Source organism: Lactuca saligna, chromosome 3, assembly GCF_052625555.1.
Source record: "Lactuca saligna cultivar CGN05327 chromosome 3, ASM5262555v1, whole genome shotgun sequence".
Taxonomy (NCBI): Eukaryota; Viridiplantae; Streptophyta; class Magnoliopsida; order Asterales; family Asteraceae; genus Lactuca; species Lactuca saligna.
In genome coordinates this window covers 82,098,332-82,170,420 of record NC_136419.1, presented here as the reverse complement: position 1 = coordinate 82,170,420, position 72,089 = coordinate 82,098,332, and the positions used below count along the sequence as shown (strand labels likewise).

Below are 72,089 nucleotides of genomic sequence, written 5' to 3'. Positions count from 1 at the left end.
CTCTCTGCAAAAGGATATGACTGTGTATGAGAGATATATTTATCAGCATAAACGTTTATCTCAAGGTATATTATGGTGATGTATCTACAAAACCAGCATGATATTGTACATATTGATGTTGTATCTTATCCCATGAATTCGATCTTAAAGCTAAGTAAACTCAAAAATCACAGCACTTGTGATTCCACTCATTTGTAGACTTGTTTAAAATCCATGATACGATAAATCATTTGATTGGAAATGTAAATGTAGTCATGAAATGCATCTGCTTAGTCAAGATTCTCTTAATAAATATTCAAATGCATTACAAAGTTGTACATGTATGAATAATGTTCTTTCGTGGGTTATGTTTTGAAAACAAGCAAAAAAATAATCTCATAAAGTCATTAATATCAGTAGGGGATGATGTGGGATTTGCTGTAAATGAGTAAAAGAAAAATGAATCAGGAGGGTAACCAACTGTTGTATTTGTTCTCATTTGGTCCCTTTTTTTTTGTACTCGATATATCATCGAACTTGTTGTTTGTGTTCACCATAACCCTTTGACCGGCTATCACAGTGTAACGCCTGTGTTTCTGGGCCTGTCATTAATGATGATATAATAGTCTAGGTTAACCTTTGTAACCCGTTTTGAAATAATAGAAGTGTATTATTTGAGTATTATGTGTTTTGTGCTTAATTGCTTAATTATGTGGTTTGATTAATTAAGAATAAAAATAAGCGTCAAAATTTAAGTGTAAAATAAACTTGATATCTTTGGATAATGTTGTGGTAGTTGAAACGAGGTTTCCGAAGATATAAAGAATGCCGAAATCCGAGTTATAACAAAGAAGTTATGACCTGTCGAAGTTTCGCGACAGAACCGGCAACGCTGAATGACGTAAAAAGTGAAATTTACGTTAGAGAGATATTTAGCCTTAGTGATCTAAACAAGAATTGAAGATCTCGTTGTTAGTATCGAAGCGATAAAAAGTTAGGCGAGAACAGACGTCAAACGAAGAAGTTATGAATTTATGACGAAATTTTCTGTCCCGGCCTATTAAAAATAAATTCAAAATTATCTGACGGAGTCTAAACGAAAGTTGTAGAGCGTAGTCTCACCTTCGCGTGGATATAAAGAACGTCGAAAACGGAGTTCGTATGAAGAAGATATGAATTTTCGAAGTTTATTAAATAATTAATAATTAAATTTAATTATTAATTTCGGTATTATACGAGGACGAGTCATCGGACTCATCCGAAGTACGCCCCGCGTACTCGTGTACGCCCCACGTACAGCGAAGAATGTCGACACTCGCACTCGAGGACTTCGGATGACGCATGCAGTGACGTTTCGGAGGCAGTACGCCCCGAGTACTGCGAGGCCTCAGCCTCCTATAAATAGGATGCGAGGGCAGCCGGCTCTTTTGCTATTTTTCTCTCCTGTCTCTCCCGTTTTGCATCGTTTTGCGTGCCAGAAGTACCCCGAAGCCCCGGTAATATTCCCGAGTCCCGAAGCAAGTCTCGAGATCCCGAAGATCCCGAGAAGTGCGGTTTCCGAGCTGAAGCTCTGCCCGCGAGAAGTTCGATTTTTGTAGAGATCTTCCAGATCTGCTGAAGAATACTACTTCTACAAGCCGTAGTGTTGTCCGATCATCTTCTGATCAAGTGAGTGTATACTACCTTTCATAAACACGATAATAATACAAGTATGGTTTAAGTGTATTAACTATATTATTGTTTATATGTGTGAGTGTGTAGTTACTTTCTTCTAACACATAATTATGAAGTATTTTATACAAAATACGTGTTATGTGTATAATTTTGTTGTTATGTGCGTGAATGTATATTCACTCTCTTCAATCTCATAGATCTGATTTGTTTTCTATGAAATACGTGTTATGTGGGTATGCCTCATCTGTTATGTGAAATATGTATTGAATGAAAATGCTATACATGTTTTAAACTATGTATAAAAATATATATTTTTATCTACTAATATATTGGGTAGAACATGGGTAGATAGTTGGTGTGTAATAAATAGATGAGAGGCCTCGATGTTGTTGTTGTTGACCTAGTTATTCAACGGAGTATAGATAACGACCACAGACTCCTTCTAGACAGTCTCGTGGAACGCTAGCAGGTTCAAAACCTGTAGGTCTTGTGAACGATGTGTTCACCGGTGTACTCTATCCCCCTCATGGTTACCTTTAGGATATCTATTGTTGAGGAAACCCCTTAGCAGTAATGTTCGTCCTGATGAAAATCCTAGATTAGGTCGCTTGAGATAGATGTTGTTTTAGGGACGTAAAGTGAGGATAACAGGAATGGGTAATCGGGATAGTGATTGGTTGGTGAAATTAAATATAATTTATTTATTGTGGGTTGAAAACCCTATATGCTCACCAGGCTCCCAAGCCTGACCCACTCAGTTTTATTTGTATTACAGGAAGTGGCGCAAGGGCGTAAGATGGATGAATCATCGAGTTGTTTTGTTTACAAGTCTGTATATGTATATATTTGTTGAATGACTTGTAATGTTATCGTTTATGCTTTATGGTCTGTATCGGAACATGACACCCCGAGTTTTAATTATATAATGAAAATGCATCTCTTGATGAAATGCTTTGATAAATATTATTTTATCATGTTTTGTTTTGATAAATATTATTTTATCATTTTATCATGTAAATCAAAATGATATACTCTGAAATTATTTTAAAAAGCATAAATGAAATCGGTTTTTTCTGGCCGTGATTTTGGGGATATCACACACAGGTCAAAAGGGTTATGGTGAACGCAAACAACAAGTTCGATGGTATATTGAATACAAAAAAAAAGGGACAAAATGAGTACAATCGCAAAAGTTAATTACCCTAAAGAGCCATTTTCCTATACTTTTCCAATTAAAAAGTTATACATTCAGGCATAAGCCATATTATTGTAAATAAATAATAAAAAAATAGAAAATGAAAACCCATCCAAAAGTCCATAATATGGACGGCCCGTGCACGGGCCGGAAATAGTAGTTGTTAATAGGGATGATAACTCTCGATCCAACCCATAATCCGACATTGAGCCAACCCGAAAATGTATGGGTTTGGATTGAAATTTTTGACCCGCTAACCCACCAACCCGTTTATTTCATGGGTTGGGCTGTATTATTTGTTTGGGTTCGCGGGTCAACCCGTCAACCCATATATATATATATATATACACACACACACACACACTACATTTAAAAAATGACATATTTAATTATTAATGAAATTTGATTTCTATCTGTATTCGTAATATTCTATATCATTGTATTCTTTCCGTATTCATATGTGACTAATCTGCATTTGCGGTTTGTTAATCAAAAAAAAATGTACATGTCGTTATTTTCACGAGTCACGATCGAAGAACACATCCACTTTCTATGAATGTTTTCATTTTTCATTTATTTGAATGTTATTGACTTTATGAATTTATGTTGAAAACTTTTTTTTTATGTTAATTACTTTAATCATTTATGAATTTATGTTGAAAAAAACGTTATTTTTTAAAATGTGTTGCTCATTTGTTAAACGGGTTATATGTGATGAGTTTGACAGATTAACTTGTGAACTCGTGAAGCCATATACTTAAACGGTTTATATGTATTGGGTTGGGTTGAGCTTTCCAACCCACCAACCCGTGACCCACTAACCCATATATTATACGATTGGGTTGAGTTTATGTTTTCCGACACGCCAACTCGTGACCCGCCAACCCGAACTCAACCCAATTATCAGGTCTAACTGGTAATACAGTCGATACCGTCGTCGAAACGACTCCAATGAAAACAAGCTATATATCGAGAAATTGGTGTTTGGCAGGTTAAGTAATCGATGACTTGTGTCTCTTTATTCTTCAACGCTTTATATATATATATATATATATATATATATATATATATATATATATATATATATATATATATATATATATATATATATATATATATATATATATATATATATACCCATTTAACCATTACAAATACACTTTTAGAACATTTCAAAACCGCAAATTGTTTTCCATTCTATTTCATTCAACTTTTTAAATTTCATTCACTTTCAATCTGAAAGATGTGTACAATAATCTGAAGTGACATCGTACATAACATACACTGACACTCATGAAAATAACCAGGTAAATCAACAAAAAACGTCATATTTTTAAGGAAAGGTTCTGGATCATTTTAATCAATAATTTACGGGTTCGGATCGTCTATCACATCAAATTGTTTCAAAAAGGAAAGATTAAAAAGTTTAATGTTTTTTCCACCCACAATATTAATACTCGGGAGTCTAGAGTTTCCGATGAAAACATTTAAAACATAACAACAAATGAGTATGGTGATTTGTAATTGGATTTAATTTTATTGGTTGATTTTTAACTTCATTTGTAATATTTTAAGTATCTTTTTTATTTTAATTGTCGTTTTACGATATAGTTTATGTTTTATTGTATTGTTTTTTAATTAAATATTATTTTTAATTTTATTTTATAGGGTTTTTTAAAGTTAGTAAAAATCTAATTTAAGAAATAAAGACAAACATTAAAATCAAGTAAAAAATGAAATGAAAATCAAGTAAAAAATGAAAAAAAAAAAAAAAAAAAAAAAAAAAAAGAGAAAAAAAAAAATCAGATATGACAATAAAGAGTAATATGTCAAGTATATCAAATGAATATAAAACCCTAACAACAACGATATAGTTCACATGTATTACATTAATTTATGACAAAATTGCAAGTTTGCTCATTGTGGTATGTCAAAAAAAAAAAAAATAGATGCTTGGTCTAAGAATGTTTTGAAGCTGTACTAGGGGTACAAAATATTTTATTTTTTGTAAATTTGGTCCAAAGTTATTTGAAAACATTTAAAATAACGAATTTTCCATTTTAATTTAGAATTTTTTATTTTCTTTACAACAATTAAAAAAAACAAAGAAAATCTCTCTCTCTCTCTCTCTTTCTCTCTCTCTCTCTCTCTCTCTCTCTCTCTCTCTCTCTCTCTCTCTCCTATTTTGTCATCCTCCCAACTGTAATCTCCACCATTAAAAATAAAATCAAGCCCACACTACCATCACCCTATATTCCGCTAGAACACAAGCTTCATCGACGCCGAGTTCGTTTCTGATGAAGAACATTTTCTATACTGCCTATATCTTTCAGATCTACATCTCCGGCCATACAAAAAGATTTGGTTAATCTAGTTCCAACAATTGGTCTGACGAGATCTAGGGGATTAAGTTAACAGAGTTTGATTTCATGGAACTTTTAGGTCATCAAACCTAGAAACTGAGAAACAAAAGCAACAATAGTGAGGATGGGTGGTCGACGATAATAGCAGTGATGAGGGGTGGTCAACGGCGATAGTTCTTGAACAAACCCATAAAATCATTTTTTTTCACAAGCCCGAAAATCGTCATCTGATTTCGTTTATGTGTGTGTATGTGTGTTGAAGAGGAAACCCAAAAAATTCAATGTTAATATAAGATCTGAGAACAGAAAACCATAAAATCGTCATGTGATTTCATTTGATTTCTACATTCCATTTCGTGTATGTGTGTGTTAATATCAGATTTCGTGTGTGTGTGTGTGTGTTTGCGTCTGTTCATATGATTGTGTGTGTGTGTTCGTAAGATTTTATGTGTGTGTTCATCTGATTTCATGTGTGTTTGTGTGTACATCCTTTCTAATAAATGAAAGTTTTTATTTTTTTATTTTTGCCATTTATCACACTTTCATTCAATTTGTCAATGTCATTTTATGGTTATTTTGAATTAATTTTTTTTGTTCCACATGTCATTCTATGAGTTTTTCTGTTTTATTAAATTTCATATAATATTTTAATGTAATAATTACGATAAATGTAATAATAAATGGATATCAATTTTATTAATGAAGTTACCTTTTAATTTCAAAATTCCCAAATTAAAGCTCATTAATTTTCTTTTGTTTATTTATTTAAATTATTTGTTTAAATCCAAAAGATAAAAAAAATTCAATAACAATAATTCATTATTTTTCTTCTTTTTTTTTTTATAAATTCAAAGTTTTCAAAAATTCTGACTTTTATGTTTAACTTTTTTTTTTTTAAATTAACCCATTACTACATGGGTCTCACAGCTAGTTAGATATGATTTTGTGTATGTGTATTCATTAGATATGGACGAACTCGAGAACAAACCCAAATTTATGTATGGTTTTTGTTTCTATGATGAATTTTTAATGGAGATTAAGTGGTAGACGATAGTAGTGGCGGACTGTTGTGGTGGCGGATGGTGTTGGTGGAAGATGTTCTTGAGTTGTGACAACCGATAAACTTTTGGTCAAAGTCAAAGTCAAGTCAAGGTCAACGGACCATCTGGTCAACTCAACTAGTGCTTATATATTAGGATATTCTTTATGTTTCCTAATGTTCAACTATAATTCCTAATGAAAAGTAACACTTGAAAGTCTCAAAAGTTCAAAATTTAAAACCCTAATTTGATTTAGGGAAGTAACAGCTATTTAAAGCACTATTAAGTGCCCTTCGGCGGTGTATAACACTCAAAATAGAATGTATCTAAGTCTAAGGACCTTGCACTACGAAGAAAAACACTAATAAAGGCTCCCGACAAAGTCTCTCCCAATCTCTCCTGTTGTACTCTCTTTCTCCCAAATCTCTCCAAGAAAATGAAGTCTTTTCCCAAATCTCTCCAAGAATATCAAATCTCTCCTAAATCTCTCCCAGTGTGTGAAATCTCTCCTAAATCTCTCCCAGTATGTGAAATCTCTCCCAAATCTCTCCCAGTATGTGAAATCTCTCCCAAATCTCCCTAAATATCTTCCTTAATCAAAAACAGCCCAAAACTGGAGGAGAGAACCCAAAAGGACCCTCTTGGTCCGGACTCATATTAGTCCGGAACCCTCTTGGTCCTAAACCTCTCGTCCGGAACCCTCTTGGTCCGGAATCCTCTTAGGCCGGAACCCTCCTTACTTCACATGCTTCTGATGAAATCCGGAATGCTTCTGTTTGCTTCAGAACCTCTGAACTAACTCCGGAAGAGAGAAGCTCCAGAAGCCTGAAGTACCAAGCCCTCTCGCAATCCAGGAAGCCTCCTACCCGGACAATCTCGCACATCTGGACTCATTGGCTCCGGAAGATCGCGCCCCACACCGCCTCGTTTCGGAAACCCTGGGTTGGACCGGACTCCGCCTTCTAACTTCGGAACTTCGCCTAATGACTCCGGAAAGTACTATTCACTTCAGAACTTGAGCAAGCGACCCCGGAATCTTTCTCAAGCCTTTCAGACCCTCGCAGGAGCATCATCCCACTTCGGATTTTCATCATTTTCGGACTTTTTCACTATTTTAAGGCATTTTGACGCCAGAAATCACACCAAACTCGTAATTTTCATGTCCTAAACCCCTGAAACTCCTATTTTATGCACAAATTAAATATTTTAAATATATTTATATAAAATAAAAACCCAAGATTTTAAGAGGATCCTAAGAAGATAAAGGGGTTTGACCTTGTGATGTGATGCTCAAATCCTCCATTTTCAAATGCAAATCCCGGTTAAACACACATTACCCTTAGAAAATAAGCTCTACCCACCAGATTTCCATGCAAATGTCAAGTCATTCCTTATCCTTCCCCTTCAGACACATGAATCTCTTTTCCTCCCTCATCCCACTTCCCACTTTCTCATCAGTAAACTCCCAAGAATCCTCTCAAACTCCTTCAAGACTCAAGCTTCATTCCTTCAAGGAAAATTTCAAGAATCTTTGGTAAGTGTTCATCCTGCTTGAATAGTGATTTTTCCTCATCATTCCTAGGATTTCACTATACTTACACCTAAATTTATTCTTAGAATTTTTTGAAGTTCAAAGAACACTTCCAAGTACTGGAACTTGGAAACTCCTTACACTTCTTCAAATCACCCAACAAGCCAAACCAAGGTGAGCTTCATACCCCACCTTTTTCCTTAGTTTTTGTCGATTTTGGGGGAGAGTACAAGTCACCTCTTGTTATAAATTCTTGAATGATTGCATGTGTACGTGTGTTTAATATGTGTAATATTATCATTTTTTTTATATAACTCTCTGTGAACGTGAAGTCTCACAGAACCCATGAAAATAAATAATATTTTAATCATAATATGAGTAATACAATTTACAAAAGGAGCCTCCCAAGTTTTTGGGGGTGTTTAACATGCATCCTTGTACCCATGCTCTTCATATTTAGAGATAAAAGTTGTTGAAATAGACCTTGAACGGTTGACACTAAGTCTAGAACTTCGAATTTTGAACTTGGTGTTCCATAAATGACTTTTTGCAAACTGTTAAGGGGTTATTTATAAAAATTGGATATAAGTGATCTCACCTACAATATATGCAAATAGAACCTTTATGACATGAAATTTCGTATGTCATAAAGCTACTGTCATAATTTCACAAAAGTCATAATTTTCACACAAATCCTAACTTAACATTTTCCCCGGTAAATGGGGTCGCACTCAGTAATATATAAAGAGGAGAGCCATTTTAGCCGACATTGCTAATATTGAATTGATTTGACAAATACTTAGAGTGGATCATTTTCAATAAATGAAACGAAACATAATATCTAGTCAACAAGTACAACTAGTATTAATTATTTGGTAAATAATGAATTTCAACGCTTTGCGTGAAACTATAAGTATTCTAGTCAAACGAAATCTTCACAGTACATATATTATATACAATATTGTACACCTTAAGTCTTGTAAGAGTTATAACTAGAGTCTCCTGGAGGGAGAGCGAGAATTTCTGTATAGATCTATACGGGGTTGACACCCCGCACATTCGTTGTTCGCTACAGCTAGACCGGCCAGTCTAGGGTGACAAATGTCTTGAACAAAACCGATGCCTAAAGAACGTCATAACAAGCACTCCGTCATATTAGTATGGTTATAACAACTCACTAGAATATATCAAAAATGTTATTATACAGATTTCATCTTCGGTTAAAAATCAACTATTATGACTGCCTCAATGAGACCTTTTCGCACCGTGCTATGTTATTACCAAAATTACTATTTTATACATCATAAAATATAGGATTTTCTGGAGAAATGATTCGTACGATTTTGGAAAACAATTAATTAAGACACACATGAAACTATACGCAATTTCAAACAAGAATTACAACCATTTGATAAGAAAATATTGGATTTTCTAGATTTTATTACTATCATCAAAGTTTTTATACTCAAATTCTTATGAACTCGCCAACATATTTTATGTTGACGCTTTTCAAACGACTTGTATTCTCAGGAAATCAATAAGCAGGTTATGGATTGCGGACTCAAGCTTATTTTGTTGTATTTTGGGAAATTTGTTTACTGATGTTTCTTTTGTGTACACTTGAAAACATAAACATGATGTAAAACAATGTAAGCTTGTCATATTTATGTATGTTGTTTGGATTTGCTATGTTTCAATTATATGCAATTGCTATGATACTACACAATGAAGTCACCCGCCTCCGAACATTTCCGCCATTTTGGTCTGGGGGTGTGACATGAGTGTTCTTGAATATATGAATATCTTCTTGGGTGTTTATCAAACACGTATATAGAGAGAAGCAAAGGTAAAGAGAGATGTATTTTCTTTTTTTAGTTGTTGTAAAGAAACTAAAAAAACTAAATTAAAAGGGAAAATTCGGCACTTTAAATGTTTTGTAAATAATTATGGATCAAATGCATAACAAATGAAAATTTTTGTACCATTGGGACAACTCAAAAGTATTTTGGACAAACATCTAACTTTTGACATATCAGAGAAACCAAACTTGCAATTTTGTCGTAATTTATCTACACAAAGTGAATTATCTTTTTATAATTAATCTCTCTCTCTCTCTCTCTCTATATATATATATATATATATATATATATATATATATATATATATATATATATATATATATATATATATATATATAAAAGAAAGATCATTTGAAAACCTAAAGTTTCCCGAAAACCAAAAGTGGAACGTTAGATCAAAACTTTTAATGGCCTATATCAAACATGACATATTTGTAATTATTAACAATTTCAATGGTAACCTTGACTTTTTACAATAAATTACAAAGGTAGTTAAGGGATAAAAATTAACATACATAATAATTAATCAAAATTAATTTTGAAAATACAACTCTCTCTTATCTTCTTTCTCTCTCCATCATGTTCATCTTCATCCCAGATTTTGAGATGAAATCACCGAATCTCACCTCTTCATCTCAGATTTTGAGATGAAATCACCGAATCTCATCGCATTATTATTGTCGTCTTCTGTCACTGGAGTGTTTCACCTCCACCTTTGCTCCTGCATACTCCTGTGAATCACTAATTGTTCGGCATCTATGGCTTCCTTCGCGTATCTGCACTTTCTAATCTCCAAATCGCAAACGTTTAATCCACGAATCAAAAGATCTAGGTCGAGCTCCCGCACTATCTCAATCGTCTTCCTCATCCATTCGAAAGCGAATCCACAATCTATTTTCGTTCGAAGCCACATTCTCGACTCGACACTCTTCCTTTCTTCTCAAAACATACTCATTTTCTATTATCGATTTAGCTCATCACCGATTTTTTCATCATCAGAACATACTCATCTGTTAATGGCGCAAATATGAGAGTTGAAGATGATGTAAACTAGTGTTGTACTTGGCCCTAACGATAGATCTGCATCTGCAAATTTAGGTACATGTATTATTTGTGTAGAATTAAATCTTATTGCAATTAAATTGATGTAACCAATTCAATTCCTGCTCTATGTTAACATTTTCATCTGTAATTTAGATCAATTGCTTCTCTAATATCGACCAAATCATGAATTAGGGTTTTATAAATCTGATGGTTTTTTTGGCTGTTATGCTTTAGGAAACATAAATTAATCTTCAGGTGTATGGAATTGTGTTTTCAGTAACTTTCAGTGACTAGTTTATTGAGCAATTTCTTCTTGTGCAAAAATGATGGAATCTTCAATGCGATTTGCTCCTTTTGATTTGATTAATTTCCATTTTGGTAAGTAATCAAGAATTATTTATGATTATTAATAAATGTTTGTGTTGTAATGTTGGTTTTCAATTTAAAGCATATTGTGATTGAGGAGTGTTTTGTAGAATAAAGGTAGAGATGAGCGAAGTATTTGAAGGATACGAGCGACAGTACTGGGAGCTTTCAGCAAATTTTTCCAGAAAATATAATGTAACTGGTTCTATTCTTGATAAAGGTATTCCTTTTTAGCTTTCACTGCATTTACTTTCTCAGCTCTATTTTTTGGGTTGTTATTGTGTTCTAATATGATTATATCAACAACTGATTTGATTTTTTTACTTGTTATATCATGATATCAAGAGCAAAAAAACAAAGAGATCTCTGAACTACTATTTGGATTATAAGAAGTAGATATTCTGGTAAACAACTAACCCTTTATCTTTCTTTATTCCTACAATTCTAGTTTGTAACTTAGGAATCTAAGATTGCCTTGCCCGCGTGGGTGTTCAGGCACTTAGAATCTTTTTGACCATCTCAGTTCCCGCGGCCAGCCCGCGACCCGATTCTCACCCGCATAAAAGGCTCAAAAGATCAGTTGAGTTTTCATGGCTAGACGCAGCTAGCACATGGCCCGCACCCTACCCACGTATTGGTCGATTGACAGATTTTTTTAGTTGTTGACTGCTTTGACTTTTGTTGACCAAGGGGTTTAATGAGTTGACCAACATTGACCGGGTTTGACCTTTCTTAACCATGGATTAAACACCTTCAGCGCTTATCTTCTTCATTCTAACCTAACAAATTCCACCATTTTCTCTCTAGAAGCTCAAGAACACCATAACCCACTTCTCACAAAAATCTAATTTCCTAGAGTTCTACCGGTCAGAATCTCGTGAAACCACCGCTATTCTTCCCCATTTTCCAAGCTCTACAAACCCCACCCAAAATCCGTTCCGATCTGTGGCCGGAATTCCAGGCGCCACCACCACCTTCGTTCGCGTTTTCCAGCCAATTCCGACCACCATTGGAGATTCCGAGCACAGGGTTTTGTTTCTCTCCTCAAGGGCTTTCTAACCATACCAATCTTTCCGCAAACACTCATGAAAAATTTCCGTCCAATTCCGGGTGTCGCCACTCTAGTCACCGGAAAGTCATCTTGAAGCTTGTTTGTGGGGTTGTTTTGGCGATTAAAGCGTCAAATACAGAGCAAAATTGTAAGCTTGGGGTGTGTCTTGACGAAATCCTTTTGGTGGCACTAATTCATCCCGGGTCTAAGAAATTGGGTGATTTCATTCCTTTAACTTGATTATTTATATCCCAATTTCCCATTTGTTGTTGGAATATTATGCCTTTGGTGTAGCTTGAAAGTTATTATTGATAAAATTTTGTCCCAAGTAAATGTCTAAACGTGCAAACACGGGGACAGGAGCTACTTCCTCTAAAGGAGGGTCGAAAGGAAAATCCAAGGATCCCCCGTTTCACTTGTTGAATCGTGAGGACAGCACAACATATGATTTTATTGTTTCAATTAAGCATCAAGTAAAGTCAACAAAATTCCTCCATATGGAATCTTTTGCTACTCTCGGGGTACTCGATGGAGTCCAAGCTTTGTTTAACAACATTGGGTGTGGTCAATTCCTTTATAACTGCGCCGCCACCTATGTTGAACCCACCTTTGAATTTCTTGCCACATTCAATCCCGAGGAGGAAGCCGAAACGTCACCTTCCAAATGCTCGGATAGAAACGGTCCCTACCACATCGGGTGGTGAACTGCGTGATGGGCACTCCATTGGACAATTTATATCACCAACAAGGCCCATGGCCCGGAAACTTCAATCAGCATCACTTTTGGCAGCAAATTACCAATGAGCCACAATACTCATCGTCTTCATCAAAGGCCTCCTCCATAATTCACTCATGTTTGCGCCTAACACATCAAGTACTCACATGCACTATTTTTGCCCGCTCCGAAGTGGGACAAATTTCAAATGCGGAATTATTTTTTCTTTGGTGCATGACTCGTGAGAAGTGAGAACGGTCTGCGGCCAGATTTTGTCTCCTTTTTCTTTACCAAATGTTACAAGCTCACAACTATGGACAAAGGAGACATTTTCATTGGGGGATTGATCACCCTCATTGCATCTCGACCACCGCTTCAACTTCATCTCTCCACTCTTCCATTCGAGAAGGCTTCCGGCCCCTCTAGCCTTGATGGCCACAAACTTCGTTGAATGCAACTCGTTCGGGATTCGGTCGTTAGTCCCATGTGGATTCTTGACAACCAACCATACCTCATTCTTCCCCACGAGTATATAGGGAGTTTCGAGCCAACCAACCTCGATCAATGGATCATTCCATCCGACTACCCTCCTCCTGTAGATGATGAAGATGACCAGTTTCAACCTCCACAACATTTTGCCGAGCCTCAATATCAGCCACAATAGCAAGGGGGACACGAAGTACCACCATATTTCCCCCTGCGTTCTTTGACCAATTTGCCACAATGTTCTCCACAGTGCAGCGCATCGACACCCAAACGTAAGAGAACACGAGAGCCATCCAAGATGTGGTGACCCATGTTGATCGATTGGAGCAGTCCTTCCCTCCCACTTCTCGCCAGGTCCAGGATATGTGGGACTACCACTATCGCCACGGGCATTTCCCGCCACCCGACCCTCCGATTTAGGTCATTTCCGCCCTTTCCTTAAGCATTGAGGACAATGCTTGTTCTTAAGCTTGGGGTGGGGAATTTCCCTTTCTTTTAATTTTTCATGCATTTTTTTGTTAGGTTGCATATCATATTAGTTTAAGTTAATTTGCATTCATTTTTTTTTAAATTTCAAAAAGATTTTATTTTCTTCTTTTCCACTTTTTATTTTTGCATAACATTTAGCTTAAGGCATTAGCATTCATGCATTTTTGTTGTATGTTTGTTCTCACCTCTTTGGATACCATGGAACAGGTTCACAGTTATTATATCATTATTGGTTCAGGATCTTGTTGTTATCTCACCCATCGAACCGGGACTATTGGTTGCAGTTTGGGATTTCATACTTAGGATCAGATGTTGGAAGCTTAAAGGGGTAAGTGATCACGGTCAGGTAGTTTCATGAAAAATTATGCATACAATACTAACAACTGTAGGATATACTATAGCAATGGATGTTCTTAGCCTTACAGTCACTACCGCTGAGAGGATCACACTTGATCATGTTTGAACTGTTAGGATGAAGCATTGGTGCTTGTCCCCGAGTAGAATCCATATCCGGTTTCTTTACATCACCATATCCATTTTGCGATTTTCTTAGGATTTTAGAGAGTCTTTTAGTCTACATTTGGACATTTACATAATCTTTGAAAAATCACAAGTTTGAAAAGGAGCTTACATTACATCTTTATGCTCCACACATGGTCATTTTCACACTTAGGCCATTCGGATTATATCACTACCCTTTCGGTTCCACTTACAAACTTTTGGGAACCAAATTATGAGTAAAAAGGTTCTTGTTAAAAATTTTGATTGTTGATACATTACCTTCAAGTTTATAAAAAAAAAGGTTAAAAAAAGCATGCGAATTTCCAGCTGCAACTATCTTAAATAGGTGACCGGTTCAATTATTGAACAAATTTTCCAACATTTTGGTCACCTGGCGTTTGATATTAATTTCTATAAGCTTGTTTTATTGTATATAGATCGAGTTGTTTTTCGCAAATTGGTGATGTTACGAAGACTGTCGAGTTGGATACTACGGGAGGTTTGGGCCAACACTAAATGAATTGATTCCTACAACGGTACCCGAGCGATTAAATCCAATTACACATGAGAGTAGCCGACAGACGTGAGATCAGAGTGTACACTTAAAAGAAGGGCTCCACACGAGCCGATCCAGCTGCTTTCTCCTTACTACAAATGTTCTTCATTGTATGCATGTTTCATTAGGGCTGCGACAGCTCATCCCTCCATACTCACCTAAAGGAGTTGTCCTGGTTGTGGTTTATGGTTCCATTGTCATCGGATGAAAAAATCGTGAGGTAATAGCAAGATCAATTCTGACCATGTTGACTAACAGTGATAAGGTTCCGCGTTTCTATCCATTCTTTTTATTTTCCTTAGGATAGTTCATCCCAAGTTCGTTTTAGTCTTGTCTTACTTGAGGACAAGTAAGGTTTAAGCTTGAGGTGATTTGATAGCTTCATTTTATTTATTTCTTTTTATAGTTTTTTTAGCACATTTCATTCAAATTTTAGTTAATTTATATGCATATTTTCCTTTTTGTTATTTTTATGACCATTTCGGGTACTTTCTAGGTTCTTGAGCATTATTGCAGATTTTTTTTGGAGACTAGCGGAGCGGGAATTTTGGGAGGCGATTGGACTTGAAGGGCAATGGGGATTTCGTGCTTAATGACTATGGAGGTGATTCATTGAGTGGGCTTGTCAATTTCTTGAAGGCATGGAAGTGTTGAACTTTAAATTTGAAAGGCACGAGAGAATACTTGAGTGTGCAAGATCGATGTTTGGGATTTTGTAGAAGCTTTGAGTGATTTGGAGAGGCAAATTGGTCTCAAATTGAAGAAATACTGAAGAAAAATGGGCTAGATGTTGATTGGACTCGAATTGGGCCAATGGAGAAGCCCAAAAATCCATTGCAGTCACATGGCCCGCGTAAGATTCCCCGCGGCCTGCATGGATTCCTGACAAGGACAAATTCGGGATTTTGTATAGAGCTCTATACTGGGAAGGTTGGTATGTCTCTTCAGCCTTATCTTGGATGTCCGATTTTGAAACTTTCTCTCTGGAGTTTGGAGCACTTGTGAAGGCCAAGAACACCTCAAGAACATCTTCTTTTCACATCTTGATTATTGTAAAATGTTTGGTACAATCTTCTCTAACTTTGCTTCTTTGAGTTTAGTTATGCTTGACTATACTAATCTTGGTTGACTTTTTGTTGAATCCTTTGAACTTTTGTTGAATGTTGAAGAATCCATGAACTTGTTCTTAAATCTTTATGGAAATGTTTATCACTACTAGTATGTTTTCATTCATGAGTTTAAATGTGTTTGCGGTGATTAATTGGCTAATTTCTTGATTAAGTAAAGGATCCTCAAATTAGCAAGCAACAAATGATTTTTGTGTTGTTTTTGCTTCACATAATCATAAAAATATTTTCTCCAACATGGTAGTGAAAGTAATTGACTCCTCTTGGATTTGGTGACTTTTTAGTTCTTAATGCTAGTTGACTTTCACTAATTACATGTTTAATAGAAATTATGACTTTGACTAAGGAAATTGTTATGAGCTTCTCTAACCATTTTAAAAACTAAGTAAAGTCTAGGTGATTTCAAGCTTCTTGGATTACTATGGCCAAATTGAGGATTTAAAACAAGTATTGCACCATTGGATTCTAATGATATGTTCATCAAAAAGTTAAAGTGCGGAAACCCTAAGTCAACTATCTTTCTCTTATTGATTTTACATCAAAATCTTATTTTTGTTGAAATTGTTTATTTAAATCTTAGTTTAATTCTAGTTTATTTCAAGTATTTCAAAAGACCAAACCCCCCATTTTTAATTTATTATCATTTTACACGTATTTTTACAAAGAGATTTTTCATAGAGTTATAAAATTAAACCAATCTCCGTGGATTCGATCCCTTTACCACTATATACTATTTTAGTATCTAATATTTAGGGTTATTAATTTTGTTGGCTTTGACAACCACCACATACATATTAGGTTGTTAAAATTATATTTTTTTCTAAAGAATTTTTTCATTGACTTTTTAAAGACTTGTCATACAATTTTTTAATTTTACAGCACTTTAATATTTTTTAAAGTAGTTTTAAAATTTTTCTATCATTAACCCTTTTACAAACTACAATGGTTGAAAAACATTTATGAAAAAAAAAAGCATAAAATGTGCAAAACGTATGTAAGGCTATTTAAAAAAAATGATATTTTTAGAGTTTTTTGAAAAATAATCAACTACATACTAAACCTTTTACTTCCATTTTATAATTATTTTATAAAATGTTAGCATTACTTTTTCTAAAAAAGTTTGAAAATTAGTTTAAAAGGTTGCTAATAAAAGTTAAAAAATTTTGAAAAAAAAATGAAAATCTTTTAAATAAGTTTATAATGCATAAAAATATTCAAAAAAAAGTGTATAAAAAGTTCTATAAAAGAAGTATTCTCTTAAAAATATTATGAAAAAAATTGTAAATGATATTTTAAACGATTATAAAAAAATCTACCAACACTTTGTGAAAATATAATATTTTATACTTGTAATAGTAATCAAAGACACATAAAACTTTATACTTGTTTATTTTTTATATAAGAGATTAAATTTGTTATAACCGACAATTCCAATAACTAATTTTTATAAAATTGACTAATACCTATTAAAAATGATTTTATAAATATTTGTTAGTAAGCACAGTGTTTTTCTTTGATTTTGACCTTTCAAAAAAGGGTGTGCTTTTCTTATCAACCCTTCAACTCCCATTCAAGAAAAACTGATTTTTTTTATTTTTCTTTCATCGTTTTACTACAGTTTTACATACTCTATTATTTTTTGTCTGACTTGATTTTTGACAATTCATAAAGCTTTTTTTTAGTGAAAAAAAGTTACTTTTGTGAAAAAAAGAAGTCCTATGAAAACTCTATATATCAAACAAATATTTATCTATGATTTTCAATTTGGCAATTTTTAAATGAACAAGTAACATATTTATACAAAAGGATAAAATGGAAATATGAATTTAACTATCTAAGTTAAACAACAATTTTTTTTTTCATTTCTGCTTCATCACATGCCAATAATCACAAATATTAAAAGAACTTTAATTCAAATTGTTTTAATATATATTTCTAGAGAAATGATTTATCTTTAGTAGTTATAATTTTCCTTAACATATGTGTACTTTTGTTTGGAGTCCTACATACCACTACCAACCTATTTATACAAATATTATATTATTTAATAAAAAAGACTTGCCCTATTTTCTACACCCATTTGAGTTGTCCACCTCAAAGTTAAATCGACTAAAAGGAAAGTGGAACAGTAGACTATATTTCCTTATAATTGGGAGGTAAGGTACAAATAAAATATTTAGGTAATAAACAAATAAAAAACAATAAAAACAGCATTCAAAAGTATGAGAACACGAAAATATACCATTGGTCAAAGTAAAAGCCAAACAAACACAGTTTGGTATATCCTCCATCCCATCATACCCATTCAGATAAATTTTGAATACACAGAGCAAAATAAATTAATGTATAAACGAAAAATTGAAATATATGCAAAAACATATGAAACACAGACAAAGATTGCTTACTATACTATTAAACATAGTCTCCAAACTACATGCACAAGCTCCATATAAATATTTACTTGAAATCAAGTCCACAGAATATACACAACTTATAAACATATATATATATATATATATATATATATATATATATATATATATATATATATATATATATATATATATATATATATATATACAGAGAGAGAGATAGGTGTTTATGAATCGTTTGCTAACAAATGAACTGGATATCTCCAAATCAACAAATATATTTAACAAAAGAAACATAATGTTGATTTGCTAAAAAAAAAACCTCAGATCCAAACACCTATTCAAATAGAAAATCTATTTTTAAGCTCTAAAACTCATAAACGAATTTAAACAAACGTAGATCGAACCAATGTGCAAGAAAAATAAAGAATAAGTATATATAAAAATTATAATTCCAAATAAGAAACCCATATCTACAACTTTAACAAATGAAATCCCAAACTTGTCTTCATGGTTTCAGATTCGTGGAACTAACACGAATCTGGTTTCCAAAAAGCTAAATATGTCTTCGTAATTTAGATCTAAGCCAGGTTTTTATGTAGAGAGAGTGTAACGCCCCGATTCTCAGGTATTGCTTAAATAAGATTTATTGGGTTAAGCTCTATTCGACGAGTTGGTTGACCTACTCGTCGAGTAGCATCTGGATGGGATCGCATGTTAAGTGACCTACTCGACGAGTCCATATTGGGACTTGGCGAGTAGGAGCTGGCATAGGAAACCCTAAATACCGGGGTTTGCACCCCTATTTAAAGGGACCTCATCCTCCCTTGGGTCTCTTTACAGATCTAGAGAGTCCTTATATGTGTGTGAGTGCCTTTGTGTGGTGTTTGAAGCTTAGTAATAGAATCTTGGAGGAAGAAAGCTAGGAGTGCAAAGGAATTGAAGCAAGGAAGGAGTGGGAAGCAGGATTTACCTCAGCTAACATCATTTGGAGGTATCAAAGTGCCATCTTTACTTCCCTTTTTCCCTTTTGTTGAGTTTCTAGGGCTTTTTATGGATTTTCAAGTTGGTATGATGAGCTATGGGCTAGATCCGAAGTTATAACTTCAGATCTGGACCCTCCTTGGATTTTAGAAGTATAAAGTCATAGTTTTGGTTGTGATTGAGGTCCCTCTTGGGCATGAAGCCCCATTAAGAACTTAGATTTGGTATTTGGAGCCTTTAAGGCCATGCATGCACATAAAGTTTGCAACTTTACGTGATAAGCATGCCCTAGAAGCTTGGATCTGTGATTTGAAGCCGCTGCATGGCTCAAAACAAGTATGTATGGAAAGAGGACTAAATGGACTCGGCGAGTCACATGAAGATGGTCGTGAACTCGACGAGTTGGATGAACAACTCGGTGAGTCCGATGAAGTTCGTCATAAGACTTGACGAGTTGAAGAACAACTTGGCGAGTCAGATGAGTTTTCTCTTGGATATGTATGAGTGTGTATCCATCGAGTTGCAAGGAGGGAACTCGACGGGTGGCCTTAAAGTTTGATCGAGAATCAAAGGAACTCGATGAGTCACTCCGATGACTCGGCGAGCTGGAATATACTTCAGGGAACTCGGCGAGTTAAGGTCAACATGGACTGTTGACCTTGACTGAGGACTTTGACTTTAACCAGGGGTTGACTAGTGGGTTATGGAGTGCCTTATAAGGTTAAGGGCTTATGAGTATGTTGTACTATGATTATAGGTGGTGGAGCCTATGTCAAGTGATCTGAGAGTTGGAGTTTATCTTTTGTGTCGACATCTGAGAGGTGAATTATCCTCACTATATCGATAGGGTCTACGGCACCAAGGTTGTCCCTTTAGTTGTTATTATTATGGTATGCTACATGTGGTTATGATCTGTTAGATCGAAATTGGGGTTGACAGTATGTTATGCTCTTATGATCCATAGGGATTCGTATGTTAGTGACCTGCTAGGTCGGTATTCTAGTTACAGAAGAATTCTATGATTGATGATTAGTGTGACAGATATGTTTGATGTTTGTATATGCCTGTATATGATAGTATGCGCACATAGTTATTTGCTTGTGGTTGGGTTGAGGCGGTTCTGCTTTGTGCTGAAGGCCAATATACCCTATGAGCGGTCCGGGGAGATTGTAGGCCCACGTGGTGGACCAGTCATGCCGAAGGCTCGGGATAGATTCAGACAGACTATAGGCCCGGTAGGGCGGTCCAGTCAGACCGATGTCCCAGTATGCATGTTGATTGATTGATTATTACTGATATGGTATTGTTAGTGTGGTATTGGTATTTTGGGGGTAGCTCACTAAGCCCTCGGGCTTTCAGTTTTCAGTTTATTGTTTCAGGTATTTCAGGAGATCAGGGAAAGGCGAAGGCGTGACCGTACCGCTCCTCATCCTTATGTTATGATTTTGGGACACTCTGATGGATTTGGATTTGAAAGCATTTTTGTAAACAAAATTTGTTTGATTTTATTTATGATGAAAAAGTTTAAATTTGACGTAAAATTTATGGATGTTACAGAGAGAAAGAGAGGTGGTTTTTAAAAAGAGACGGGGGGGTGGAAGAAAAATAGATAGTAGTTAGTGGTTGTGTATGTTTGATGTTGTAAGAGGTGGAGTAGAAGTGGTGATCATACTCAGTATGGTGGCGGAGATGTTGCCCAAAGATGGTGGAAGTGGCGCTGAAAGGTAGTGAATTGTGTCTTTACATTAGGGGTTTTCTTGGTTTTTAAAAAGATTGTGGGAAAGAAAGTGGTAGGAGAATGAAAAAGTATTATGAGACTAAATTGAGAGAGAGAGAGAGAGAGAGAGACGAACATATGGCGTACAAGATAGAAAATGAGACTTCAAATGCTTGTATATATATAATATTAATGATTATTTATGATTGGTTAAATATCTTTCACATGGATTTTGAATTCAAAATTCAAAATGAGAGGTTAACATTCTTTTATAAAATTTTAATGGTCAATGTATAGTTTCCTTAGTTTTAAAACTTTCATCTTAAAAATGGTGGAGACCACTAACATGTATGTATTATAAAATAGTAGCAGCAGTAGTAGTAATAGTAGTAATAGTAGTAGTAGTAGTAGTAATAGTAGTAGTAGTAGTAGTATATATATATATATATATATATATATATATATATATATATATATATATATATATATATATATATATATATATATATATAGGAGTAGGATCAAATGAGAACACTAAAAAGGTTGAGAACGCGAGAACAAAGTATATGCATTTGTGATTCCATATATTCTTTTATGGAGAAATGATATATTTTTATGCCTTTAATTTCAATTGAAAAGAAAAAGCATATTCATGTTGATTGTCCCTAAAAATTTATCATTTCTCCACAAATGAATATATGTAATCACAAATAAATATAGTTGTTCTCGCGTTCTCAACCTTTTAAGTGTTCTCATTTGATCCTTTCCCTATATATATATATATATATATATATATATATATATATATATATATATATATATATATATATATATATATATATATATATATATATATATTACGAGAGCTTATATTCGTGGTAACTCAAGAACCTTTTTTGCTATGGATTTTTTTTCAAGAAAATAGTTTGTACACATCTAAAACGTGTATATATATATATATATATATATATATATATATATATATATATATATATATATATATATATAAAGAATCAAATAAATATGTATATATTAAATGTGCATATATGCATAGACAAAACTACAAATTTAGTCCATGTGGTATTCAAAAAATTATGTATAAGGTCCAAAAAGTTTTCAATTTGAATGGAAGGTCAATATCTAAGAATTTTCCATTAAATTGGTCTCTTATAAATTGAAAGGACTATTTTACACTTACTATTTTTTTTACACTTTTTATACATTTTAGTATTTCATTAATTATACATACATCACATACACAGTTTGTAAATCTAAAGAGTGAAATCGTTTTGTTTATTCGGGATCTGAGATAAGAAACTTTTAAAAACTATATGATAAACTGATTTAAAGTAAAACCCATAAACCAATGACGGAAAACTCACACACCTTCAAATCTCCATCCATAAATTGATGATGAAAAACTCACACACTTTCAAATCTCGATCCATGGATGTTGTAAGAAAAATGATGATTAATTATGACCGGAGAAGAAATTCGAGATAAGGATCATCGGTTCAAAGCTGAACCCTGGTCCAAATCCATCAGTGAATATGGTTTCAAATGAAGTTTGTGGGGGGAAGAGAAATCATTGGTGGAACTCATCACCGTTGTTGTGGTGGTGCTGTTGCTGACCCTCCGTTTATCTTCACCATGACTCTCTATCTACTATACAACTTATATGATAGAGAGTTTTCACTTTCTCACACAGTTTCTCTCTCTAAATTCATCGATCATTCCAATCTAAAAACTATTGCAAATGATTTTTAGGATTTAATTATGAATTTTAATGTGTATACTTGCTCCAATCGACTTTTAAATTATGTATAAGAACAACAGTTTACAGAGGGCAGAAGGTGGTAGTCATGGCTAAACATATTTTGATCTTGGTGGTCGGCCATAGTTGATCTGATTTTCATATTGATGGTCAGCCATGGTTGAAGCATTGTTTGATCTCTCCAACTTAACACATACTAACTGTGAAATCCTTAGGTCATATTGGGCAATCTGATGAATCAGGTGGCTGGTGAAAAGGGAGGAGGAAGAAGATGTAGGTCGATCGTAAAGATGAGGAAAGAGGGTGGAAAAGATATAGTCGTTGGTGAAGAGGGATGAGGAAGGCGATACATTTGACATTATGAATTAAAGTTGAGAGGTTCGAACAGGGTAGGTAATAGATGAACGAAGATAAAAAGGTAAGTACACATGAAGGTGGTGTGGGTTGGATGGGCCTAACTTTTTGATTTTTTTTTATTAAATTTTAAATTGAAAAGGCATTTAACCATATACAAAAATATAAAAAAGAGAATAAAATGGCAAAATGGTCCTTTCAAGTAGTCTATGGACCAAAGCCACAATAATTTCTTAAAATTAGGACCAAAATAACAAAAAATTCTTGATTTTGGACATTCTATGTAAGTTGAAAACTTTTTGTACCTTATCATAATTTTGACAAGCTATAAATTTGGTCCTTGTGGTTTTCATAAACCTTTGGATGGGGTCCAAAAAGTTTCTGACTTGCATGGAAGGTCCAAAATCAAGTTTTTTCTGTGTTTTTGGTCCAAAAAAACTTAAAATGACGATTATACCCTTTTATTTTCTTTTTTGGTATTTTTTATAATTATTATAATGTTGTTCAAATTAAAAAATAAAGAAAAAGAAAAAAAGTATTCCCACCCCAACCCCACCTAGTGTTCTCTCTCTCTCCCCTCTCTCTCTCTCTCTCTCTCTCTCTCTCTCTCTCCCTTATCGAATTCAATTGGGTAAATGAAAAAACCTTTTGAACCCATTCACCACAAACTCCACCTTATATCCCCCACAACTTAGATTAATCAAACATCACCCAAGCACCCATAGACACCACCTCCACAGCCTCCCTGCCGTTCTTGGGGTTGTGTCACCGGGAACCACCCAACTCCACCCCTTCTTCCTTGGATTACCGACCAACAGTCCCCACCACCTTATTTTGGTGGTTTCCACCACCATCCTTTTCCTTCCCTCCCTCTCGTTGAGCTCATCGAAATGAAGCAACAAAAGTAGTTGGAGCAGCCCCTGCCACCACGTCGTCATTGTTGTGAACCACCATCGTCTTTAGCTGCTGCTTCCGTCAATCACATCTCCAACCAGCCTCATCACCCCTTACAACCCCTGTAAGTCCGATTCTCCACCTCGTTATTATTGTTCTCTTGTTCAATCAATCAAGAGGATCGATTGTTTAGTTAGTTCCTTACCTACGACGTCTAACAGATGAGGGAGGAAGATGATACAGGAGCCCTAAAAGTCGATGTATTTTTTTTGGGGGGGGAAATAGAGGTAGTGATAGTCAAAACCCCATTTGGATTTGGAAGATAGAAGGAGAAAGGTCAGAGGGAAGGAAGCAAAATCGGGTCACCTACAAGTATCTGAATGGAGGACCATCGATGAGTCTATATGGACTTGGGGAAAATCGAAACAGGATCAAATTGCAGCAAGGTTTTTCTTCAACCTTATTTACAGATGCATAAGGATGAAGAAGAAGAATGGCAGAGTCAAAAGAGCGGGTGTGATGGAGAGTACAGGGGTGGGTGGGTTTTTTGAGAGATAGAGAGAGATAGATAGAGAGAGAGAGAGATTTTAGTTATTTTTATTTTTAATTATTTAAATGCCAAAATAAATAAATAAAATAGAAAAAGAAATAAAAATGGTAAAATCATCTTTTCAAATGTATCAGGGACTAAATATCCAGAAAAACCTTGATTTTGGATCTTCCATGCAAGTTAAAATTTTTTTGGATCCCATTCAAAGATTTTTGAAAACCTCAATGACCAAATTTACAGTTTTATCCATAATTTTTTACAAACCATAATGACAAAATCTGCAGTTTTGGATATACAAAGCAAATATGCATTTATGCACATTTCATATATATACATATTTTTTTTTTTGAATTTTTTTAACAAAAGTTATATATATATATATATATATATATATATATATATATATATATATATATATATATATATATATATATATATATTGTATATCATTTTTATCATTGTTTTTACAAAAAAACATTAAAAGATAATAATTTGAAATTAAAATTGTTATAAAAAGGTCTATATTTTAATAAAATATAATAGAAGATAAATTTGATTGATACAGACAATTTAATTTGTTGTTAGTAAACACTAATAGTATTGTATCTTTTGTGGATTAATCCATTTTTTAAGTATAAAAATTAATTTCTAAAATAATATTGTTTATACCGCTATATGCTATTTAGTATCGTGTTTATTCTGATAAGTTTTTTGGAACATGCTTTCTTCATTTTTTTGAAAACTTTCGTTATGTGAAAAACATTGGTCGAAACGACTACAAATATCATCGTATATCAACATATTTATTATCATAATCATATTAGTCTGTATATATTTTTTTATTAGTTTTATATAATTTTCAAATGATAATAATTTTAATAAATTGGAGATTTATATTAGGTATTCTAATTAAAATTGAACAAAATGTCACAGTTAGTATGCTTATTAAAATGTTATATGTGAATCATTATTTTTTCTGCTATTAATTGAGAATATACATAAATATAATAAATATACTGATACTGATAGCTAAAAAATGTGAATAATTAGTTGGCATTTGCTATAGGTAAAGTGTTTTGCCTGCCCTAAAATTCCAACCAATGCATATGCACAAATGATCGACCGAATAAAAATAAAATCGTTGCAGTTTGGTCTGATTCTAGATACGTAACATCCTAAGGAAACCACGATTAATTTTTAAATGGTAGTAAAATAATAGATTAGCCAAAAAGCTAATGCAATGATTATATTTTATTGCAAACAATTAATCAAATATTATTGGAGGAATCTTGAAGTCATCAAGTAATGACAACGGGAATCTATGTTACTGTAATTAGGAGAATCTACAATGTGTGTGTATAAAAATTTGTAATTTGTATGCATGTTAGTGTAAGCCCACTTTCAGGTCTATGACTTTCTTTAGCCCATCAAGCACTATCCTAAGTCCTAACGTGTATATCATATTAATGCATATCAATATCCATTTATGAAAAAAAAAATGTGCAAAGCCATAGCAGAGCAGAGAGTCGGCTGGAAGATTTTAGAGAACATATCATTTTTGGAAAAAAAAAAAAAAAAAAAACAAAAGATAAGCTATTTTTGGAGTTTTGATACAATGAAAATGAGCTTTTTGGAAAAGTGAGGAAACCTAACTTTTTGTAACTTTTTCAAAAATGATTTTTGAACTGTGAAAAGTTAAACCAAACAACCCCTTACTCTCTCGGATGTTGCAATGGATGATTTTTGTAAAATGAACCACAAAATTATAAAAATAAAATTTCGATCAAAAGAATTATGTAGGAAGAAAACGGCAAAAACTAAAATATGAAAGTGTATATTGTTTGATAATATCACAAATGACAATTAAGTAAGAAATTATAATAATAAAAATTAATATTAATACAAATAATAACTATAAAAATTATATTTAATGGATGAAAAACGTAAATTTAAAATATAAGACGAGATAAAATTGAAACTTATAAATATAATAAGTTAACTTTAAAATTATGAGGGATTAAAACTGTTAAGATTAAAATTATTTGAGGGAAAAAATATAAATAGATAAAACTTACTATGAGCAAAATTAAAGTTTTTATTTGATATATTGTATTAAAAGGTTTTACAATTTTCTTATGATTTAGAATTGACATTTTTAGTTTTGTAAAAAAACAAAATAAAATGACCATAAGATTTTTGAGTAGATAGAAAATGAACGAAGTAATGGGGGAAAACCTCTTTAGCTATCCAACACTTATACTGGATTATATTTGGTATGACTAGAGATGAACTTTAGAATTGGGATCAGTTTTCCTATATTATAAGAACCAGGAACCGGACCGTTAGTTCAAGCGTCGGTTCTGGTTTCGGTCCCGGTTTTCCGGTTATTTTTTAATCCAGAACCGATTGAATTGTTATAGACGATATGTTATCTTCCGGAGTTTGTAAACAATTCAATATTTAACCAAATTATGATTTTTTACATTCTAGATTGAAGTACAAACATTAAATTACATGATGTAAAAAGAATCAAGTAATTCCAATTTCATATCAGTGAGTTATGCGCATTTTAAAAGTGGGACAAATTAAAAAAAAATACTGAAACAAAAAATACACATCATTGATATGTTCTCTTACAGGGTATATTGCTGATTCAATATATAACCAAAATATGTGTTTATATAATCTAAAATGAAGTACAAACACCAAATTACATGCTAGAAAAAATGAAGTAATTCTGACATTATATGAATTGGTTATGCACATTTAAAAAAATGGAACAAATCCAAAATATAACAAAAAAAAGTTTTGAAATAGAAAAAACTCGGCATCGATATTCATTCTTTCAAGGCATGTGTCCGATTCAATATCTAATCAATATGCATGTTTGTAAAGTAAAAAATGAATAACAAACTCCAAATTACATGTTGAAAAAAAAATCAATTAATTCCGATGTTATATGAATGAGTTATACATATTTTAAAAAACAAAAAAACATCAAACCGGTTTGATTTTTAGAACCGTGACCAGTTTTCATAAAAACGGAGAACCGGTACCCGGTCCTTATTACCAATTCTGGTTCCGGTTCCGGTTTAGTTCCGGTTCCTAAGGTTCTAATGCGTATCCTTAGGCATGACTATCCAATGGTCAGAAATCAAAGTTCTATGTGAAAGGAACTCTTTTATATATATATATATATATATATATATATATATATATATATATATATATATATATATATATATATATATATATATATATATATATATATATATATATATATATATATATATATATCCTAAAACTTATAAGATCTAAAAATTTAAGCAATCCATAAAATTAAATTTTCATTAAAATAATTCACAAAAAAAATTGCTTCTATTGAAACAGTTACCCTTTTAATATTCGTTGAAATAAATTTTTCAATAATATCTTTATAAGTAACTTTGTCCTAAAATGTTGCGATCAATCTTTATCAAAACCAATCCATTGAGTCGTTCTCGAGTCATTGTAAATCGTAAGTAGAACTTCAAAATCTTCAATTTGAGAAAACTTCGTTCCGTTGGTGCAACACTAATAAAAATAATCAACATAATTCAATATGCAATAGTTTTAATAGTAAAACAATCAACACATTTTAAAAACTTTAGAATATCAGTTGCTATCATTTTTTCTTTTGACAAGAAATATAAAAGTAATTTTAACTCGATATATAAGTTATTTCTATGAATATTCTATTGTTCTTCTTACTTGAGTTAAGTTTCAAAAAACTTACAACATGACTTTAATGTTATATCATCTAATGTAAATAATTTTTTCAAAAATAAAACCGCACACAAATATGATAAATAAGACTAACAAAATAATATTAACTTCAAGTCTTCAACTTATTTTTTTAATAAATAATTAATAACATTAATAACGCTTGGATAATAATATTGGATCAAAATTATATATCCAGTTAGATTGGACTAGTTCGGTTATCCATTGGATTTTCATGATGAACCAATAACCGTCCCAATCAAATTAGATTTTGAATTTTCACATCCAATCGAATCTAACTGTAATTCAATATCCAATCCTATATGCCTATTCTTAATTGGATCGGTTAATTTCTATGTAACCTTACCTAGAGTTACAAATTGGTATAAGCTAGTACAATAAAGCTAAGATTTTGGTTTGGCATGCTTCACTCAAATCATTTAGCAAATAGAGATAATTTGGAAAAGCCTGGCATGGATTTGGATCGTATATGCATGTTCTATGAGTGGGGTCAAAGTAGCATCTCTTATTTTTTATTTGTAGGCTCAAACAATTTGGGTGAAATTGAGGCTTTGGTGGGATATTTAAGAGGTGTCGCTATAAATAAAATATTTTAAAAAATGTCGAAAAAAACTTAGAGAAAAAAAATGTCCTAAGGTTTTTAGTGGAAAGATCTTTTATATAATCACTGTTTGAGATTTTATTTTGAACTCAAAAAGAAATCTAGGCAAAACTACTTATTGAGTACGGCAGTAATAAATGAGTTTTTTTTTTTTTTTTTTTAAATTGGACTAGTTTTTGTGGTGAGATTTTTTATTTTATTTATATATATATATATATATATATATATATATATATATATATATATATATATATATATATATATATATATATATATATATGTTTTCATTAACTTATATATGTTTTAGAATATATTTGTCTTTTACAATCCAAAAAGTTATAAAAAGTTTTGAAAAATTAGAAATCTTAACTTATTAAAATCTTCTTTTTAAAGGGTTAATGATAAGTTATTTTAAAAATCTTTTACATATTATCAAACATTTTTTTTTACTTATTGATTTTTTAAAAATCTAATAAATCAATAAATTATTTTTAAATGAAATCCCAAATACTTTTTTAGTTTGTAAATTGAGAAAATGGTAACCAATTACACACAGTTTATTTTTTAGGTCATTTATATTTTAGTTTTGTACAAAATGTGACAACATTTTTCCAGGTTTTTGTTATACCATTAGAATGCATTTAAATCAGGTAAATCTATCATATCAAATGTCAAAATGATAATAACGTCAACGTTAGACAAACCTAAATGAAAAAAATTACGTCACAACGAATATCAAAATAAATGTGTCACGGTAGATTCAATATCAATTTACCAAATTAAAATATACTACAGTAATATAATAAAAACCAAAATAATAAATTTAATAATCTATTAAATATAGTTAAAAGATAAATAACATAAAAAATTAATTATATATTATTTATTTTCATTTAATTAACTTCTTAGAAAACTATAACATAGGTTTTTCCCATTGATACTTTTCTTAACACGTGCCGGTCACGTGTTTTCCTTCCCGCCATCAAGTGACTCAAAAATACCAAATAGGTTGACCCCCTAAGCCGTTACTCCACCGGCTCTTCCCGGTAAACAATATCAGTAGCCGGTCAACAATATAAATACATCGCAGAACACGAAATGCATACGCCATTCTTCTCCGACATCAAGATTTCTCAACTCCTTCATTTCCTAGTTCCCAATTTTCGTTCATCACCGTCTTCAATTTCCCTCACAATTTAGGGTTTTAAAAACTCCGATGAAGGATTCGAGAGCTAGGGTTTCCGATCGACTGTAGCCGGTTGTGTATTCCGTTGATTCGCGCAATTTAAGCTTTCACAATGAGCGCAGTGAACATTACGAACGTGACGGTGTTGGATAATCCGGCGTCGTTTCTCACGCCTTTCCAGTTTGAAATCTCGTACGAGTGTGTTTCGCCTCTCAAAGAAGGTATGTTCGGCAACTCCTTCATGTTTAATTGTCTTCATGTTCATTAGCTTGAATCTCGTTCGTGTTTTGATTTTTCAATTAGGGTTAATGACGTTATAAAGTTGTACCTATTGATTGTTAGGGTTTCTTGATTCGCAATTGGAGTACAGAATTCGCCCAGTTATGTTATTTTACTGATCATTGGTAGGATATTTCCTTTGATTCTCAGCTTTTTACCAAATTACATGACAAAATTAGGTTAAAATAGGGTTGTATGTGTCGATAATTGAATTGAACGCACACATACCTAATAAATAACCTGGGTTAACCAAATCAAAGGGGAAGAACACTATGTTGATGGGCATCTTTAGTATATTACTCCTGGAAACAAATGCAATTGAATTCCGCTTGTTTTATATGCAAGATTATCTTTAAATTCGCTAAAGAAACCAATTCCTTTGCAACTGATAATCTTCTTTATGGTAATGACATTTTACACTTACACCAAGCAAGAAACATCATTGATACATTCTCTTTAGATGACAGAGAACCCAATTTCATAGTTTCATAATATATTCACTTTAGAATTGGACATCAATTTTCATTATAATTCTAACTCCTTACAAATTACAATCATCACTACTTCATCTATTTATTACTTTTTTTTTTTTTTAGATCTTGAATGGAAACTCATTTATGTTGGATCAGCTGAGGATGAAACATACGATCAGCTCTTAGAAAGTGTACTCGTGGGACCCGTCAACATTGGAAATTACCGCTTTGTTTTTCAGGTAACTAATCACAAATTCAACCAACCAAAAAACAAAAAATTAAAAATTAAAAAAAAAAAAAAACTAATTTGAATTATTTTTAAGGCGGACCCACCGGACCCATCAAAGATCCGTGAAGAAGATATAATCGGAGTGACTGTGCTTTTGCTGACGTGTTCATACGTGGGACAAGAATTTGTGAGAGTGGGATATTATGTGAATAATGATTATGATGATGAAAAGCTAAGAGAGGAGCCTCCACAAAAGGTGATGATTGATAAGGTTCAAAGAAATATATTGACCGATAAGCCGAGGGTTACGAAGTTTCCGATCAATTTTCACCCTGAGAATGAAAACACTGAGAGCGGTGAGCAAGTGGAGCCGCCAGAGGGAGGTGAAAGTAGCCAACAACCACCACCGCCTGGTGAAAGTGGTGGTGATGGTGAAGATAAGTCGGAACCCTAGTTGTTCGATGGTTGTTAAGATGGAAATGGTAGTGTGTTTTGGTTTTTAGGGTTTGTTGCTTAGTGTAAAACTATGGTTAAGATGAAAAAGGTGTTTGTGAAACTTGAATCTTTTCATGTTGATCAAATGTAGGAAATTTAAAAGTTAGGTTGTGGTTGTTACACTGGACCAGGTTACACTGAACAGGACTAAACTAGACTGAATATTATTGGATTCGATAAGACTGAACTGAACTAGACTGAATATTATTGGATTTGATAATTCTGTAAGTCATTTTTTTTATGACGGGGATGATAGAAGGTTTTTATGGAATTTGCACGCGACTAGACATTGAGAGTTGGTTTTTGTCTCATTTTGCTCTATTATTCATAAGGTGTTGAACAAATTAATGAAATTTTGCCCTTTATATTTTCTTTTTTTTAATCTTTGTTTATTGTTTATTAATTATGGAAAATAAATTAAATGATTTATAAACGCTTTGGGACCCATTTCTGCGCCTACTCCCACCATTAGTACAAGCAATGACCGATAACCACTAGTATTTTATAGAGAAATTTATAAATTTAGTCAAATTTATTTAAGACTTTTTACACTAAATAGCAAAAAATTAGCATGTTTTATAAAATAGCCAACATAATCTTAGGTGTTTGAGCTCACTTGCGAGCTATCTTCCTATATTGAGCATTGAATTGGGCCCATTTTGGCCCATGGGCCGGAAGTATTTTTAATTTCAAGAAATTCACTCACAACTCTTTCAATGGCTCAAAAAAAAAAAGAAAAAAACAAAAAAACAAAATTTCAAGAAAAAAGCTTTTATATAGCATCTGCGATTTTAATGGTTATTTTTGGAAAAACTCGATTTTTTGGCTATATTTTAAAAAGTAATTAAGTTATTTAGGTGAATTTGTGAATTTCTTTATTTTACATTCAACCCGTGTATCTGCAAGCCTTTTGAATTCCCTTTCACCAAACCATTGAAGAATCTTGTTTGCGTTAAGCCCAGGATTTTTCTTTCTTCCAACCCCTGAATTTTAAAAATGCAATTGGCTCTCTCGAGTATAGACTCCTCATCGAATGCAATAGCTTTCATAACACTGTTTCTAGTTCATCAACTTGCTGCTTTTTCAACAATAATGTTTTTCCTCTAACTTCTAATGTCTTGTTATAAGTTTTCTCAGGCTGTTATGGCTCATCCACATATATTTTCTACCTTAGCACTATGAAATTTAAAAAAAAAAAAAAAAAAAAAATCTTTGAAAATATCATTTTTTTTTCATTTTAGAGCTCTGTCTTTTCCATAAGCGTAAAAATTTATAAAAGAAAAAGAACAATTTTTTTTTTTTTTTTGGTGTCTTTCTTAGCATTCGAGAAGTATGGTTTGTATTTGGTCCTGTCTATTATTATAACCTCATTTTACATGTAAAACAATTTAGAATATTCCGGTTGGTTTTGCACGCTGTTTTAAAGTAAAATGAATCTTAAGTTACTCCACTACACCTTTATTTTGTCTCTTGTATATATTTGTATATATATTATAGTTTTGTTGGAGGTGTGAGAGAGATATGGAAACATTAGAGGAGTTGCCTAATGGAAAGCAACAGGGGGACAAATGGGCGGATTATGGTCATGAAATAAAAAAGGTGACTCTTATTGCACTGCCGATGGTGGTGGTGGCTTTGTTGCCATACCTAATGCAAATGGTGGCGGTGATAATGGTGGGGCATGTTGATGAACTATCCTTGTCTAGCCTCGCCATTGCCACCTCCCTCACTAATGTCACTGGTTTTAGTCTTCTTGTAAGCATTTCCTTTAAGATTATGTTATGTTTACAATGAAATAGAAGATTTATTTACCATTAACTAACTAAATATTAACTATAAATTCATGTCTTTTAAAAAAAAAATCGTTTCACAAATAGTCAGGTCTTGTGGGAGGACTTGAGACCCTTTATGGGCAAGCTTTTGGAGCCAAACAACATAACAAAATCGGTGGCTACACATGCAGTGCCATAATCTCATTGCTAATTGTTTGCATCCCAATCTCCATCTCTTGGATTTTCATCGATAAGTTCTTAATTTTAATTGGACACGACCCTTTGATCTCACATGAAGCAAGAAAATATTCCATATACCTTATTCCATCTCTCTTTTCCGGTGCAATTGTGAAGCCACTTGTCAGATTACTCCAATCACAGAGTCTGACTATGCCATTGCTCGTGACCTCTACACTTGTTTTATGTTTCCATGCCCCTCTTTGTTGGGGTTTGATCTTCAAGTTAAAGATGGGTAGCGTTGGTGCTGCTACAGCGTTTAGTTTGTCAAATTGGTTCTATTTGATGTTAATGGTGTTTTATTTCAAATTCTCATCGTTGTGTAAGAATGTTGGTGTGACTTTCTGCATGGACGCATTTGTAGGTATGAAGGAATTCTTCTGGTTTGCTATCCCATCGGCTGTAATGGTTTGGTAAACTCATTCATCATTTCATCTTAGAATTAATAGCTTAGGATATAGTTTATTTGTAACAGAATTTTGACAACAATTAATGCATATATTTTGTAGCCTAAAATGGTGGTCACTTGAACTTCTTGTCTTAATATCTGGCTTGTTACAAAATCCACAACTCGAAACATCACTTCTTTCCATATGGTAATCTTTCATTACTTCAAATCTTCCTCATTAACTTTACTTAACAATAATCATCTCGTATTCTCTTTGCTTCAAAATATCTTCAACATTTGTTTTCATCAGCTTAACTATCTCCACGCTACACTTCACTATACCTTATGGGTTTGGAGCAGCCGCAAGGTATTTTAACCTATCACCATTAAAATTTCATCTATCTTTACATAAAAAAATCTCATTCTACAATCCGATTATGTAGCACTCGGGTTTCAAATGAGATAGGGGCTGGAAACCCACGAGCAGCCCGTTTAGCTGTTTGTATAGTGATGTTTCTAGCTGTTATCGAAGCCATAATAGTAAGCACCATGGTTTTCAGTTGTCGCCATTATCTTGCAAATGCTTTCAGTAACAAAATGGAAGTAGTAAGTTATGTTGTATCAATGAGTCCTTTCATAGCTCTCTCGATCATCACAGATAGCCTACAAGCAGTTATTTCTGGTGAGTGATTGATTTTTTCACATTTTTGATCTATACAATATCATTACTAATAGTTCTTGATGCTTTTAGGAATCGCTAGGGGAAGTGGGTGGCAACATATAGGAGCTTATGTGACTTTGGTGGCATTTTATTTGTTTGGGATGCCAACAGCCATTGTTCTTGGATTCCCTTTACATTTGAAAGCAAAGGGACTTTGGATTGGGATCGTGATTGGATCTATAATACAATCCGGGAGTCTCTTATTCGTTACTAGACATACAGATTGGCAAAAACAGGTTTTGTTTCTTAACTTGCAAATTTGTATGTTTATATGCTTTTCATGGTCATGTGGTGACTATGGTTAATAAGACATTATGATATTGTCATTACAGGCAATAAAGGCGAATGAACGAATCTCGAAAGTATCTTATCGGTACACAATTAAAGATATAGATATAAAAGAATGTGTACCCAAAGAAATGCATGAGGTTTTGTAACTATTTTTATGGTGACCGACAATAGTTAATAGAGGTGTTACCTTGATATGATGGTGTTCTTTGATATGATGGTGTTCTTTGGAGTAGTTCATCATGGAAATTGATTTTTAAACAATGTTTTGAAAACCGTGTTTGAATCGGGACATGTAAGAGAAAATAGTTAGCAATGGTTTTATCTTTATTTAATAGACTGGATCGAACCGAAAAGTTTTCACAAAAACCAGATATAATGAACGGCCAAAATCTAAGTTGAACTCGTAAATGTGTTGTATTACACATGGACGTTAATGTTTGGGCTACAAAAGATGGAATATATATATATATATATATATATATATATATATATATATATATATATATATATATATATATATATATATATATAAATAAATAAGTATTTTGTGAGACGAGGATGAAAATCTTAACCACTTATAGACCAAATTACTAAAATGGTCACTGTGGTTTGTCAAAATTACATGTTCGGTCCCTAACGATTCTTTTGTAGATGGACGGTCCTTAACTTATCATTTTGTTACGTTTTTAGCTCCTTGTAGAGATAAAAAAGACTATTTTACCCTTTGTGTTTCTTTTTCAATTTCCTTCTATTATTAATTACAAAAATAAGAAAAAAAGTAATCAATACATGGGTCCCACTCCCAACCCCCACTCCACCCATCTCACACTCTCCTTTCTCACCACCACCAGACTCATGCCGGAGCTACAACCACCAGAGACATGGAATAAACCGAACCATGCCGAAACCCACTGAAAACCCATGGAATGTCATCTACTTCACCTCTCTCTCTTCCCTCTACTTCTTTCCACTCCGTATCTCTCACCGGACAACCACATTCGCCTTTAACCTGCACTCCATTAACTACCACCATTAACCGTGAAACATCCCAAAATACGACCCAAAAATAAAAGTACTAAAATAATATCACAAAGTAAAACCCATATGTCAATGTTTCAAAACAGTAACTAATAGTTATGTAGAAGTGTATCAAAACTGTATCAATCACATTTATGAAAAACTAAAAACATCTCCTAGGACAGCTGAAACTGTGGTGTATGCGATGCCATCAACCCGAGCTCTTCCCTTTACTTGCGGAAGTACCTGAAACCAAAACTGAAACTGTAAGCACGAAGCTTAGTGAGCTCCCCCAAACTACCACATACCATACAATACATATAAACACATACTGGGCCTTGCCCACTGCATCAGACCGAAGTCCGGAAAGTGCATTGGACCGAAGTCCGGAACTAGCCAGGGCCTTGCCCTCTGCATCGGACCGAAGTCCGGAACTATTGAGGCCTTGCCTCCTGCATCAGATCGAAGTCCGAAACTGACTGCATCGGACCGAAGTCCGGAACTGACTGCATCGGACAGAAGTCCGAAACTACTGATCATAGCATAGCACAACATATCAACTAGCATGAACACATAAATAGCATACTGCATCGGGCTGTAATCCGGAACATATAACACATAATCCTGTCTGAGCCACTAAGGCTTCAAACATAATAAAATCTGCATCAGACCGAAGTCCGGAAACTACTACTAGCTATACGGGTCGGCATTGTGGCCTTAGACCCGTTCCTATTGGAAGGAAACTCACCTCGTGATCTGGCTGCTGAGTGTATGGCTCTGGAAGCTATCTGCTGCTACTTCGGTATCTCCCCGGCTATAATTCCACAAATACACTCAATCAAAATACTAATAATTGCATTAGGGTAAAATGACTCTTTTACCCCTAGCTAAAGTCAACTCTCCTGGTGAAGGTCAACTCTTATGGTCAAAGTCAACTCTTCTGGTCAAAGTCAACTTACAGTTGACCTGACTCGCTGAGTTGGGCCGCCAACTCGCCGAGTCCCTACTCTCATTTCTTAACCCTGCTTGCTGCTACTCGTCGAGTATGGCTTGAACTCGACGAGTTCCCATTCGATTCTAAAACTCAGACTATCTGCATCCGACTCGCCGAGTTGTATGAACAACTCGACGAGTTGTTCTTGAAATTATGAAGATTGCCTTAGACTCGCCGAGTTGTATGAACAACTCGCCGAGTCCTTGCATTACTGAGTCTAACCTCCGACTCACTGAGTCCATTCCACTACTCACTGGTCTCCACTCGGAATCACTCGAAGGGGAAGGATCGGGGACTCGCGACTCGACTCGCCGAGTCCGAAGAACGACTCGCCGAGTCACATGCATGCAATTACTAAAAGCTCGATTCTGATCAAAACGACTGCATACAATACATAGATCTGAGTTCCTAAGGTTGGTTTACCACGTAAAGTTCCCAACTTTACGTGTACAAATGCATACAAGAGGATATAAAGGCTAAAAAGGCACTTGGAAGAGTAGATCTAGGGCTATCATGCAAAATGGCTTCATAAAGTTGATAGATCTACGTTTTTGGAACTAAAACATGGCTAGATCCGAAAGCTAATCCATCCAATATGATTTATCTACTAAGAACAAGCTAAAGAATTGGCTAAATATGCTTATAAAGGAGAATCAATCATCAAAACTGGAAGAAACCGATTATTACCTCAAGATACTCTGAAATAGGTGCAAAAACTTGGATCTTCTTCTTCTCCTTTAGATCTAGCCTCCTTCTTCTCTTCAAAACTTCAAGATTTAGACAAGAAAAGCTCAAATACTCAATGGAATGGTTAGGGTTTGCCAAATAATGCTTTGAGGGTAAAGGAGACGAGTTTGGGGGCTCATAAGGTGGTTTAAATAGGGTGCAAACCCGGGGATTTAGGGTTTCTACCTGGCAGGCCGACTCGCCGAGTCCCGAATATGGACTCGCCGAGTCGCCGATCTATACGCTGCCCAAGACCACGACTCTACTCGACGAGTCGGGCCATAGACTCGTCGAGTCCCTCTACAAGCTTCTAAAATAAATAATATGAAGCAACATACCAGAGACGGGTCGTTACAAACCGCTGTCAGAACAAACATAGAACTACATATAGAACAAGATACTCATAACTCCACTTAATCTAACTCAAAATTGAATCCAGAAATAACCTAGAATCGTATACTCAAATGCATAACATATACTTGAATAAACCCAAATACAAGATCGATTCCAGATTTAAAATATGATATACTCGATGGAAGATTTATTAACAACCCCAAATATACTGTATGATGCATTCAACAAATACTAAGCCTTGACTTACAAGATCCACTTTTTTCAACTCTATCTCTCACTCACTAGACAACCACATTTGCCATTGGCTAATGTTTCCTTCTTCGACGTGGTTGCCATCGGAAACACGTTAATCAACCATAGAAGTGATGGATCAGGTTGTGTGAGATCGATTAGAAAGCCAGGTGACCATTATACATAATCCAACAAAACTCTCAATCCTCTATAAATCGACACCCCTAATTCCAGAAAACCTATGATGGAATTCAAAAAAACCTCGAATCACAATCCAAAACTCAAAATTTATGTGTCAATATAGATTTGTAGAAAATTGAAAAGAAAAATGTGATGTAGGGGTGAACATATAGTAAGAGATGGTTGATTTCGGGTCTATGGCTTATTATAAAAAGATGGTAATGGTGGCAGAGTGAGGAAGTGATGGATATCGCTAGAGTTATTTGTTCTGCTGTTTGCAGGAAGAAGATGCTCAAGGGTAGGTTAGATGTCTCCAACATGCAGTGGCGGTAGCAGATTTTGGTGATCTAGTGATGGTAGCGGATTCCAGCGGTCCAGTGGCGCTAGGGGTTGTCAGCGGTTGCAAGGAATATAGGAAAGGAAAATACCGCCAATAGACAAAAATCAGGGGTAATTTCAAAATTTTATCATAAAAATTGACTTTTCCAGTTATAGACATGGATTATGTGGAGGACCTTCTGCAGACCTCCGCGGAATGACTTCATGTCCACGAAATCAGAAAAAGTTTCATTTTTATTGTTTAAAAAATCCTTCCGCGGGGGTCCTCTGCGGAGACATTAACCCCTCCATGGAGTGAGTTGTTTGAGCATCCACCACTCTTGAGCCGACAGAGAGAAGTGGTGAGAAAAGAAAGTTTTGGAAGAAGAAGAAGAGTCAGTCTTCACAGGAGTCCTCGAAGAAGCAGCAAACAGTGGTAGTCCACGCTGCTACTACCCCTGCTGCTGTTTCTATCATCGGTTCCTCAACTCAAGCACCTACCACTGGATATGCTGGTATTCTTCCGTGGTGCAACAGGTGCAGTTACCACCATCGTATCCCCGGTCCCTGTCGTGAGAAGTTTTGTAAAAACTGTGGCCAAGAGGGTCACCTCGCGCGAAGTTGCAGAACACCAACCCAATCAACCAATCAACCTTCCGAAGTGGGCATCAGTCAGGCCTGCTATGGTTGCGGCAAAGTCGGACATTACAAGAGAAACTGCCCCAAGGCAGCAACAACTGGCAATACCGGGAGAGTCCTAGCTATGGGAGAAGATGAGGCAGCCGCCGATCCCACCGTTGCCACAGGTATATTCCTCTTCGAGAACCTTTATGCTTGCAATACTTTTCGATTCTAGTTCTGAAAGAAAATTTGTTAGCTATTCATTCGAACATCTTCATAAACATAGTCCTCAACTAGTAACCGAAACATTTACCATCGAGACGACTAACGGTGAGAAAGAGAATGCTGCACCCCTACCCTCAACGATCATTCATTTCCCTTTGACCTAATACCAGTTACCATTAAGAGCTTTGATGTTCTTATGGACATGGATTGGTGGAGTCCCAATCGTGCATATATCTTTTGTTATATCCATCCATTCCAATCTCCCCTCTGATCAGACTCTTAGGATCTACAGCGATAAACTTAGTTTCAGCCCTCGCATCGCTTGGTGCATCAAAGCCCAAAAGCTTTTATGAAAGGAGTGCCATATATTCCTAGCACATGTTATCAACGAGAAACTGGAAGTTAAAGACCTCGAGAGCATCCCCGAAGTTCGCAATTTCCTGATTTCTTTGCCAAAGAGCTCCTAGGAATTCATCCCGAACGTCAAGTCGAGTTTCGCATCGACCAAATTCCTGGAGCTAATCCTGTAGCCAAATCTTCCTATCATTTAGCACCAGAAGAAATGCAGGAGTTATCCAGTTAGCTCATTGTTCTGCTCAACAAGGGGTTCATCAGACCGAGTTCTTCACCCTAGGGAGCCCCAATTTTATTTATGAAGAAGAAAGATGAATCCTTCCGGATGTGTATCGACTACCGCGAGTTGAACAAATGAACCATCAAAAACCGATATCCTCTTCCTTGAATATATGACCTTTACGATCAACTTCAGGGAGCCAATTACTTCTCGAAGATAAACCTTAGATCAAGGTATCGTCAACTTCGAATTCATGAGAATGATGTTTCCAAGATAGCATTTAGAACTCGATATGGTCACTACGAGATCGTAGTGATGCCCTTCAGTCTAACCACTTTCCTTGGTCACGTGGTAAGTGTGCAAAACATAACCCGAGGTACATAGGACCTTTCGAAATCCTTGTTGGGATCAATCCCGTAACCTACAAACTCCGACTACCTTCAGAATTTAGCAACATTCACCCTGTCTTTCACGTCTCTATTCTTGAGAAGTACCTATCCGATGAAACCCTAGTAATCCCTTTGATGAGACCAAGATCAACGAAAGTCTAAGACTCATGGAAGAACCAATCGAAATCATAGATCGAGAAATTAAAATGTACGAAACAAAGCCGTATCCCGATAAGTGAAGGTTCGCTGGAATACCATGCGAGAACCCGAATTCACTTGGATGAACGAAGACTCGATGAAATGGAAATAACCATGTCTCTTTCCAAACCCATGATTGTGTCTTAATTCTAAATTTTGGGACGAAATTCACTCTAACGGGGGGATAATGTGACAACCCGAAAATTTTCCGTCACGATAACCCGTTCCTATCAGCGAAACCCGTCTATCTTTCAATTTTCCGCTAACATTTTGGGTTAGGTTATTTAATTTAAGACTTTTATAATGACCTAGTGAGTGTCCAAATCCATTACTAATGCGTGACAACACCCCAAATTATTAATTGGAAAACTTTTAGTTTCGACAGCGTCGGTTTACGGTAACTTAATCGGGTATGACCAAAAGCCCCGTTTAGCGTCAGTATCGGGTAGAATTCCACCGAGCCCCAAACCCGAATCATATTTAAAGTTGAGTGAGCCTCATTTGAAGCTTTTTCACTCTCTCTACTCTCTCTCCTCAAATCCAAGTTCTTGATCCAAAACCATCCAATTCAAGCTCCAAATCGGTAAGATAACTATCCTAGCTCATAGATTAACATCTTTCGCCTTCAAATTCGTGTTTAGATTATGAAATAGGACCATAATCATGTGTTTACGACCCTGGAACAGCCTTAGGCCACAAACACATACAAATGGGTTTTTTGAGCCTTAAACCCCTTCTAAACCACCTTTAGAGCTTATATATGACTTAGGGGCTTTCAAGACTGGACTTAGAACACCAAAACCTTAACATTTGAGGGGTAAACATAAGTTTACTACCCAAGAACATGCTTGGGCCGTAAACACCCTTTCATAGGCCGTAAACACCTTCTAAGGTGTTAAAATGCCCCTTAAACACCTCCTAAGCCTTGGAATAATGTCTAGAACCATCCACAAGTATGTTAGGGACCTTAATCATCAAGAAAACTACCCCGTAGGATTTCACAGCCGTAAACCCTCCAAGGATGGGTTCCTGGGCCGTAAACTCCTATAAATGGGTCAAATGGTGCCTTAACTTCGTCCTATGATTTGTAAAATGAGTTAGAATCACATGTGTTTAATCTAGGACCACCAAAACACATTAAGACTTGGTACATAAGAGTTTACAACCGTAAAATCCTAGTTTACTACCGTAAACTCCTCAAATGGTCCCTATGATATCCAAATTCCATTCCAATGCCTTAAAACCAAGCCTAGCATTACCCCACAAGAGTTGTAAGACCTTAGGCACACAAGAACACCCCCACCATGAGTTTAAGGCCGTAAACTCTTGGGGAGTTGGTCATTAGGCCGAAAACTCCATTAGGAGTTTACTCTTGAAGAGCAAACTCCATATTCAAGCCATACACACCCTTAGATGCTACCCGGATCACTCCTAACACTTGAAATAAAATGTTTTCGCGCCTTGGAGTGTATATTCTATTCTTAATAGTAGTTCAAAGTCTAATTAGATACAATTATGTATCTCTTCATATTACATAGGAACCTCGCGCGTTTTCAAGCCCCGAGTTGATGTTTAGCGTCCAAACCGACACATTCCTCGATTGGTGAGTTCATACCCCTACTCCCTTTTCAAAGTTTTTCAAATGTTTTCCAGGGGGGGGGGGGGGAGAATACAAGAAAAAGTACAAGGAAATCTTGTACTCAAACTTACTATTTCAGTTCAAATGTTCATATTCAGTATGTTCTTAATATCGAAAACCGTATTAACCAATAGTTCGAATTACAGAGTTAGCTTTCAGACTAATTGTAGATTTCTTTATAAAATGTTATAATCTATGTTAGATTTTATATTTTGTGAAGGATTCATACTAATCATAAATTAGGATTAATACTAATAAGATACGCTCTCGGATAGTAACAGAACGACGAAAGTACAGCTAGTGCACGCCTTTGGATGGCACCAAGACTTCGGAAATACAACTAGTATACGCCTTGAGTGTCACCAGAGTTTAGAAAATAATTTGAAAGTACGCCTTTCGATATCGACAGAGTTTCGAAAACATACACCTTTGGATGTCGACAAAGCTTCGGAAATACGTCTAAAACACGCATTTGGATGTCACCAGAATTTCAAATATGCAACTAGTGTACGCCTCTGAGTGTCTCCAAAGATTCGAAATTTCGAATAAGTATAGTAGATATTCGACATTTGTGTATAGGATAACCAGGTCTTTAGAATACTTAACTAATACTACAAGTATGATAGATTCTAGTACATTGCATGCCGAACCAAGAACTAACCACGGCTTTTAGGAAAATAAGGGTTTTTCTTTATAAAATATGATAGATTCTAGTACAAGTATGGAAGTTTTCCTCTTTTTGTTCCAAATGTTGAAGATTTTAGCTTTGGATTTTATTTGAGGAAAATGAGAATGAAGCTTTTTGAATGATGGTATAATATGTTATAAAGTTTTCAACTACGATGTTATTAGAGGTAAAATATCATAATATGCCATTTATCATATCAAAAAAGGACAATGACAAAACTATGTTGTTATTAAAGGTAAAACATGTCAAATATGGTAATTATCACATTTGAAATATTTGACATTTGTACACTACAAACAGACATAAGCACAAACAAAGATGTTTGAAGATGTTCTGAAAGAGTTTATCCAAATGTACAATCTTTTGTACCACAAAGTACACACAAACCAATAACTTTAGTTATAGTGTAACCAATCAAGTTACCAATTATACCCTCACTCATATTTTGTTCCTAACTTTTATGTATTTATAGGTTAAATTGAAAAAGTATAATGCTATTTTATGCATTTACCTCATAAATAAGCCTCAAAGCATCACTTTTGTTATAGGCTAATCAAATAAATTACCATTAGACCCATGTTTCACACCCGTTTTTTATACAACTGGTATAAAATGCCATAAATAGCCACATATAGATATTGTTTGGTGGAAAAATTGATTATATAATATGGCATTCATCATACACACATACATGCTATAATATGGTATTTGCCACTTGAATACACAGGCTCTACATTATTTATTTTGGATAGTGATTTGCTATAAGGAATAAACAAAGGAATGGAATGGTTAATTCGATAGGATTGAAAAAGGAAATTTCTAATTATCCCAATGGAATGGAATGAACCAATCCGTTCTCCTTTTCTGGTTTCATTCCCAGAGGAATGGATATTTTCTTTCAATCGTCTATGATAGAGGTATAGTTCAATACAACATAACTACACATAATGAGCCACACACACAACACAACAACAACACACAAATAACTACTCGATGAAGAAAACTTAAATCTTATAGAAGAATGAATCTTGAAACTGATGTAGAAAGTGATGCGGGTTGATAAGAGAAAGTGAATGCATAAGAATGTTCAAATCAGTTAATTATAGATTGGAAGTAAAAGGGACATTGTTTTTCTATAAGATTACATTTTCTTAATTATTGCCTAATACTATTTGATTTCAAATAATTACATGATTGTTTGTTGTAATGTGTCAAAAGAAAGTTACCCCATATCCTTAGCCTCTTTCATACCATCTATAAATGTAATTGGGGAAATTGTTGAACTAGCTACATCAGGATAAGTTACAACAATAAAAAAGAACAAAAGAACATATAAGGAACTATATATGTATTCAATGATCTTAATATCATAAATGTGTAATAAGATTTAAGGACCTACTATTTAACTTTAATTTTAAAAAGCAAGGATCAATATCTTATTTTCAATCAATCAATTACATATTGGGAAAAGAATCAATTTAAAGCAATAAAATTTAAACTCTTAAATAACAATAAATTTCATGTTGCTTTAAAATCATTCTAAAAAATGATGGGTTTTAGCCATAAGAACTTTCCTATGTGCGCATGCAAAACCCTATTGCTCGGATCTAGGCTTTCTAATTAAACATGCTTTGAATCCAAGACTTCTAATAGCTAATTAGGTTAAATAACAATGATGAAACAGATCTAGAATCATACCTTTGAATTCCTTGTTGATCTTGTTTGTCTTGGAGCTTCTAGAGTCACAAATGTCACTCCTCTAATGGCTTACAAACACCAATAGCAAGCAAGATGATTTAGGAGAGAGGAGAGGGGAGGAATTCGGCCAGAGGTTCCTTGCTTTAGGTTGTGTGTCGAATTCCCTCACCCATAGGGTCTATTTATACTTGTAGACTCCTTAAGGGTTACAACCTAAACTGTCACACCCCCAAACCAAGGATGGCGGAAACGTCCGGGGGTGGAGGACTTCATGTATAGTATCATAACCACAATTTCGATAGTAATTTAAGCAAACACAACCAACATATACATAATTGAAAAAAAGTTACATCACTTGTATGAATTACATGTTTCAAAATCAATTACAATATGTTGACAAAATATGAAAAGTTTGACGTCTTAACGTCCCATCCTCAAAAGCACTTGATTACCTGTTTAGTGTTTTCCTGAGAATACGAGTTGTTTGAAAAGTGTCAACACAAAGGTTGGTGAGTTCATAAGCTTTTATTAATAAACTTAGTAGAAGTCTATCACATGTAAATGTCGCGTTTGTGTCAGAAAAATCCGATATTTTCCTTGACATCCGAAAAATGTAGCCTTATAACCAAAGACTAAAATGTATAAGAAATCATCATTTCTTAGTAGAAACGTCGTGAGTTTATAATGATATGGAAAGTAAATTTCTTTATCAATCTAAAACCTACTTCGGTTTTATGAAACCCCGTAAACTTTATGAATTGTTATCTCCCTAGGTGAGTCGCTATAATCATACTGTGACTATGTGAACCTGCCACAACGTTTCTCAGGCGTTGCGAAAATGTAATGACATTTGTCACCCGTAGACCTGCAGGTCCCACTGTAGCTAGCAGCAAGGTGTGGGGTGTCAAACCCAATATAGATCTATATACAAGTATCACGTTCTCCCTCAAGGAGATTTTGATTATAACTACCAGGAATTATATCCCGCACTCGGACGTACGGGGAGAGAGAGAGTCTCACAACATAGGTTAACAAGTTTACGTGAAATGTGTGTGGATATAAATCTTTCTTGTATGAATGTACCCTTTTCGTATGAGTGTGTTGAGTGATGTATCATAAACTATACCTATTATAGTTTATCTAAAATGTATATAATATGTATGAATTCTTTTTATGGAATGTATTAGTGATGTGAATTTATCCAACTATACTTTTTATAGTTACATAATACGTGTTCTAAAGGAATGAATAATTTTTAATATGAATAACTTAGTTTCAGTTCACAATGATAAACTAACAAGGATACACATTCAAATATTAGAACTTATGATTATACACTTTGCTCAACATATTACAAAGTGTTATGATATTTACATGCTGTTGGCTAACTTTAGCAATTCTGCCCAGTTTTGTAAAAATCATAGAAAAATCATACGAAGTCGAAAACTAGATCAGGAAATTCTGGGAGTTCACAAAATGTATCTAGTTTACTCATAATTTTTATCACGATTTTTAATGACCTCCAACTTGGGTGAAAATGTCCATAATCACAGACTGGTCCGGATTGTTGTTTGAAATGATAGGCAGTTTTGTAAAAATCACCATAAATTGTAGAAAAATCGTATGGAGATGTGCAAGTAGTCATTTTAAAGCTAAGAACTTGAACTACTTACACCTTGTACAGTTTTGAAAACAAAAATGTTTAAGATACCCAAAACAGTCCGTGAATGGAGTTGAACTTTTCTGATGAAGGCTGTTAGAAAAATCTAGTTATGTTCTTAGTGTTTTAACTTGTATTCCCCCCCTGAAAACTTGAGAAAACATGAAAATGTAGGGGTATGAACTCACCTTAAGTGATTTCAGTAGATGATTGTTGAAGAATGGAAGTGTTTAATTCAAGAACACTTGGAGATGCCTTGAAGGTTTTCGAGAATCTAACATCATAGTTAGGGAGTTTGTGTAAGCAACCAAAGATTTGAGTAGAATGAAGTGAAATAGTAATAGGGAGGATGAATTTTTACTTACTAAGTGTGGAAGAACACTTGAAATCAGCCTTGAATCTCGAAAATTTGTGTAGAAGAGTTTGAGAGAAAAAGTGGTGTTTGTTACTTAGTGGAATGAGAGAAATGAGAGAAAATGAGGAGTGTGGTTGTTTGTTCCAGCTCAAAAACGTGGGAGTGAGTGAAATTTGAGTGTAAGGGAACATTGAAGTGACATAGGTAAGGTGGGGAGGTATGGCTGGTCATAGAGTGGGTGTGGGGTAGTTGCTTGTATCATAAGTTAAGGCAAAGTCAACACTCTACCTTAAATAAATCCCCCATTAGATCTTTATTATTTAAATAATGATTTTTATCAAAATATGTTTAAATTATGAATATTTAGAGTTTATTATGTTAAAATATAATTTCTGGAGAAAATCCCGCTTTAAAATCACGAAAAACGGGCTTAAAATGTTAAAAATATCAAAAATGGGCTAAAAGTGACAAAAATGCGAAATCTGGCCGAGGCTCGGCCCTCTTATGCTGAACCGAGAGAGAGGGAGGCAGAAACCGAGAGAAGAAGAAGAGAGAAGGGAAGGAACCGAGAGGGGGAAGGAGAGAACAGAGGGGGCGCGAAGAGAGACAGAGCGAGAAGAAGGAACAGAAGGCGCGAATAGAGACCGAGAGGAGCAGAGCGTGAGCGACAGAGGCAGAGGCTCGGTCTCTGGTCTCTTAGCCACCAGAGGCTCGGTCTCTGGTCTCTTAGCCACCAGAGGCTCGGTCTCTGGTCTCTAAGCCACCAGAGGCTCGGTCTCTGGTCTCTAAGCCACCAGAGGCTCGGTCTCTGGTCTCTTAGCCACCAGAGGCTCGGTCTCTGGTCCTAAGAGGCCTCTCACTCCGGTTTCGGTTCCTAAAGCCTATTTTTCTCGTTTTCGCCCCGTTTCAAGCCGTTTTTGACCCGGTTAAGGGCCGGAATGACCCGAATGATTCCAAAAAGTTACGGGAAACTTTTGAGAGAGATTTGGGAGAGATTTCTCACACTTGGAGAGATTTGGGAGAGATTTGTCATTCTTGGAGAGATTTCTCATACAAAGAGATATTTGAGAGAGGTTTCACATACTTGGAGAGATTTGAGAGAGATTTGACATTCTTGGAGAGATTTCTCATACGGAGAGATATTTGAGAGAGATTTCACATACTTGGAGAGATTTGACATTCTTGGAGAGATTTCTCATACGGAGAGATATTTGAGAGAGGTTTCACACACTTGGAGAGATTTGAGAGAGATTTGACATTCTTGGAGAGATTTCTCATACGGAGAGATATTTGAGAGAGATTTCACATACTTGGAGAGATTTGAGAGAGATTTGACATTCTTGGAGAGATTTCTCATACGAAGAGATATTTGAGAGAGGTTTCACACACTTGGAGAGATTTGAGAGGGATTTGACATTCTTGGAGAGATTTCTCATACAGAAAGATATTTGAGAGAGGTTTCACATACTTGGAGAGATTTGAGAGAGATTTGACATTCTTGGAGAGATTTCTCATACGGAGAGATATTTGAGAGAGGTTTCACACACTTGGAGAGATTTGAGAGGGATTTGACATTCTTGGAGAGATTTCTCATACAGAAAGATATTTGAGAGAGATTTCACATACTTGGAGAGATTTGAGAGAGATTTGACATTCTTGGAGAGATTCCTCATACAAAGAGATATTTGAGAGAGATTTCAAGTGTGGCATTTGTGAGTGTTTGGTTCCGTAATGCGAGTCTCTTGAGCCCCGTTAAGTCATGATTAAGGATCCCACACACTCCTAATGAGTATGCAACATGGTTTTCATCAGTTTAGTTCATTGATTAGTACTAGGGCTTAGGAAATTTTTAACACAAGACTTTTCTCAAGTGATGTTTTCCCATTAATTTAGCAAGTTATACAGTATGAACATAACACAAACCCTAATACACAAGGTTTAATAGGGTTGACCGGCTTGACCTGATGACTTGACTTGACTCAAGATTGACGATTGTCACATCATCCCCCCGTTAGAGGGAATTTCGTCCCGAAATTTAAGTTCGGCTGGGACTTCAAGGGTTTGGGAAAAGATGTGGATACTTTTGCTTCATTTGATCTTCACGTTCCCAGGTAAACTCAGGCCCTCGTTTCGCGTTCCAACGAACCTTCACTATGGGAATGCGACTTTGTTTTGTTCTCTTGATCTCTCGATCCATGACCTCGATGGGTTCCTCCACAAAGTGGAGATTTTCATTAACTTCGATTTCTTCGAGTGGTATTACGAGTGTCTCGTCAGACAGACACTTCTTTAAGTTGGACACGTGGAAGGTAGGGTGCACATTACTAAGTTCTTGTAGTAGTCGGAGTTTGTACGCCACAGGACCAATCCTAGCAAGGATTTCGAACGGACCGATGTACCTTGGGTTTAGTTTCCCCCGTTTACCGAAACGTATCATCCCCTTCCAGGGGGAAACTTTTAGTAGTACCCGGTCTCCGACCTGGAATTCTAAAGGTTTGCGTCGCTTATCCGCGTAACTCTTTTGTCGATCACGAGACGCTTTTAGTCTTTCCCGAATTTGAATGATCTTTTCTGTGGTTTCCCTTATGATTTCAGGCCCAGTAAGGGTGCTATCAGGGACTTGCCCTCTGGCTAGCTGAGTATCTCCAACTTCGGCCCAACACAGTGGTGATCTACACTTGCGACCGTAGAGAGCTTCGAATGGAGCGACTCCAATACTAGTGTGATAACTGTTATTATAAGAGAATTCGATAAGCGGTAGATGGGTATCCCATGCCTTACCAAAATCTATCACACAGGCTCTCAGCATGTCTTCCAACGTCTGGATGGTTCTCTCGCTTTGTCCGTCCGTTTGTGGATGGTAGGCCGTACTCATGTCTAACCTGGTTCCCAGAGACTTTTGTAGGGACTGCCAGAAACGCGAGGTGAATCTACTATCTCGATCCGAGATAATGGATGTTGGTACACCATGTAGTCGTACGATCTCCTTAATGTACGTCCTGGTCAACTTTTCCATCTTGTCTGTTTCCTTTATTGGCAGGAAGTGCGCGGACTTGGTCAATCTGTCCACAACCACCCATATGGTATCCATCCCACCTGATGTCTTAGGCAGTTTGGTTACGAAGTCCATGGTTATTCGCTCCCACTTCCACTCGGGTATATCCGGTTGTTGAAGTAGTCCTGATGGCTTCTGATATTCCACCTTGACCTTGGCGCAAGTGAGGCACTTGCTCACATAAGTAGCAATTTCAGCCTTCATGTTTGGCCACCAGTATAACCTTTTGAGGTCTAGATACATCTTATCTGACCCCGGATGAATGGAGTATCGAGTCTTGTGGGCCTCGTTCATTACAACGTCTCGGTACCCACCGAACTTCGGTGTCCAGATTCGATTCATGAGATAACGAGCTCCATCCCCTTTGACTTCCAAGTTCTTATCCATCCCCCTTAGTGCTTCGCTTGCCACGTTTTCTGGTTTCAGGGCTTCTAATTGGGCGTCCTTGATCTGGGTGGCCAGTTGGGAGTGGATGGTCATGGCTAGGGATTTTACTCGGCGACCCGAGTATTCTTTCCTGCTTAAGGCGTCGGCTACTACATTAGCCTTGCCCGGGTGGTAGCGAATTTCACATTTGTAGTCATTGAGTAATTCCACCCATCTTCTTTGGCGCATGTTTAGTTCTTTCTGATTGAGAATGTGCTGAAGACTTTTGTGATCAGTGAAGATGGTGCACTTGGTGCCGTAGAGGTAGTGCCTCCAAATCTTCAGGGCGAACACCACAGCTCCCAATTCAAGGTCGTGGGTTGTGTAATTAACTTCATGTGTCTTCAGTTGCCTTGATGCATAAGCGATGACTTTTCCCCTTTGCATGAGCACACAGCCAAGGCCTTCATTTGAAGCATCGCAATACACCACAAAATCATCAGTTCCTTCTGGAAGAGACAAGACTGGTGCGCTGCATAGGGCTTGCTTTAGTGTCTGGAAGGCGGCTTCTTGTTTATCTTCCCATTCGAACACCACCCCTTTCTGAGTCAAGGTGGTGAGAGGCTTAGCGATTTTGGAGAAGTTTTGTATGAATCTTCGATAGTAGCCTGCGAGTCCCAAAAACTGTCGGATTTCTGTCGGCGTTGTAGGTGTTGACCAATCTTCGATTGCTTTGATCTTCGAGGGGTCCACATGTATTCCTTCCTTGCTTACTACGTGGCCAAGGAATCCTACTTCTCGGAGCCAAAATTCACACTTTGAGAATTTAGCGTAAAGCTTCTCGGTCCTTAAAACCTCCAGAACTAGTCGTAGGTGATGTCTGTGCTCTTCTTCGCTCCTCGAATAGACCAGGATATCGTCGATGAATACGATGACGAATTTATCCAAGAAGGGTCGACACACTCGATTCATCAAATTCATGAACACCGCGGGCGCGTTTGTTAACCCGAATGGCATCACTACAAACTCATAGTGTCCATAACGAGTTCTGAATGCCGTCTTGGGGATATCCTCTTCCTGAACTCGCAGTTGATGATAGCCCGACCTCAGGTCGATTTTTGAAAAGTAGTTGGCTCCTTGGAGCTGGTCGAAGAGGTCATCGATTCGGGGTAGGGGATAACGGTTCTTGATAGTGAGTTTGTTTAGTTCTCGATAGTCTATGCACATGCGAAAAGACCCATCCTTCTTCTTTACGAATAAGACTGGTGCTCCCCAGGGCGAGAAGCTTGGCCTGATGAACCCTTTGCTCAATAGTTCATTCAACTGGCTGGATAGTTCTTGCATTTCTGCCGGTGCTAAGCGATAGGGAGCCCTGGCGACGGGGGTAGCTCCTGGGATTAAGTCGATCCGAAATTCGACTTGTCGTGCGAGTGGTACACCAGACAGATCGTCTGGGAAAACATCAGGGAAGTTTCATACTTCTGGAATTTCTTTGATGTCCTTCACTTCCTGTTTCTTGTCTACGATGTGGGCTAAGAAAACATGGTATTGCTTTCGGAGGTACTTTTGGGTTTTAACACAAGAGATGATTTGTAGGTTCGCACTAGGTTTATTGCCATAAACGGTGAGAACGTTGCCATTCGGCAGATTGAGGCGGACGGCCCTTTCGTAACATAGAATGTCGGCACGATGAAGGCTTAACCAATCCATACCAATGATTATATCGAAGCTTTTTATGGTGACCGGCATAAGGTCAATTTTGAACAAATAGTCGTCTAGAGTGAGAGTACACCCTATGTAAATATCATTAGCGCGCTCAATCTTTCCATTTGCCATTTCTACGATGTAAGAATCTTCTAGTGGTTGAGAATTTTGCTTAAGTATATGTTTGAATTGGTGACTTATGAAACTTCTTTCTGCCCCACTATCGAAAAGTACGCATGCATAAGAGTTATTGAGGAGGAACGTACCAGTAACCACAGAGGGATCCTTGACTGCTTCTCCCTGCCCTAAAGTTAGGACTCTCCCTACACCCCCAACATTAGGGGCTCGTGCCTTGGGGCAGTTCCTCCTGAAGTGTCCCGTTTCACCACATCCATAGCAGGTTTGGCTTGCTCCAGTGTTGGCGGTCGTAGCGACTTGTGCGGCGGTTTGGGTAGTCGCTCTACAGAATCGTGCGGTGTGCCCCTTTTTTGTTACAGTTATTGCAGTGTAACTCTCGACAAGCACCGTTATGGTGGTAGTTACACTTGTTGCACTTGGGAAGAGTTCCTGTATACTGTTTCGGTGGCGCTGGAGCGACAGCAGTAGTGGCGGCACGCACAGCAACAATCGGTTGCTTTTTGGCGGGGTCTTGAATTGGTTGTTTCCTTTTATTGCTCCAGAACTTCCTCTTATTGTTCCCTCCTTTTGTTCGGTCGGTGGTGGTTATCACTGTGCCACGGCTAGCCCTGTGATCTATGAGTTGTTGTGCCAATTCCTTGGCACTCTCAAAGGTAGTGGGTTTCGAGGCCAAGACACTATCTTGAATCTGGGATGACAGCCCCCAGAGATATCGTTCCACCTTCTTCTCTTCTGGAGTGACCATTGTTGGACAGAGGAGTGCTAGGTCGTTGAAACGGGCAGTATAAGTTTCAAGATCAGTGCCTGTCATCCTGAGGTTCCAAAGTTCTTCAAGTTTTTGTATTTCGCCCCTCGGGCACTCTGCCTCCCTTGGGTTGGAACAGGGCTTAGAGGGATCAACTTTGGTCCCGCTAGAAGAGGAACCATCTCGGGCTTTCACCTTTCGATAGTTATTCGATGAAGCTTTCCTCTTCTTTCCCTTCCCTTGACCAATAGCCAAGACAGGAGTAGCGGATGGATTGGGAGTTGGTGCAACAGACTTGTCCTTGAAGTTGCTCTCAGCAACCCTCAAGAGACCTTGGAGTTTGCTTAGGGTGACCTCCTCTTTGTTCATGTGGTAGGTCATCCTAAATTGGTTGTACATCGGAGGCAAAGAGTGAAGCACCATGTCGATCGCCAAGTCTTCGCCGAAGTCAACATTTAACTTGCGAAGGCGGTCGACATACCTTTGCATCTTTTGCAGGTGCACGGTAAGAGATTCTCCATGACCCATCTTAGCGGAGATCATGTTAGTGAAAATCTCGTAACGCTCTTGTCTCGCGTTTTGGTGATATCTCTCCAACAAGTCTTGATGCATCTCGTATGGATACATGTCCTCGTAGGACTTTTGGAATTCGGAGTTCATGGTGGCGATCATGATGCAATGTACTTTCGTTGCATCTCGCTCATGAGTTTCAAAGGCGGTGATTTTGGTGGGAGTAGCAACTTCGGGGTTGATTTTCTCGAGCTTCTCATCGAGGACATACTCTTTATCCTCATAGCGAGCAATGGTGCGAATGTATCTTATCCATTCGCTAAAGTTCGTTCATCAACGTGAAAGAACTAGCAGCAGCGTTGTTTGCATTTGACATCTATAGAAAGGACAAATATAGATTAGAACAAGAATCCCTAATTATCACCCAATAAGAAAAATTAGGGCTAGGATCCAACAATAACATTTACATACTAGAAAAGGGATGCTGTAATCTAATATGCAAATAAATTGAAGGTAAGTGAATGACGATTCACTAATTCTCCATTACAAAACTTAAACTATTAGTCCTAAGTGTTTTTGAGAATTCCTAGGTTCGGATGAGATTCATTGAAATATTCAATGGCATGTTTAAATCTCGATATGCCCCTCTTGTTTGTGACTGGGATGCCGAGGATCACAAAGCGGGTGTGAATTACCATGCAAATTCACATGGTGCCTTCATTGTAACGATCACCTATTCGATGTGTCGGTAAACCACACACGCTCCATCGAACTATGATAAAAAATGAATCACCCTTTGCCACCTTCGCTTAGAACCAATTAGTGTGCCGGTAAACCACACACGCTCCACTAACTTCTTAGCAAGGTGCAAAGTGTAATTTCATGGGATTGCATCAATTCACTTTCCTAAAGTAACTAAAATTGGGAAATTTTTAAAACGTGTAGTTACTTTGTGTTTCTTATTATACTTTTAATGAGAGGATGAGGTTGCCCTATCCTACCCGTTCGGCTAACGACCCTCCACCAATCAAGCAAGCGGTGGGTGTGAGTGTACACCCATTTAGCGCAATTTTATAGGCCGCAACCTTATACCCACCTTATAGATCGGCTTCGTGAATGAGGCCTACTAGCGGTAAGACTAGCATTTAGTTATATATATATATATATATATATATATATATATATATATATATATATATATATATATATATATATATATATATATATATTATTCTAGTAATATCATATAAGTATAGGGTTGTATTTTAAAACCTTTTAAAATCTAGGGTTTGAAATTTAAGTTGTCTAAATTAAAACTTTTAATCACAAATATAAATTTCAAAACTTTAGGGTAGGTTTTAAACATTTAAAACATGGAGGATCAAATAACAAATAATTCCAATTAACAATTAATATCCTAATTATCTTTATTTGATTTATCTAAGATTTCTTTCAAGATAATTATCAAAATAATTAATCATTATCATATAAGGAAATTAAATATTTTATTAGATGATAAATATCTTTAATTAGATCAAGATAATAGTCATATTTATCAAAAAATCGGATTTAGATTGATCTAATATGATTAAGGTAAGTTTCCATAAGATAATTATGAAAAAATCCCGAATCTGGCCATTCCTGACGCCTGGACTCGCCGAGTACACAAGGGGACTCGCCGAGTCCACCTTGGAACTCGCCGAGTCAGTGACTCATAAACCCAAAAATCGAATTTTGCAGGTTTGTTTCAGTTAATCAAGCAACAATTTAAAGAAAACCAAGCTAGGCTCTGATACCACTGATGGATTTTAGCCATAAGAACTTTCCTATGTGCGCATGCAAAACCCTATTGCTCGGATCTAGGCTTTCTAATTAAACATGCTTTGAATCCAAGACTTCTAATAGCTAATTAGGTTAAATAACAATGATGAAACAGATCTAGAATCATACCTTTGAGTTCCTTGTTGATCTTGTTTGTCTTGGAGCTTCTAGAGTCACAAATGTCACTCCTCTAATGGATTACAAACACCAATAGCAAGCAAGATGATTTAGGAGAGAGGAGAGGGGAGGAATTCGGCCAGAGGTTCCTTGCTTTAGGTTGTGTGTCGAATTCCCTCACCCCTAGGGTCTATTTATACTTGTAGACTCCTTAAGGGTTACAACCTAAACCCTAATTGGATAATCTTCTCTTAAGGCTATCCAAATCCATTCCATAGATAACCCTATGGACGATTTTGGCTTATCCAAGCCCTAGAAATCGTCCATCCTATCTAGGATAAGGATTTACAGTCTAAAGTGTAACTATCAAACAATTGACAGTTTATACCCTCTTATTTAATTAATCTCTTTAAGTCACCAAATTAATACCAATTAATTTATGACTTATATTCATCAAATAGCCATATATTATTCCTTATAATATTTACTCTCTCTTAACGAATCATCCTTCAAGTTGCTATGGTGAAGGCAACCCAAAAGGACCATGCACAACCGGATATAGTTATAGCCTTAGACACTATTCCAACAAAAAAAACATATCATATATGAATAAAAGGAATGATGGATTGAATATAGCGTTTGTTGAGCTCATTTTTCAAGAAATCGAAGCCTTTTTAAAAATATTTGGAAGAATATCGTACAATAATCGACAAATTCTTGAATTACTCATAGAAGAAATACCTTCAAAGCAACCTGTCTGAAAGTTATTTTGACCTAAGATTCGTACGTATAAGGCTAAATCCTCAGGGTTTTATTCATATATGAAGCAAGGAGATCGTTAGACACATAGCCACCTCAAATCTTCTTACTAAACTATCGATCATCATCATCTTCAGCCACAATCCCTAGTAGCAATTGAAGATGCAAAATTAACGTCAACAGATTGACCGACTATAAACCTTTGCAAAAAAAAAAAAAAAATTGAAAAAGTTCATAAATCCCCAAATAAAAAAAGGTATAAGGTCTCAAGAATAACAACTTCCAACTTACCATAAAATATTGTTGCAAGATTCCTTGAGTGATGTTCACGTATAAGATGCCAAGAATACCAACATTCAACTTGCCATTAAATTCCCTTTCAACTTTAATGTTTTTGTGTCTAGATTTATAGGAAAAGGTGCAAATTGTGAAAATAAATATTGGCTGCATTAGATATTAACAGTAAATTAGAAGTAAAACTTGAGATTCATTCGAGATTCATGCTGCGTAGGAAGATTGTAGTCCAACAAAGTCAATTTTCAGCCGAGCATTTCATCAAACACCTTAAATTCAAGGATTAAGTGTGAGTTAATAGATAAATGTTATGATTGAATCCGGTAGGAGATTTTAGTCCATCAATCATAACTAAAAATAGAATCTATCAAATGACCGTGTATCTGAAAAAAGAGAGTTACTTACCTTGTACAATTTTTTTTAGATAATTATGAAATTGTAGATGGTGTCAATAATCTTAAAAGCAATGCCTTCCCCCTAATCGAGAAAACATTGAATCGAAAAATCTACAGATTAACACTTTCAATAAATGATGAATACACAAAAGAAAACTAAAGCCTTTTCAAAATCAAAATGGGTCAATTTGTGGATGTTGATTGTTGATTTTTAAAAGCCATTATAGAATCTAATGTATAAATATAAAGATTGAGAAATGAATTAGAATTCCTGATTTATTGGGATAACAATCAGGTTTTAAATTTTGATTCCTGATTTTTGGGGATGGCATCCCTTAACAAAGGAAAGGAAAATGAGCGGGAAAACAAAGCTTAGGTAAATAAAAAGAGGATGCATGTAAACAATAAGGTCTAAAATGGTGACACGTGACAGTTTTAGAAGTCTTTTATTAAGAATATATATATATATATATATATATATATATATGTATGTATATATATATATATATATATATATATATATATATATATATATATATATATACACACACATATATATAGGATATAGATCCGGTACGAATTTTTTTTTGGTAGGAAGGTAAGAAGTTTTTTTTCTACATATTTTTTTTGACGAACAAAATAAATGAATCACAAGATGATTCATTTGTAAGATGATTCAAAAGAAAAAATTCCCAAAAAAACATCTTTATGATTCATTTTTAAGTAAATTTAGAAAAAAATCATTTTTATGATAATTTTAATGAATAATAACAAAATCATTGTATAAATGAATAATCGATATGTTTTTTTGAGAATTTTTTCTTGTGAATCATCTTACAAATGAATCATCTAATGATTCATTTTGTTTGTTCGCGAAAAAAATATGTAGAAAAAAAACTTCTTACCTTCCTACCAAAAATTTCCTTCTTATTTGATCTTGACTATATATATATATATATATATATATATATATATATATATATATATATATATATATATATATATACACACACACACACACACATGCAACATTAATCAAGAAAAACATGGTAAATACTAGGGGTGTTTGGATAGGGAAAAAAAAAGGATGTTTATTGCTTATTATTTATTCTCACTACAATAAGGTAAGTTTAACTGTTTGGATAAAATCCTTAAAAATCAGTTTATTGTGTTAGGAATAAACTACATAAGCTAATTTTAGTAAAAATCTTCCCTATTACTTATTTCTTATTACTTATTTTCACCACAAATAAGCTAATAAGCAATAAATTAATACAATAATCGAATCTTAGGACCTAGAAAAAAAAAGATATAGATCGGTGAAGTGTTAATATGACTAGCAAAGTTTGAATATGCATTTTTATAAAATTTTGTGCATAAAATGAAAAAAGATTATATGTGAAAGGTATAGCCTAATTTCGTGAAAAGAGATGAAGGGATACTACACGTCCAAAAGGGGAAAGTTTCATATTCTACCAATGAAAGGCTGCAATGAGAAGGGATAGAAAGTTCCATAAACGTCCCTTATCCCACTATTGACCGTTTATAGATCCTTACGTGTTTATGGCCACAATTTTTATTCTCCATTGCACTACTTTCTTTTTTAAAACAGCTTAACTGGCATTCTTATTTAATCATATTGATAAATCTTTTTCTTTTATTTGTAGCCAGCGGCATCTTTCCTACACGTGATACAACAATGCCAAGGGCCTTTTAGTCACATATATACCAAAAATTCAGCATCCATAATGGTAAGTTTAATGATAAGATTAAATAAAATGGTAAATCTAGTTGTTCTTTAATTGATAAAACTCTATCGTAATAAAATGTTATCTTGACATTCAATAAATTTAGAATTCAATGGTCATTAAAGTCTTCAATGAAAAAAAAAATCTTAAATATATACTATAAATTAACATTTGTAACTTTATATTCAACTTTGTAGAATTTAATGTTATTATAAGAAAAAATATATAGTATTGTTTGGAATGTAAAATAATGATATAACAATCTATTAAACATTGTAGAAGCCTTATTAATATTAATATTGAAATACACGGTTATAAATATGCTTAAAATTTAGACATAATTTGTAATGTGTTAATTTCGAGAATAACTTCTTTCCTGATACTTATGCAAGATAGATACCAAATTATCAGATCAAGATCAACTTGTTTACGATTTCAAAAGGAATCAAATAATTTTCTTTCCGTTCTTTATACAAATTGACATCCTTTTTCTGGGGTTGGATTCGCTTTATTATAATCTTGAACTAGATTCTTAGAAGATAGTAGAAAGAGAAAGGTTGTGAAGAGGGTGAAAACATGGGGGATTGACGGGTGGAATGGTGATGAGATTGGAATATTGTTGTTTATATAAAGTGTATATGATTAATTGATTCACCTTTTTGCTATCGTATGTTTCCTACCAGGAACTCGAAACATTAGCTAAAATGAACACAAGATTAAAAAAAAAACTTTAAAATAATAGCAAAAACTAACATTTAATTCTTCAAATGCTCCTTTCTAGTGTGTGTTATATAATCATCGATCGAAGCCATTGGTAAGATGTCATTGCCTTTTGTAGGGGCGATACAACAAAGAGAACCTCTAGTTAAGATCTTCCTTAGAAAACTACATCGATATTGTTTAGTTACCTAATTACTAACATACATATAAAAGTGGTTTTTCTTAATTATCAGTTTTGAATATTTTATACATATATAACATATTATATAACTTGATGATTTATTGTTTAATCAAATATAAGTGCTAGGAGTAACGACATATATTATGGTATGGTTACTTTAGATGAAAATATATGATTGGTGATCATATTCATAGCTTCAATGGCTAGATGCAAAATAGGGATAACTGTATTGTACAGATTCTATATTTGGTTCTAAGTGGTTATAACAAAAAGTTTATTGACTATATCAATTGGTTGTGAGATTGACACTTGTTATTAATTAATACGTCATGAATGATCTATTTAGTTCGAGCCTAAACGTTTCCAAAGTACTAGTCCTACCTCACATTGTACTTAAAAGTTTTGTTTTTTTGTTCTTTCAAAAAGAGAGAAATTTTGCTATATATAGAGGCACATACGGTCTTTCTATTCATTAAATTTAAACTTCATCTCTTTCTTCCTTCCTCTTTGCTCTCTAGCTAGTTGTGGGTGGAGAGAAGTAGCAATGGTGGAAGGGATCTAGCAATGGTATATTAGTCGAAGAATTCAAAGAGCAACTAATCAAATACCGTAATTATTTAATATACATCTCATCTCTTTTTGCCCGTTTTATCTTTAATGCTCATTTTTGGTCTGTGTAGTTTCATCACTTCTTTTGTTGTCTTTTTTCTAGTTTGCGCTTCTTTGGAGACATCCTTTCGTATTTACATGCATACACAATTCTACATAGTATTTTCTATTGAACAAGTAAAATAAAAATGGGAATTGAACTTGATGGCATCCATATGGTGACGACCATCAGATGAGTTAATACATACCATCAAGATGGATACTTGAAAATACATGCATAATTTTAAGAATATAGATATACTACGATAGATCTTATATAGTTAAGGTTGAACATTATAGATTTCTTTATATTGTATTTACATCATTGCCTGTTTCTCAACATACAAGTTGCTCATTTGAAACTTACATATTTAGCTTTAACATCTTTAAAATATTAGTGGTTATCTAATTAAGCTTTTTCCTACGTATGTATGTATGTAATCACTCAAAGGCGGAGACAATTACGTAGTCACTCAAAGGCGGAGACAATTACGGATGTTGACAGAAGATAGAGAGCACAAAGAAGAATGAATCGCTTGAAATCACTGTTCACTCCTTCGTGCTCTCTATGCTTCTGTCATTACCCTTTATTTCCTCCGGCTCTTACTCATTGTATGCATTAAGTAACACACACACACACACATATATATATATATATATATATATATATATATATATATATATATATATATATATATATATATATATATATATATATATATATATATATATATATATATATATATATATATATATATATATATATATATATATATAGGTGTAATTGTAATCTTATTATAATTATTTATGGTATGAAAAATAAAATCAATTAATATCCTTATAAATTAGGATACTAGTTTCATAACCCTATAACAACACAAATGGACGAACCCACCATGCGCTTTACAACTTCCTCTAGCATCAACCAATACTATGCTAGAATACCAGATTCCGCCTTGCCTCCACCGGATGTCTGTCATCTTCTTCTATGCAATCTCAATTTCATATACATGGTTGTTCAATACATCGACGTAGTGTGAGAAAAAAGATGGTGAAATCACATGCCATGCAATCCGATGGACACTCAAGTTTCTTTGCTTTAACTTTGTAACTAGGTAATTCATTTTTGTTTATATATATTTTTTTGCAATCGTTTTTAGTTTGTGTTTTACTGTTAATAACTACGGTATAAAGTTTCAACTTTTTTGAATTCAAATTGATGTGTTAACAACTACGATTTAAAGTTTCATCTTCCTTTTTTCTTTTTCTTTTTTGCAATTGTCTTTAATTTTGCTTTGTAATTATCTAGAGTTTTCTTGAATTTTAATTTGTTTGGGTAACTTTATAAACTGGTGTAATTTTCGAAAAAGTTCTGTTAAATTTCGTTATTTTACTTTTGAAGGATAAATCATAGTGGAGTGCTTGATTATTTTTCTATACGCAGTTGATTTTTTTTTTTTTTTTTTTTTTTTTTTTTTTTTTCAACAATTCAACGAGGCAAACCTTTTTATTCATTTTGAGAATGTGGTCCATTATGAGATTTAAAGGTTAAAATTCAACCATAGTTTTAAAACTGAGATTTATTCTTGAATCATATGCTATATCTATCTGACTTTCATAATAACTTTTGTTTTTCATTAATTTGATTGTTCTTTTTATTCAAAACAATGATCACAAAAACTTTATTCCTAGTGCGTATATCGTTTGTGGATGATTTTTATTAGTTTTTATAATATTCACTATACGATGGTTTTCGAATCCATGGATTTGGGTGAGGTTTATCAATTTTACTTTGACTTTCAGAAAGGTTTTGAATAATTTGACGATTGTTCATAGTATGTTTGATATTTTGAAAATAGAGAATTCATTTTTTTAGTTGACAATCCACAATAAAATGATTATTTGTTTATTTTCAATGTGAATTGCTATTTTGGAATCGGGTGTATGACATTTTTGGAATCAGGTGTATGAGAATCGTTTCACCGATGGAATGACATTGCAAGTTTTGAATCCGGAGACTCGAAGATTGGGATTGCATCATCAACGTATTCTTTCAGAATACATCAGTATATTCTTTAAGAATGCATCATCATATTCTTTTAGAATAAATCATATTGTAATACTTTTTACATGATAGTCTAAGAATATCATTATTATTTAAGAATGTCATTTGAATTTTAATGTATCTTATTTTTGTCTATGTATGTTACTTCATGAATGTTTTTTGTATTTTATTATTCTAGAATGCGTAGTAAAATCTTTAATATTTTTATGCGTTTTCAGTATTTTAATTTAGATTAGTTCATAAAATGTAATTATTTAATATGCTATTAGTTAATGAATATTTATATATTACATTATACTAGAATGAAATTTTTAAATTTTTTTTTTTGATTTGGTATTTATAAGCACATTCTTCAAAAATGCACACCACACTCATAAGCAAAATATATTTTGTCAGGATATCTCAAATTAACAAACTTAATTTAAAATTCATATGTTTACAATTAAAAGAATTAATTGTCCCTAAAATCGGGAAATTTCCTTTAATAAATCTTGTTTAATGGACTAAAATACTCTTATGATGAAATTTGTGTGATTATATGGTACATGCTATTCCATTGTAATATCATAGACTCTCATATAATAGTTATTCATTTTTTTCACCCATTGTTCCAAAATTATCCTCATGATTACATAATATATGCCATACGCATTGTAACCTAGACAATATATATATATATATATATATATATATATATATATATATATATATATATATATATATATATATATATATATATATATATATATATATATATATATATATATATATATATATTGTTGGAACATTGAAAATTTGATTCTTATGCAATCCGAGATTAAGACTAGTTTGAGATCTATGTTAGAAGTATTTTGAGGAGATAATTGTAACGTCTGCATTTCTAGACTAAACATTATTATAATGATATAATAGTTAGGGTCAAAATTTGTAACCTATTTTAATGTAATAAAAAAAAATTATTTGACTATCATGTGATTTATGTAACATATGTGCTTATAACGATATAATAAATAATAATACAAATATGCGTCAAAAATAGAATGAATATTAGACCCAATATCTTTAAACAAAGTTGAAGTAGTCGTAAAACGGATTTCAGGGATATAAGAAACACTAAAATCTGAATTATAACGAAGAACTTATGATCTGTCAAAGTTTTACGGCTAAAATGACACAGTGTCTCATATCGTAAAAAGTGAATCTTTGATAAACTACTTTTTAACCTTAGCGAGCGAAATGAAATTCGTAGTATACGTTAAACCAATAACGTACATAAAAAGAACGTCCAAATCTGACTTCGTTAGAAGAAGTTATGATTTTTCTAAAATTTAGCATAGCAATACAAAGCCCGAAAATCGAATTTTTGAACGATGGATTATTAGCCTAAACCTGGTCACGAAGTCTGACCAAGTCATAGCCTCAATGGTTTGGGGCTCCCAGTGAGTCACCAACTGACTCCCACCAATCCCTAGAAATGTACCTTAAACAACTCGCACCAAAATGGACCTTTCTACCCCTCCGGGAAGAAGCTCGTCAAAAGTGCAGACTCGATGTCTGCGATCATCTCCTGGCTGCAATGGGGTCCTTCACCCAATGAAAGTCTGGCGCACCACTCCCCCTGAAGTCCTTGAAGGACAGTGTGCGCGTACCTGACTGGATGGATGCCAAGTCACTCCTGAATGTCCGGAGGCGATCCTCCATCAGCTCGATAACCCTTCCTTGATCGACCCGAAAATGATCAGGGTCGCCTCAAGGATACCTCTCGTGATCTCAAATGAGATGAACTCATGTATCCCGTCATCAACCTGATCGGATCCCACACCCGAGCCTGACCCTGATCCTGACCCAGATCCTGTTCCATGTCACATAATCGCCATACTAAAAATATACACAATGATGTTAGGGTTATACATACTCTCTAGAGGTCTCACACACTCTCCAAGTTTCCTGGTTCTATCTCAGTCCTCCTTGATTCGAGTACGGATCCTCTGCTTCCAGTAGTTCGGGCCCATACTACCTTCCACATCTATCAGCACTTTCCTCAAGAATTGCATTGACTTCACCAAGTCCCTTTCTACTAATACAACTTTCCAACTAACCTTATCCTAGGCTTGTCCTAGGGCACTCTCCGACCTACTCTCTGCCATCAGCTGCACAAGGAGTCCCTACCATCTTTCCCTAACTATCTTGCGAATACTATAACATATTCGCTTACTAGTTAGTTAAAGCCAGCTGGGACCCCTATAAGCACAAAGCAAGCAGCATTCGTGCATTGAGTAACCATTACCAAGTACAACCTAATCAGGCTATCATACTGCTGACTATCCAGCCCTAGCATATAGCTTAATGAACTCATACAACAGGCATATAAGGCATCCTTCCAAGACCATTAGCCCTAATCTAGCATGCAGTTCTCATAATCACATCAGATAACATAACATAACATGTATGTGTATCTTGGGGAAAACTTACTTGAGCTCGGTCGGCCGCACGCATCACACACCTTGTTCTTTCTCCAAAACTCCTTATTTTAAATTTTAGAAAACTAGTTCTCTTGTAAAAATCCTTCAAGCCCTTGATTTGAGTTCAGACACCCCCGAAGGTGTGCCCGAATCCCTCAAACCAAGGCTTTGATACCAACTTGTAACATCCCAAAATCGAGACCCAATTTTTTTTGCTTAATTATATTACTTATGAAAATAGTTTACGGAAAACATCATTTTAATCATTTCAAACATCAAGACACAAATCACAAGTCTTAAAAACCATATCATCATATAGTAAAATATCAGAGTACAATCCCAGGGTTCTCAAAGAGGTAATCATGTGCGTGTGATGCGCTGCTACCCTGCCGGCTCCTTCCCCTTAGCTAAAGAGGTACCTGGAACCAAAACTAAAAATTGTAAGCACAAAGCTTAGGGAGTTCCCCCATCATACCACATACCAGACAATCATACATATTGTCGGGCTATTATGGGGTGCCCTATCTACCCATGTCAAGCCATTCTGGGGTGCTGACCTACCCGTGTCAGGCCATTCTGGGGTGCCTGCCTACCCTTCGGTCTATCTCGCCCGGTCCTAACGACGGAATCGGGGGACTATTCCCCTCCTACTACCACTATCACATAGAACATATCATACTAGCACATAGAACACATCAAGCAATAGAAATCCAAACAATTATCACAAAGACAATCATCTCAACTGTAATCAGCTACAAGTAGGTTGGTCTTGGTGCCTTAGACCCACTTCTATTGAAGGGTAACTCACCTCAATGTCGTGTAGTGTCTGCACTGTCCTTGGTGTGAAAATCTACTCTTCCCAATTCCTCAATCCCTACACGACAACTTTTCCATGTTATCAACTCATACTCATAACCCTTGAGATATTCACTCAAATCCAAGTCAAAGTTAAAGTCAAATCCTTTATTAAAGTCAACTTTTGGTCAAAGTTAACATCTGGTTGACGTGACTCACCGAGTTCGCCCGCCAACTCATCAAGTCCCGATATCCACAAAATGCCATAATCATGTCCCTACTCGTCGGGTCTAGCAAGAGCTCGATGATTTCACCTTCAATAACACATCGAATTATCTTCAACCGAATCGTCGAGTTTGTCCTTGAACTCGCCAAGTTCATCTTCATCCATAAGAAGGTGTTCAGTCTATGACTCACCGAGTTCTCCTTAAACTCGTCGAGTCTGTCTTCATGTGGTTGGGACATTGCCTTTAACTCGCCGAATCTGTTCATCCACTCGCCAAGTCCTATGATTTCCAGGTTCCTAGTGAACCTAAACAACTAGAGAACCTTTGGTCTTAACATCTGGTCCACAAACAGAAAGGACTTGGTGGAAAATACACCCCGACTCGCCAAGTCCCTATGAACGACTTGTCGAGTCCATCTTTGTCCAAAACTATACAATTGATTATAATGGGTCTTAACACATCAAAATTATAGATCTGGCCTCCTAGGGTTCATTTTATACGTAATGCTACAAATTTGATGTATATGCATTGGGCCTTTGTCTCAAAAATCCATAAAAGGAGGTCTACAAGATGCATGGGGTGTTTATGCCAAAACATTTTGGCACGCTTATGCCATAAAGACCCCCAATAGTTCCATATCCAAAGTGCAACTTCAAGCATGCCCACAAAAAATCCGATTTTTGCTTCTTTGTACTCATATAAAGGGTAGAAATAGCCCTAAATCAAAATCTAAGAGATAGATGGTCAAGGTTCCAGCTTTTTACCTGGAATGAGCTGAGAATGGAGTAAGACTTCTGGATCTCCTTGCTTCTACTTAAACTTCCAAGCTTCCTTTTTCTTCTCCAACTTCAAACACACACAAAAAAAGCACCAAAAGGCTCAAGAATACACAATCAGGGTTTAGGGCTTCAATCTAGCGCTTCTCTGAGTTGGGAGGGTGATGGAGGCTGGTTTGGGATGAGATAAAGTGTTTAAATAGGGTGTAAACCCTAAACATTAGGGTTTTTTTCCAGACAGCTCCTACTTGCCGAGTCGGTCTCCAAACTCGTCAAGTAGATCACTAAAATCCCCGCATAATGTCGAGTCTACTCGACGAGTTGGGCCTCCAACTCGCCGAGTCCCATAGTAAATTACATCATCACTTGAATTTTAATACGTACCAGGAACCGGGTGTTACACATCTACAACAGACTGGAAAGTACCTGGTTTCTAAATTTGCACAAATTCGCGGATAGCTGTTCTGAATCCCCAAATATAACGTTCCACCCTTCTTTCTTCTGTAGACACATAAAATTCGGCAAACCTAGCTTTATCGGTGAACTTAGTGGTGTACACCCTCACAGTCATATTCCCCTGTTCCAACCTCAAGAATTCTTCCTCTAGCTGTTTAACCGTTGTTCGAGGGCAAAACTTTTCTTTAAAGATTCTTGGAAACTCATCCCACGACAGATTCTTGGCCGCCTCACGCCCCTAACTTCCTTCACCATGCCCCACCATTGTATTGCCTCCCCTTTTAGCATTGTCTCAGCATAATCACCTTTTCCTCATCCACACACTTACTAGTGTCAAATGTTCCCTCAATATCCATGATCGATGTTGATTACAAAACAGGATCAATTTCTCCATTAAAAACGGGTGTCTTACAATTGATGAACGTCTTCTAACTACAACCTCATCGATCATGATTGCCATGATGCCATGAGGGTAGTGCAATACTTAGGTCACAATTTATATTTGGTGTACTGTACTCATAGTCTTCTTCACCTCCAGCCAAATAACTTTCATACTCACCCATTATTGCTTCTCCTGCCTGAGCAACTACATCTGGTAAGGTGGCTCGAATCGCCCGAGCAATTTCATCAGCAAACTCTTCTCTAGTAACCAAGTTTGTAGCATGAACCCTTCTGTGACCTCGACTATGGCCGCAGTGGGATCCAGAGCTTCCATGGGCTGATTGTACAGGTATGGTGCTATAACAGCTCCTCGGTCTCTTCCTCTACCCCTGCCTTCTCCTCTTACTTGACCCCGTCCACGACTAGCATTTGGGATCAGTGGGGTTTCTGGTACATCTCCTGGTGCTCTGACATAATCTTCAATTGGGATTTGTTCTTCTTATGAGGGGACCCTAGTGAACCTCCCAGATCTTGGTGAAGACATATTAACTACATATTTATGTTTATACCACAATAAGCATAACAAACATAAATTTTATTCCAACCAATCAAAAATTTCAAAAAGAGACATATGTCTTGTTCACATCAAACAACTTAAGCCAAGAACCAAGAGAAAAAAAAACTCATCAAAACCCCACTTTCTACTTTTTAAACACAATGTCATCATATTTCAAGATCTGCTTTCCCTCCTTCAAGTACTTCCTTATTTTTTTGGCTTTATGATCTCCAGGACCACTCTGGATTACCAGCACCTCGGCCTAAGGTGGGTCTCTTCCAACAACCCTATTTAGGAATCCGTATGTCGCGGACTTGGCTCACTTTGCCCGAGCCACAAAACCTTCCCACAACTTAGTGATAGTGGGTTTCCTTAGCTCCAACACATCTTGTTCTAACCTTTGTATCTTGCGCTTACTTTTCTTAGCAGCCTCAACACATATTTCGTTCTCATGTACGAGCCTTGACATATGCTCATCTATCTCTTCAATCTTTCTTTTCAGATTGTGAATCTCGAGCTGTATATGGGGCATATCTTTGTTATATAAATGCTCCCAATAAAAACCGAGACTAGTTGACATGTACTCCAAATAGGGAATATGGAATGTTTCATATCTTTGTTCACATGGTACTCCACGTGATTTCCCTCGGGTTCCTCGTCAGGGTCTTCTTCAGGCTCATCCTTAGGATCTTCGTCGGGTTCCTCCTTAGATTCCACATCCTCATCTTCTTCATCCTGCTCAAAGAGGTTGAGAGGATTTGTTTTTTCCAAACTGCGTTCCGAATTAGAGAGCTATAACTCGTGTTTCAACTTCTCTTGAGGAAGTAACCCACTCGTACCTTCACCTGACACCCAACTATCAACGATTGCCTTTCCACGATCCATTGTACCTACGAATGAGATGCAGTCCAGATAAGGTGATGTACCGCTCCTCCCGTTTAAGCTTAGGCATTTAAGCAACGATTAATCTACTTACACATCTCGCTGATACCCACTTGTAACGCCTTAAATTTCAAATAACAATACTAACATAACAGGGTCTCAAAACTTCTAAAATTCTAAAATTTAAAATACTAAAGTCATTATTAATAATAATGGTGAAAGCAAATAGAAATTTAAGTAAACACTTGGTGCGCTACGTCTTCCTCAAAACTTGTCGCCTTCTTCAAGTCTGAGCTTTATCATTTCTATTTCCGCTGCCACTTGATACGTTAATTCTTGAGTTGCGTGCATTTAAAGATTCTAATGGGTAAGCCTAGGGCCTATGCATAATGGCGTCTGTAAAATAAAAATAATGCAACAAATTATCAAATATCATTCTTTTCATTTTTTTCCACCATTAGTGACACGTTAGGGAACTACTACCATTTTTAGGGAAAAAGTCCCTCCGCCAGGCACAACAAATATTCTTACAGCTAATTAATCAAAGCGTAAGCTCTCCGCAACATATTGACACCCTGTATGACGACTAATAATGAGACTATGTAGTTAATACACTCGTTCCCTATACATATGTCACCCACACTTTTCACCCTTTTACATGAACAAGTTCATAAAATTCACACATATATTCATAGCAATAACAATGGTAACATGTAATTGCAAATAAATTAGAATCAATTTTTCATTCAAGCAACCACAAAATATACACGAAAATCACATTGTTGGCGTTAGGACTTAAAACAAAGCTTGTCACGTTACACGCACCCAACATTTAACCAACATATTTTTCTAAGGCCATAATCCTAAAAAAACATCATATGATCCGATTGTGTGGGATTCTATTATTCAAATGCCTTGTTTGGCCGACTAATATTCTAATTATCATGCTATATATATATATATATATATATATATATATATATATATATATATATATATATATATATATATATATATATATATATGGGCTTAGGGAATATGTGGTTGTCATGTACCTAATGTTAGGTATAGAACCATCAAAAAACTATATATTTTTAACAAAATGCCATCGAATCTCTCTACCATCTTTCTTGTATCCTCTATTAGAACTTATGCTAAGCTTTGTATATATTTTTATGGAATTTTATAATTTTGATTTTGCACCACAAACCATATATAAGAGCACCACAAACCATGTATAAAAATATTTTACCAACTATTTGTAGGTCTTCTAATTGAAATTTAATATAGAAAATACGTTGAAAGTTTGAAATTATTCATTAAAAGAACTCAATAAACCGTTTTCCATAAGAAATCATAGAAAACCCATATAGGTATACATAAGATAGGTATTGAAGGAAGTTATGAAACTTATTAAAGGTCTAATAAAAAACATATTTGGAATAGATAGATATTCAAGATAAATCACGAAATAAAATATAATATAAGTTTAAAGGCAATAGGAAGCTAAAAATTAAAGAAAAATGTGTTTTTCAATCAAAATAAAATCGATTTTGATGGTTTTATACCTAACATTACATACATGACAGCCACATATTCACTTTCTCTCTCTCTCTCTCTCACTCTCTCTCTCTCTCTCTCTCTCTGTATATATAGAGTCAAGATCAAATAAGAAGGAAATTTTTGGTAGGAAGGTAAGAGGTTTTTTTTTTTTTTACTTATTTTTTTTGCGAAAAATAAAATGAATCATTAAATGATTCATTTGTAAGATGATTCACAAGAAAAAATTCTCAAAAAACATCTCGATGATTCATTTATACAATGATTTTGTTGTTATTCACTAAAATTTTTCATAAAAGTGGATTTTTTTTTAATTTACTTAAAAATGAATCATAAATATGTTTTTTTGAGAATTTTTTCTTGTGAAATCATCTTGCAAATGAATCACCTAGTGATTCATTTAGTTTGTTCGTGAAAAAAATATGTAGAAAAAAAAAACTTCTTACCTTCCTACCAAAAAAAATTTTCTTACCGGATATATATATATATATATATATATATATATATATATATATATATATATATATATATATATATATATATATATATATATATATATTAAAGTGTAAATTTTTTAAAGGAAATAATCAACTAATTATTTATTAAAGAGAAATTTACAAAAATAGCCATTTACACTAATGATATTACAAAAATAGCCAAAAAAAATCGAAATTACAAAAATAACCACACATTTCGCAGATGAGAAGGTCCCATCTGCGAAATGGGCTTCTCATCTGCGAAAGTACAAGTGCCTAAAGCACAGTTGTGCTTTAGGCACTTGTACTTTCGCAGGTGGCCTTTTTTTTTTTTTTTTTTTTTTTTAAATTTTTTGCTGTATATATAGGGGTTATTTCGCAGATGGAATAGGTCCATCTGCGAAATCCTCTGATTGTATCTGCGAAATCGTGTTTTTTTATGAATTTTTTTTTTTTTTTTAGGTTGACTATGAAATGGTTTGTTTTGACTACGAAATCAGGTTGCTATATAAATAGTTTTGTAGAAAAAATATCATTTTGGTTGTTATTTGTTTAGGAACTCTCTCTACAATTTTCTCAAAAAATGATTGAATATATGGTTTGTCTTGTAACCGGTGGGAGATGGCAAGTTAATGGAACTAATCTGGAATACATATGTCCACAGGGAGGTATTTCTAAACTTGCTTTGATATTTTCTGAGTATATTAGTTATAGTGATTTTGTATCTTTGGTAAGAAGCAAAATTGGTTTGTTAGACAAATATAGAATTAGTCTTCGTTTTCACCATCCTGAATTAAATTATTATATAGCTATAGTTGAAGACATGGATGTTAGAATGTTGATAAACGTAATAAAATGTAGTGGAGGAAGGGCTGTGAAAGTGTTTGTGGTGGTTGATGAAGTTGAGGAGGTTAATGGGGCTGGTGAAATTGGAAACCAAGTTGTTGGTAATTTATGTAGTTATAAAGGGAGAAACGATCCGATAGGTACTTACAATACTCCTAGTGTACCTCAGTTTCATAGTGTTGCTGAAAATGTTAATGTTAGTTATTCACCTATTCACTATGTGGAACCTGAGAATTACAAGTCTGTTGGGGATGATGATGTTGGTGCATATCTTAATCATGTGGGTGGTCGTTGTGATGATGTTGCCGAACAAGAAGTTAAACTTATGAATAGGCGTGTGGTAGATAAAACAAAAAAGAAAAAAAATTCAAGTAAAAAAAATGAAAAAAATCATGTTTACGGGCATTATGTTGATGTTGGTGATGTATGTTTAGATATAAGCGAGCTACAAAGCAATTCCGAT

The 72,089-nt window shown here is 35.0% G+C and overlaps 2 protein-coding genes across 2 annotated transcripts; both read left to right on the top strand.

The window, feature by feature from the left end:
• Positions 1 to 30,115: 30,115 nt before the first annotated feature.
• On the top strand, positions 30,116 to 31,773 carry LOC145036956 (histone chaperone ASF1B-like). Its single transcript, XM_078985492.1, has 3 exons — positions 30,116 to 30,412; positions 31,067 to 31,182; positions 31,267 to 31,773. Exons 1-3 carry the CDS (start codon positions 30,304 to 30,306, stop codon positions 31,624 to 31,626), a joined length of 585 nt encoding a protein of 194 aa, XP_078841618.1. The 5' UTR covers positions 30,116 to 30,303; the 3' UTR covers positions 31,627 to 31,773.
• A 1,415-nt stretch (positions 31,774 to 33,188) lies between these two features.
• LOC145035725 (protein DETOXIFICATION 14-like) lies at positions 33,189 to 35,222 on the top strand. Its single transcript, XM_078984228.1, has 7 exons — positions 33,189 to 33,422; positions 33,545 to 34,089; positions 34,186 to 34,272; positions 34,375 to 34,431; positions 34,508 to 34,746; positions 34,816 to 35,021; positions 35,118 to 35,222. Exons 1-7 carry the CDS (start codon positions 33,189 to 33,191, stop codon positions 35,220 to 35,222), a joined length of 1,473 nt encoding a protein of 490 aa, XP_078840354.1.
• Positions 35,223 to 72,089: the final 36,867 nt, after the last annotated feature.

Coding starts and splice junctions, on each gene's coding strand:
- LOC145036956 (XM_078985492.1), top strand. CDS start 30,304: ATGAGCGCAGTGAACATTACGAACGTGACGGTGTTGGATAATCCGGCG. Junction 30,413..31,066: donor TGTTTCGCCTCTCAAAGAAG/GTATGTTCGGCA, acceptor TTTTTTTTTTAG/ATCTTGAATGGAAACTCATT. Junction 31,183..31,266: donor ATTACCGCTTTGTTTTTCAG/GTAACTAATCAC, acceptor ATTATTTTTAAG/GCGGACCCACCGGACCCATC.
- LOC145035725 (XM_078984228.1), top strand. CDS start 33,189: ATGGAAACATTAGAGGAGTTGCCTAATGGAAAGCAACAGGGGGACAAA. Junction 33,423..33,544: donor TCACTGGTTTTAGTCTTCTT/GTAAGCATTTCC, acceptor TTTCACAAATAG/TCAGGTCTTGTGGGAGGACT. Junction 34,273..34,374: donor ACATCACTTCTTTCCATATG/GTAATCTTTCAT, acceptor TGTTTTCATCAG/CTTAACTATCTCCACGCTAC.